General features: G+C 41.6%; 1 protein-coding gene, 1 long non-coding RNA gene and 1 pseudogene across 4 annotated transcripts; 1 reads left to right on the forward strand and 2 right to left on the reverse strand.

Moving 5' to 3' along the window:
- Positions 1 to 2,149: 2,149 nt before the first annotated feature.
- Positions 2,150 to 8,318, reverse strand: LOC103160814. Its single transcript, XR_004770306.1, has 4 exons — positions 8,189 to 8,318; positions 7,646 to 7,772; positions 5,400 to 5,494; positions 2,150 to 2,478 (listed from the first exon to the last, which is right to left on the reverse strand). It is a non-coding gene; the product is annotated as an uncharacterized LOC103160814 (long non-coding RNA).
- A 7,254-nt stretch (positions 8,319 to 15,572) lies between these two features.
- Sel1l (SEL1L adaptor subunit of ERAD E3 ubiquitin ligase) lies at positions 15,573 to 60,521 on the forward strand. 3 transcript variants are annotated; one of them, XM_027418648.2, is made up of 21 exons: positions 15,573 to 15,772; positions 21,298 to 21,335; positions 22,550 to 22,781; positions 32,186 to 32,203; positions 34,042 to 34,147; positions 34,881 to 35,043; positions 38,092 to 38,145; positions 38,233 to 38,292; positions 39,875 to 39,956; positions 40,258 to 40,412; positions 41,794 to 41,850; positions 45,522 to 45,590; positions 47,474 to 47,551; positions 48,761 to 48,823; positions 49,953 to 50,040; positions 50,382 to 50,530; positions 51,202 to 51,367; positions 51,666 to 51,740; positions 52,359 to 52,531; positions 54,331 to 54,459; positions 56,361 to 60,521. In XM_027418648.2, exons 1-21 carry the CDS (start codon positions 15,703 to 15,705, stop codon positions 56,568 to 56,570), a joined length of 2,235 nt encoding a protein of 744 aa, XP_027274449.1. In that variant the 5' UTR covers positions 15,573 to 15,702; the 3' UTR covers positions 56,571 to 60,521. The 3 variants fall into 3 exon arrangements, with proteins under 3 accessions (XP_027274449.1, XP_027274450.1, XP_027274448.1); XM_027418647.2 differs by having other exon boundaries at positions 15,574 to 15,772; positions 32,186 to 32,353; XM_027418649.2 differs by lacking the exon at positions 32,186 to 32,203.
- On the reverse strand, positions 42,991 to 43,170 carry LOC113836042 (annotated as a pseudogene).
- Positions 60,522 to 66,248: the final 5,727 nt, after the last annotated feature.

Below are 66,248 nucleotides of genomic sequence, written 5' to 3' on the forward strand. Positions count from 1 at the left end.
AGCCATCAGACACCAGAAGTGTGACTGATATTTTTATCTGATTCCTATCTCATTTCTTAGTAGATTCGGAACCCATGGGGAAAATAGAATTGATTATCTTGTCCAAGCCTCAACAAAGAAAACAAGTATTAAAAGGATAATATAATAAATTATTCAAATTAACTATAAATTGGCATTATACCAGGAAATGTAAAAGGAAAATGATTGTTCATTTGAGGGTAGATAGCTCTTAGCTACATGCAGACTTTGAGCTACAAAGAAAGTGAGTTCTCTGGCAGAAGACTATGACCATTCTTCACTTGACCAAAATTCACATACTATTTTAGGAGTCAGGGCCTTGATGCAGTTTTTGTATTTTTACTGGTGGTGGTGTTTTTACCTATGCATGTTGGCTACTGTGCTATGATTCTAAACCTATGTTTTATTTAACTAATAATTCTGCAAATGGAAGGACAAAGATGAATAAACACTCAACTCTGAGTCTATCCTTTGACCCATGTAACTCTGATTCTAAGTGAAGTGCTGTCCTGATTCAAACAAAAGAGGACTAATCCTAGACCCTACAGGTATACAGGACCCTGCAAATGTTACAAGTGGGATTTGGCCCTGTGTGACTTTCAACCTGAATACCCTCCACAGCTAACACCACCTGAGTTTGAAATGAGTCTGTCCATTTCTTTCCAAAGTCCTACTAACAGAAATCATCCATGCTCTGATGTTCTGAAAGGCTTTGGGCTTCCCTAACTTCAATATTAATAGACACAGATTCTATGACATACCATTAATTAATTTGACTTTATTAGAGAACCAAAATGTAATAGGTTCTCTCAAAATAAACTTATTTCTCAGCAGTAACAAGTTTTTTAAGTCATTTGATACCCTGAACAACTGTGAAGAGTTTTTCAACTTTCATTACATTCACAATAGCTGTGGAATGTCAAAGAGATGTTTTGCAACATTAAGCAATTCATATCACTTTGGAACTGGGGATGAGGATGCTGGGGATGAGCCAATGCCTTGTGTGAGTTGACAATAGATGTATACCACGGGACATATATTACTCTTAAAGTTGTAGAAATCAATCTGAAAAGAGCAAATATTAAGCTTAAGTTTAACTGCTTACATTGATAGCTATAAGGATAATAAACATTTACATTGAAAATTATCTTCAAAACTGAGTGTGATTCGCCTAATTTTAAAAGAAAATATTAAATGTTTTGGTTTCCCAGCGAAACTAAAAGAACACATCAAAAAATTATTCAACAAGATCCAATGAGCTTTATCCCAGAGACACCAGAATAGTTCAACATATGTAAACCAATCAACATAATCCACCACACAAACAGACTCAAGGACCAAAACCATGTATGTGATCATCTCAATAGATGCAGAAAAGGCCTTTGACAAAACCCTTACATCTCTTCATGATAAAAGTCCAAAAATCTAGGGATACAGGGGGTGTATCTGAACATGATAGAGGCAATAGACAACACACAGTTAACATCATGTTAAATAGAGAAAAACTCAAAAGTATTTCCAATAAACTAGCAAGACAAGGATGTCCACTCTTATCATTCCTGATCAATACAGTGCCTGAAGTTTTTGCTGATGCAATATGACAGTGACTAAGAAAGGGGAATACACATAGAAAAAGAAGAAGTCAAAGTATCCTTATTTGCAGATAACAAAATTCTATACATAGAGACCCTAAAGATTTCACCACAAACTCCTACAGAGGATAAATGTATTCAGTGGGAATACCAGGTTACAAAATAGCCTTTCTACATACAAATGACAAACCTAATGAGAAAGAAATCAGAGGCATAATCCCAGTCACAATATCTTCAAAAAACCTTACAGCAAATATAACTAAAGAAGTGAAGAAATATAAAAATAAAACTTGCAATAAAATTTTAAGACATCAAAGAAGATAACAAAATATGGAAAGACGTCCATACTCATGGATTGATAGAACTAATACTGTGAAAATGGCCATTCTACTAGAAGAAATTTACAGACTCAATGTAATCACCATCAAAAGCTGACTAAATTAATCTTAAATGTTATTTGAAACACACACACACACACACACACACACACCACCACCACCACCACCACCACCACCACCACCACCACCACCACCCCAAAAGAACAGAAACAATTCTGAATGATAAAACAATGGCTGAAGATAACATCACTCTGGTTTAAAGTTACACCAGGCAGCTATAGTAATTAAAACTGCACGACACTGGCATAAAAACGGACACTTTGATCCATGAAATAGAACCGAAGACCCATGTGGTGATATATTGTTCATGATCTAATAAAGCTTGCATGGAGATCAGAATGCAAAGCTTGCCACAGCCATAGAGGCCAGGCAGTAGTGGCATACAACTTTAGTCCCAGGACTCAGGATACACAGGCAGGTGGCTCTCTGTGAGTTCCAAGCTACTCAGAGCTACAGGAGAGTGAAACAATCTAAAAGAGAAACAGAGTTCATGTCTTTAATCTCAGCACTAGAGAGTTATATAAGACAGGAGTATGGTCTCAGAGCTGGCATTCAGTCTTAGGCAATTAGTCTCCAGCCACATTGAGCACAGGATCTCCCCATCCTTAGTAGAGGTAAGAGCTCTCTGGTGGCTTGACTGCTTTGCTTATTAGATATTCAGCTTGAACCCCAATATCTGTCTCTGGGTTTCTATTATTTGCTCTACATGTTCCTACAACCATCTCATTTGACTCCAAGAGACCAACAATAATACACCTGGAAAAAGGACAGCATCTTCAACAAATGGTGCTGATCAAAATGGATAGCCAAATGTAAAAGAATGAAAATAAGTCATTACCTCTCAGCTTCACAAAACTCAACTCCAAATAGATCAAAGACCTTGATATAAGACCTGATTAATGAGGAACACAAATGGAACCCGAAATAGGTTATTAACTGGTAATTTATTGGGAAATATGTACTCACAAGAGGAATCAGTAACCAGATTTGGCACTCCGAGAAGTCTGGTCTCAGATGCTTCCCAAAGCTGGCTGAACCCTGAAGGAGAGCAAGCCCAGCTCTGTCTAGCCCTTTAACCTACCCTTTATGTACCTGTGACTACACCCAGCCAGGCGTGGTCATTGGTACAGGTATGGGGTCTCTCCCTACACCTGATACCCTGAATCTGATTCAGTAGAAATATGCATGAACTCACTGGCACAGTAAAGGACTTTCTGAACAGGACCTGATAGCATGGGCTTTAATACCAACAGCTGAAAAATGGGACTACATGAAGCTACAAAGCTTTCATACAACAAAGGAAATCATCTTTCAAGTGAAAAAGAAGCCTAAATAATGGGGAAAATATTTATCAGATATATATCTGTCAGAGAGTTAGATCTAAAATATACAAAGAACTCAAAGATCTCAACACCAAGAAAATAAGCAACTCAATTTAAAAAAATGGAACTTGGAACTAAACAGAGTTCTCAAAGACAAATAAGAATGGCTGAGAAACAGTTTTTTAAATGTTCAACATCTTTAGCAATTAGGAAAATGCAAATTAAAACTTACCCCATTCTCAAGAGCTCCTGAACAAATTGAGAGCATGATGGAGAGGGGAGGGAGGGAGGAGAAAGAGGAGAGAAGAGGAGAGGTGAGGAAAACACGAGGGATCAGGAAGATTGAGTTGAGGGAAGAATAGAGGAGAGCCAGAAAAGAGATACCTTAATAGAGGGAGTCATTATAGGTTTAAAAAGAAATCATGCACTAGGGAAATGTCCAGGGATCCACAAGGATGACCCCAACTAAGAATTTAAGCAATAGTGAAGAGACTAACTTAAATGTCCTTCCCCTATAATGAGATTGATGACTACCTTAAATGTCATCCTAGAGCCTTCATCCAGTACATGATGGAAGCAGAAGCAGAGATCCACAGCTAAGCACTGAGCCAAACTCCTGGAATCCAGTTGTACAGAGGGAGGAGTGATGAACAAAGGGGTCAAGATCACGCTGGGTAAACCCACAGAAAAAGCTGACCTGAGCAAGTGGGAGCTCATGAACCCCAGCCAGACAGCTGAGGAACCAACATAGGATCAAATCAGACCCCCCTGAACGTGGGTGACAATTAGGAGGCCTGGGCAGTCTATGGGGCCTCTGATGATGGAACCAGTATTTATCCCTAGTGCGTGAATGGACTTTGAGAGCCCATTCCCCCATGGAGGGATACGCTCTCAGCCTAGATACACAGGCGAGGGCCTAGGCCCTGCCCCAAATGATGTGACAGACTTTGATGATCCCCCATCGAAGGCCTCACTCTCCCTGGGGAGTGGATGGGGGTGGGGCTGGGGTCAGTGTGGGGCATGGCAGGATAGGAGGGAGAGGGAACTGGAATTGATACATAAAAGATTGTTTCTAATTTAAATAAAAAATACAAAAAAAAACTTACCCCAATCCAAATGACCAAGAATAAAGAAATGAATGACAACAGATGCTGGTGAGGATGCAGGGGGAAAGGAAAACTTGTTTGTTGCAGGAAGGAGTACAAATTGGTACAACCACTATGGAAATACTGTAAAGACTCCTCAAAAAGCTAGAACTAGATCTACATCATGATCCAGCTACATCACCCTTGGGGCTATTACTAAAGGACTCTATACCCTACTGTAGCTGGACTGCTCATCTATGTTCATTGTTGTTCTATTCACAGCAGGCAGGAGATGGAAACAGCCTAGATATCTACCAGCTGATGAATGGATAATGAAAATGTAGTACATTTTCCCAAAAGAATATCATTCAGCTGTTAAGAAAAAAAAATGAAATGTGCTGGAAACATAAACAGACCTGAAAACAGAGATTATGAGTGGAAAGGCAAATACACATTTTCTCTCCTCTCTGGATATTGTCTGTGAACCTTTAGATAATGTATGCTCCACCTGGAGTACATACAGAGGTCAGGAAATTAAAGGAGGACAAGGGAAGACCTTTCAGGAGAGGGGAGATAATATATGGTGGTATAAGGGCTTAAAGGGGAATAACGGAACAAAAAGAGTTAAATGGGAAGAAGTGGAGAGGAGAGGGCAAAGAAGGGAATGCCAAGAGGGATAACTAACACTGAAAACATTTTGAAAGGGCATATGGAAATGTACTTCAGTAGATGCTTCCTAACATACATACATGTGAAAGATAAAAAGTTTCTATGATGTTGCCCTGTAATATGAAAACAATGTCCCTACCAGACACTGTAGACAAACAAATAAAATCCCAATGCCGGGAATTTCTTTGACTTATTGGCCAGTGAGTTACCATAGACACCCTGCCCCATCTTAATTAGTGTTTCTATTGCTGTGAAGAGACACTATGACCATGGCAAATCTTAGAGAGGAAAACATTTAATTGGGGGCTGGCTTACCATTCAGAGGTTTAGTCCATTGTCACCATGGCTGGAAGCATGACAGCATAGAGGAAGAAGACATGGTACTGGAGAAGCAGTTGAGAGTTCTATATCTGGATCCAAAGACAACAGGAAGAGAGAGTGAGCCACTAGGCCTTGCTTGAGCTTCTGAAACCTCAAAGCCCACCCTCTAGTGACACACTTCTCCAACAAGGCCACACCTACTCCAATAAGGCCCCCTCTCCAATAATGCCACTCCCTGTGAGTCTATGGGGGCCATTTTCAGGCAGACCACCACACCCTCCAAACATTACAGGCTATTGCCACTCTTGGTTACCCCACAGAACTTGGTGGTAAGCCAATATTGCTGAAGACATAACATGCTTGAATCATAGAACATAGAGAAATCAAGTTGATAGTCGTCTGGAAACTTCATTCCTACAGGCTAGTTTTCATAGTGATGGAAGGTGCTATGTATACTATCAGAGGAAAAAAAGTGTTCAATCTTAACCAATTGTGAACCCTGCGAGCTACAATAACTACTCGCCTGACAAGATATGCCCGCCGATACAATTGTGACACAAAAGTTAACTGAAGAAGCATTCTGCCTGCTCTCTTATTATTGGACTAAAATCCCTAACGTATCTATCCCCAAGTCCCTTCCTGAACATCATGCCTTGTTATTCTCCCATAACTTCTGCAACCATGGGGTGCCTTGATGATCTCAGAATGCATCTCCTTCATTTTCTACAACCATGGGATGCCTTGATAATTGAAGAATGTAGCAGACAAATTCTTGCCAATGCACGACTCACTCTCGACACGTGGGAAGCATCTCACTCTCTTATATCTTCATGCCTTATTTCTTCATCACCTCGACATCTTTCCTCAAAAAACAAAACATGACCCTCACAGGGATATTTGCCTTGACCATCTCACTGCAAAAATGCCTTCCTTCCCAGTATTCCTTTCCTTCCTGTATTGGTTTTTCCATAGTACTCACCACCTTCTAAGACGTTCTAATTTACTTATTTCCCTTATTCTTGATGTCTCCCTCATTTGCATATCAACCCCGTGGGCTTTATCTATTTGAGTCACTGCTGAATTCCCAGCATCAGGATATGGTTTTACCACAGGATAGCTGCCAAGGAAAAAGACAAAGAACCAACCCTGACATTCAGAAGCTGGCCTGGCAATCACATGGAGGCCATGTCCTCCTTGGATTAGACATAAGCCATCTGACAGGAACACCAGACTTAGACAGGTATTGTGGGGCAATTTCCTCCTAAATAAAATTTCCTTACAAAGAGGGAAGCTCCTTAATAGCCAGGATGTTCTAAAAAGGAGTGAAACATTCCATCCTGCCAGGAAGTTCCTTAAAACTCAGAAAGTAAACAATTGAGAAAATACCTGACTAGGTTCACCAGGGCCCTCAATCTTCAATTCTACATATAACAGGAAGGGTTTCTGGGAGACACTCCCAGACAAACAAAGTGGTCTAGAAGAGGCATAGACCAGTCAGTCTGCCTGGAATAAGCAAAGACCTGAGCTACCTGGAAAAGACACTCTCCAACCTGTACTGGTGATTGCAAGTTAGTCAGTGATCTATGCATTTGCAGTGTTCATGAGCTATCACCCATGCTGGGGTGACTTTGGATGACACAACCATCTTTGCCATCTCTAATTTTTTTTTTTGGTTTTTTGAGACAGGGTTTCTCTGTATTGCCTTAGAGGTTGTCCTGGAACTTGCTCTATAAACCAGGCTGGCCTCAAACTCATAGAGATCCACCTGCCTCTGCCTCCCAAGTGCTGGAATTCAAGGCATGTGCCACCAATGCCTGGCCATCTCTACTTCTTTAAGCAACCCATCAAGTTAATTAGTTCACCAAGCTGGAGGTTGGTGGTATCCTGACTTTGGTCTGTTATTGATTCTTTATCTGGAGTGAGTGGATGTTTCTTCATACTTCCCCAGGAATACTGTCAATAGGACACTGTGTCACCAGAGCATGATTACACAAAGCAAAGCTATCTCATAATTCTAAGCTCAAACAAAACAGTCCCACTGTCACCCACAATATACCAAATGCCACCTCTCATGACCCAGAATGTTGTAGTGTTACCTTTTACCAATTACAGCATTATCCTTTTACTCTCCTCCTTTAGACTTTATTGATTCATTTATACTAAATAATAGAAAGCAGAGGCACTTCTCACATTAACCAAAAACAAGTCTATCTCCCATAGGCCTTCCACAAATCACATACCAAAGCCCCAAACTCTATGGTAGGATTCTCCCAATTCCTTCTTGTTAAGATACCCTGTATGCTGGTTTGAAAGAGAATGGGCTCCACAGGCTCACATATTTAAATGACTGGTCTTCAGTTGGTGGCACTGTTTGGAAAGGATTAGGAGGTGTGTCAATGGGGGTTGGCTTCGAGATTTCAAAAGCCCATATCATTCCCAAGTAACTACCCCCACTCTATTCCCCCTCTCCCCTCCTCCTCTCCCCATCCACCCTCCTACTCCTCCCCTCTCTCCTTCTCTCTTTTGTCTCCTCTCTTTCCTCTCTCTCTCCTCTGTCTCCTCTCTTCCCTCCTCTCTCTCCTCTCTCTCTCTCTCTCTCTCTCTCTCTCTCTCTCTCTCTCTCTCTCTCTCTCTCTCTCCTCTGTCTCCTTTCTTCCCTCTCTCCTCTGTCTCCTCTCTCTCCTCTCTCTTCCTCATAGTTGGGGATCAGATGTGATCTCTCAGCTACTTCTCCAGCACCTTGCCTGCCACCATGCTCCCCACCCTGACAGTCAGGGACTCACCCTCTGAAACTGTAAGAAAGTTTCCAATTCAGCCGGGCATCAGTGGTGCATGCCTTTGATCTCAGCACTTGGGAGGCAGAGGCAGGGAGATCTCTGTGAGTTCAAGACCAGCTTGGTCTACAAGAGCCAGTTCTAGGACAGCCTCCAAAGCCACAGAGAAACCCTGTCTCGAAAAATCAGAAAGAAAGAAAGAAAGAAAGAAAGAAAGAAAGAAAGAAAGAAAGAAAGAAAGAAAGAAAGAAAGTCTCCAATTCAATGCTTTCTTCTATAAGTTGCCTTGGTCATGATGTCTCTTCACAGCAATAGGAAAGTTACATCCTAGGTTGTATGTCCTCCCACACTGCAATAAACAATAATGACAACTTGTTCAATTGCAGATATGTTCTTGGTGGTCTTTGGCTAAAGGGCATTGACAGTGACTATTGTGGAAGTAAGAGGAGAGCTTAGAAAAGGAAGATAGGGCACCTGTCTCCTAGGCACCATTAAGGACATGTAACTACTAAAATGTCTGTATTCTCTGCTACAAGTAGCATGGTTGGTAGTGAGTAGCCCCCTTTATATAGCATATGGTCAATAACACCCTTTTGATGTAATTCACACAAGATGGGGATCTCCTACATCAAGGAGAAAATCCTATTTTGCAGCCTAAAGGAAACCAGTCCAAAGCTGGAAGGTGAAATATAATATCCGTGAAGAAACAGGAGAGCTAACTGTCCCCTTAATGAGATACATATGTGCTCATATAACACAGAATAACCCACTCTGCAGTTGTGTGCAGGCTCTCGCTGCAGGGCTGGCCAACTCTGAGTTCTATCTTAGAAAGCTTCTCCCTCCTCTTTCCATCTCCCTTCTCCTGGTCCCTACTGAAAGCCTAAGTATGCTGGCCCATGAGTCCAAGGCACTCTCACTCCACTCTTTCTAAAGCATCCCAACCTATACACACACATACATACACACATATACATGCACACACACACACACACACACACACACACACACACACACACACACACACAGGACAGCTGAACACACACCTCCACTGCTAAGCCTGTCTGCTTGCCGACTTCCTACTCAGGACCCATCCCTTCCCTTCTCACTCTTCCTTCCATCTCCCTTGACCCAGCATTCCTAGCTTGGCTACCCTGTTGTTTTCTCTCCCTAACTCCAATAAGTCACCCTTGCATCACCATATGCATTTACAGGTCCTTGCCTGTACAAACCCAAGAACCTGCAAAAATGGACGATGTGTATGACAGGGATGGAATGGAAGCAGGAAGGGAAGGAGGAAGGGAAGAAGGGAGGAAGGGAGGGAGGGAGAAAGGGAGGGAGGGAGGGAGGGAGGGAGGAAGGAATTTTCATATAAATATAATATTCTAAATGCAAAATTCACTAATTAAAATATATTGCCATTTATTCCCTGGTTAATATGTTTCTGAATTTAATGGAGACGCCAGGTTTTCTGTCTCCTCATAATTTCACCAAATCCATTCTTACTTCAAGTTAGTTTTGACCAAGTCTCTCTCTCTCTCTCTCTCTCTCTCTCTCTCTCTCTCTCTCTCTCTCTCTCTCTCTCTCTCTCGGAACTAGGAATTAACAAATCTCCACAAAGATTAAACCCAGAGATGCCTATCCAGTTATTCTGGATATAAAAGCATCCTGGTTTTTTCCTTTACTGATAAGACTAATAATGCCCAGTCAGGAAACACCCCACAAAGTAAACATACTTCAGGATGGAGCTTGGTACACAGCCTGAGGGCCCACCACCCTCTCACCTTCTGTCAGCTTCAAAATTTGGAACTCATAAAACCGTAAAACCACACCTACACAATCTATGATCGACTCTTAGAACTTGATGTCCTTGAATTGTAATCACAGAATGTGACTTGAACATCTGAAGGTTATTTAATCTGTACTATTTATGACAAATCTTCCAGATGCTGTCCCAAAGTTATGAGGGATACAATGAGGTGAAAAGCCATTATTCGTTTACGTTACGAGCTTAGAATGTAAATGCAAAACCAGGGTATGTCCTTGTATCTGGCTACTAGTTGAAGGATTTACATTTTATTTATGCACAAAAAGCAAACACAAGAGAAATGACTTTAATTTGCCTCAACTACATCAAAGAAAGCACATTGTTTTCTAAGCTCTGAGAAAATATCTTGTTTCTCCCTCCCTAATCCTTCCTTGGCAGACATCGAATTGCAAATGCTAGCAACCTGTGCATATTACCAGCTCAAAGCGATCCCTTAGCGTAGGAGAGGATATAACCCCCTAAGAGTTGAGGACAGCCACTCAGCTCTCAGGATAAATCTAGGAGTTCCCCCACCATACTTAGGTGAAAAGGAAGCTGGGTTGATGTACTGAAGCCTGTTCTTTGGGGATTGGGAGGATAACCACATTTAAGCACCTCTTTCAGGCCCCATGTTGTATTGCAATAAAGAGAAAACAGGTTTTCTGCGACTTGGCAATCTACAACAGTGACTTAGAAAGGTAACAGGAGACAGACAAAATAGACACAGCTGAGCAAATACAGTGGACTCACAAATAATAGCATTAATACCATGTGCAAGCACAGTAAGTACATAATCTTAACTGGGGATGCGGGCAGGAAACCTGATGGAGCATGAGCTCAGACTGGATAGGGCCCCTGAGAATTCACAGACTTCCATCCCCCTCCCCACCCCCTACCCCCCCCCCGCAACTAAACATCATTCAAGGCAGCAGGCTGACCAAATAAATCTGATTTTCCCACAGTCCTGACCCTACTTTGAAAATGTCAAGTTTCCCCAGAAAGCCAAGGTCCTGTTGCTGGCTAGTGGTAAAAGCTCTACCAACTAGATCTTTCCAAATCAACAAACAACCTATAAGAAATAGTAACATTTGTTAAACATGCCACAATATAAAAAGTGCTTTCTTCCTGAATTTGGGAACTATACGCCAGACAAGCAAAGTACATCTATCAATAATTACCTAGTGTTAGTTAATGTTGATACCCATACAAGGAATCATACAAATGATGCCTGATCGTAGTAAGTTTAAATCCATGTAAACAGCCAGACTGAGAACATCTGAGAGATATTTAGAGAAATAAAGAGCAATGAGGACAGGGCTAGTCATCAAAGTCTCAGCCAAAAAGAAATGCAAGTCAAATAGGGAAGGATGCCAATTTAGAGACAAAGGATAAGTAAAGGTCACTGGGAAGAAGGAAAGGGGACACAGAAGAACAGAAGATTGTATTAATGTAGAAATCTGCCAGGCAGATAAAAAGTAGAACTCCATCTACGAAGCAGTGAAGCAGGGCTCTAACTTCGTGAGGTACTCAGTAAAAGCAATAAATGGGAAAAGAAAAGGTTGGACCTTCATTAAACAATGAGCCCTCCCCAGTCTTAGCCATCAGATAACCACTGTTTCCTGTGTGCAAGGTAGAAGTTTCTCCCCCAAAAGAGAACTTTGAACGCAGATTTCCATTTTATAAGTAAAGAAAATCCTAAATGTTTTTGATTCTATTAAAATAGAGGCTGATACAAATTTCGAGCCATCACTATATGTGACTTAGGTTAGGTTAGAATAAAGGGAGACCGGCACTGGTAAGGATTCAGGTTCATCTCCAGGGAAGAGAACATGAGAGCAAATAAGGGAGTTCTGACGGAGAAAAAAAAAAGAGATGAATAATGCCACTCTGTAATACGATAACATAAAGTGATGTGAAGGATTAATATAATGCAATATAAAAATAAGCAAATGACATAAGGGAACCCGCTGCTTGACAAAGTAATTAAGAATAAAAGAAAATTAAAAAAAATAATTACATGGTTCAAAAGGGTAAGACTTGATAATGGGTAAGACAAAAGGTAGAAAAATACACCATATTCTACTCTCTGATTTCAAAACAGTGGATGTCTTAGTTAGGGTTTCTACAGCTGTAATGAAACACTGTGGCCTAAAAGAAAGTTGGGGAGGAAAGGGTTTATTTATCTGGCTTATACTTCCATGTTGACATTCATCAATGAAAGAAGTTAAGACAGGAACTCAAACAGGTCAGGAACATGGAGGCAGGAGCTGTTACAGAGGGCATGGAAAGGTACAGCTTACTGGCTTGCTCAGTCTGCTTTCTTATAAAAGCCATGACCACCCATCTAGGGATAGCAACACCCACGATGGGCTGGGTCCTCCCCCACCATTCACTAATTAAGAAAATACCTTACAGACTTGCCTACAGCCCAGTCTTATGGAGGCACTTTCTTAAATGAGGTTCCCTTCTCTCAAATGACTTTAGTTTGTGTCAAGTTGACATAAAGCTATCCTGCACAGTGGAAGTCTGAGGAAATATTGTTAATGATAGAAAAGGAGGCAATAAAAATAAGAACTTGGAACTGAACATGGCAGCCAGTACCCAGCATGGCAAGAGGACTGACATAAGTTCAAGGCCAGCCTAGGCTAGAGGAGGAAGTACAAATTGGGGAGATGACTCTTAGTTTGCTTTCTATTACTGTGTTAAAAATCCATAACCAAAAGCAACGTGGGAATGATGGGAGATGTCCTTCTGTATATATGTTTCTCTTATTGGTTGATGAATAAAATACTGTTTGGCCAATAGAGGCAGGAAGATAGGCGGGACTAGCAGACAAGGAAAATTCTGGGAAAGGTAGGCAGAGAGAGAGATTTCTAAGAGATGCTACGTAGAGACGGGGAGGATAGGACACACCAGGTGTTCTCTGTTAAGATAAGGTCATGTAGAAATACATAGATTGGTAGTTATGAGTTAATAATTAAGACAGAGCTAGCCAATAAGAAGCCCTAGCCATCAGCCAACAGTTTTATAATTAATATAGTGTCTGTGTGTTCATTTGGGACTGAAGCAGCGGGACCAAGCAGGAAGAAACTCCAGCAACATGGGAACGTTTGTTTGGCTTACTAGTTAGTCTACAGGAGGGAGGCCAAGGCAGGAACCTGGAGGCAGGAACTGAAACAGAGACCATGGAGGAATGCTGCTGACTGGCTTGCTCTCCATGGCTTGCTTAGCCTGCTTTTTTATACAAATCAGGACCACCTGCCAAGGAGTAGTAGCCTGGACCCACCTGCCAAGGTCACAGTAGCCTGGACCCTCTCACATCAGTCATTAATCAAGAAAATGCCCCCACAGACTCTCCTCTGGTTCAATCTAATAGGCATTTCCTCAACTAAAGGTCTCACTTCCCACATTATCCTTGCCTGTGTTGAGTGGACAAACAAACAAAAAAATCTAACCAGAACAGTTGGTAAAGTGCTTGCTGCACAAACATGAGTGATCCTTAGTAAAGAACCGCCATCGTGACCACTCCATGATATCCTAAGGTCTTTACTGTATATAGGAGATGGAAACCAGCCAGAGACATCTGGAAGAATCCAGAGCAGACAAAAAAGGAAAACAGGCTGACTTGGCCAGAACTAGAGAAGTGAGAGAAGCAGAGAAAATAGTGGAGATAGCAAGAGATAGCACAGTGAGAGAATAGTAAAAGAAATGAGAGAGGGTAATTACAGGAATAGTAGAGTGTAGCCGGCTATAAGGAGCATGAACAGATACAGAGAGGGAAGGGCCAGGAGACTGGCACTGGGGCTATAACAAGTACTTGTGAACAGACACTGAGGGGGTCTCGGAGGCTGACATAGGCTTTGAGATGCAGCCACAGGTACATGTCAGTGGAGAGCCATATGTCCCTTCTGCCAGAGGTCAGTGGAAATGTCTCCCTTTTTTTTTGGCAGATGGAAACCATTTGCACAAATTCCTGAAGAATGCTGGCTTTTATCTGACTGCCAGAAGCCCTCTGATAGTTCAGCTTGAGCTCATTGCTGAATATATGGACACCCTGAGACCTAACACTGAGGACCTTACCTCCATCCTGCAGAATCCATGTTTTTAAAAAGCAGGCATAGCACAGCAGCATGAACCTGTAACCTCATTACTATGGTGGAGGAGCTAGAGGGTCCTTAGGACTTGTAGTCAAACCAGTCTAGCTGAATCTACAAGCTCCATATTGAGTGAGAGGCCCTGTCTCAAAAACCAAAGTGGAGATCAACCAAGAAGATACCTGACATCAACCTCTGTCCTCTACACTTTGCACACACACACATACACAAATGCAAATGTACACACACACACACACACACACACACACACACACACACACACACACACACGGAGGAGAATTTACGGGATTTCTTTTCCTCATCCCTTTGATGCAAATGAACAGCAGCTAATTTTTATCATCTTAAACTGTCAAGAAGATAGGAAAGAACTGTTCAAAGACACTGATACAGAGGACTTTCTCCAAACCCCAGATAAGTTCCTGGCCTGAGAACCAACTGTGTGCCAGTGCTGAGAAATAAATTTAGCGGAATGACACCATTTGATTAAGAAGACTGTAAGAGCACTAGGATGCTGCCCTGCTACTCAGAGGGATCGTGCACTGCATCAATACTTACTACATAACTACATAACTATCTCCATGTCTGAAGTGCCTTAGCTCTCACCTCTATCTCCGCACAATCATGTAACCCCATCCCTGGTCAAGGAAGAAGAGAACGTTGCAGTGTTTGCAAAGAGAAGAATGAAGACAAGTGTTTAAAGGGTTTTGGAAAGCTGTTGACACACTTACCGGATGGCTAGGAGATCTGGAAGCAATAATGAACACAGGAGTTGAACTAATCTTCACTGGGGGCAATTTCTTTCCTTTGTTTTATTGGAGGAAAAAAACGAGCAGCATTTTCTTGTACTACAGCCTCTGTAAACCACAGGTATTGCTTTACCCAAGCTTTTTTTTAACGTGTTTTTTAAAACTAAATTCGAAAAGTATTTAAAAATTTAATGTAGCTGTTGCATACTCTTCAGTGCTCACGTCACGTCCAATTCAAATTCTCAAAATAATTGCAAAGAAATCCTTAGCAACCTCTGCAAGTTTTAACCATGTAATATTTGTCCCTTGATATTTGCTCTGGTTCAAACGGAAAAGAGCGCTTTGAATCCACTCCTTGAGTATCTAGCACAATCCTCCTTACTTTCTCAGCCACCTGTAAGCTTGCGCTATTCTGGACTACATCTCCCAAGAGTACCGGCGGAGAGACTCTAATGAAGTGCATTATGGGACTTGTGGTCCTCGATGAGGGTATTTTTATTCGGAGCCCTTGCCTAAGGCGCTGATTCAGGCACTTACCAATTAGCTGGGGCCATGTCGGTGAGGCCGTGGCCCAACCGGGAAAGCTGGTGTGAGAATCCTGCACGATGATTGGCTGAGGGATGACATAGGGGGCGTGTCCATAAACGGGGCGGGGCGAGCACGTCCATTGGACAGGGAGGCCGGAGCGGCGGCTGAGGATTGGCTGCGCGCTGGGCCAGGGCGGCCTGGGAAGGGACGAAGAAGGAACCCGAGCAGGAAGAGCGGCTCTGAGGCAGCGGCGGCGGCGAGGCGGCGGTGAGGCGGCAGCGGCTGAGTTGCTCGCGGTAACCGCGACGGCTCTCGACCTCGGAGAACAGGATGCAGGTCCGTGTCGGGCTGACGTTGATGCTCTGCGCGGTGCTCCTAAGCTCGGCGACCGCGTCCTCCGGTCAGTATCGGGCCTCGGGCAAGCAGGCCCCGAGCCGCCGCCCCCCGACCGCGGTGGAGACAGGGCCGGGGGTCTCCGCGGTCTCTCTTCAAACCTCGCCCTGACTGTCACTCGCCCTGGCCATGGGCTTCGGTTATCCTGGGCCAGAGTGGGTGCTTAAGGAAGCTGGACGTAGGGAAGGGCTGATCACCCTGCCCACACGTCTCCCACGCAGCAAACTTTAGGTGACTTCTGACGAATGAGGAATTGACCGGTGGGGAGGGACATCTGGATTAAAAGACCCACCGGGATTCCTCACCCTTCACGTAGATGATGCGTGCACTGGCTCTGGGACACGCTGGGGTTTGCAGTTGACATACCTGGAGCTGTCACTTTGTGCAGAGCAGGGTTCATCAGGACTAGGATGTTGACAGTGGCTTGGAGGGATTGCTCAACACCTGGTCTGTTGGTCTGGTTTTTTAAAGAAAAACCTCTGATAGAATTGTAGTGACTCACGCCCCCTCCCCTACACACACACACACACACACACACACACACACACACACACACTTTAAATAAACCTTCCTGGGAAAATGTGACCCCTGCCACAGTGTTTCTGAGTTTGTAGATGGTGATTTTAGGATTTTTGAGAGAGACTTGTTTCTTTCAAAATGAATAGAAAATAGTTTTTCCTTTTTCTGTAGATACATTACTCTGTGTGATTATTAATTGATTTTTCAACTGGCTGACTTACACTAACTTTCTGCAAAGGGCTTTTTTAATGTTTCAATCTGCCTATATCAGAGAACTTACTATCAGAAATGTTTGTTTTAAACATCCTTAGACTGTTTTAAGTGTTGATAAACATTGTCTACAGAAAGACTTTGAGATTTTGGTCGGTTTCATTTAACAAGACAGCTATTGGGTGGCTTTACATTTTTTATTTTTTCTGGAACACTGAAAATATAAATGTCAACTTTATTTTTTTTTAACAACTGAAATTTTCCCAGATGGTTATTTGAATCCCCAAATTCTCTGTCCTAGTTGTAGATGAAAGCCATAATATCGCCCTGCTGCTAAAATAAGAGAGTAACAACCATCGTGTATTTTAGATACCACTTCAGAAGCTAGCATATGGTAATCACTTGACTGCCAGCATCATGCTCGAGGTTGATTCTGCCCCCTTTGAGGTGACAGTTTGTGTGGATTATCAAATCCTTAAAGACTATACAATACTTGGCTCCTGCAGAAATCTTAGCAGTTACTGTTCAAAAGATGTATGAAGTGGAGCTGATACATGTCCTGGGTAAAGTACCTGATGGACTGTGGACCTCCTGCAACTGAATTCCCCTTGGGATTTTGTTACTAATACAGTGTTAAGTCTGGAATACACCACATACCTATATATGAACCAGCTCTGTGGTTTTTCACACTGAAGTTTAAAGAGTCCAGTAACTAAACAACATAACATATATCCCCCTGAAAACTCAATTTGCACTTAATGACCCTAAGATTTAACACTTGAATGCTAAGTACTTTGGAATATCTCTTAACTGGTTAGAGTCTCCAATGCCAAGAGCTCAAAGTACACTCAACACAGTCCTCGGAAAATGTAGGAAAGTTCTCCAGGCTGTGCATTCAGTTGCTTGTTTACATGGAATTTTTTGCCTCACTTTTGAAATTGAGATTTAAAGCTTTGCTCTTAATAAAAATCAAATTTTTATGGTCATTTTATGTTTAATATTAATGTCACCCCAGGCAGGTTGAAGTTAGCAACCATACCACATAGGTGATCATCAGCCAATAAAACTGGCCCTCATTCCAGCTGTGTTAGTGAACATATCTGCTCTCTAACATGGCTTAGAGACATGTAAAAGCATGGTTCTCATATTAGAAATGCTTTCTTTTTCTTGTAAATGAATAAATTGAGAGGAGGGTTAAGAAAAAAGAAGGTATTACAAAGAAGGTATTTCTCCTTAATTTTCTAAAGATAACAGTGAAAGGGTGTTCACCTTTCTCACTTAGAAATACAGGCTTTGTTGGAGCTGGGAGTGTACCTTACTGGTAGCGTCATTGGGTGGCCTGAGTTCAGTCCAAGCCAGGGTGAAGAAAGACTGAAAGAGATTAGGAGAATGAGTGTTACACTCTTTACATTATCAACACTGCCAGGTATTTGAGGTGAGTTGTACTAATACAGAAGTCTAGAGGGCAGCTTCTAGATAGCTGAGGGTGTTTAATTTCACTGTTTTACTTGTACCTCACAATATCATTGTGAACCGACACATGGTGCTGTTCCCTTTTGACAGACTAAGAAAATAGAGGTTGAGCAAGCTTTTCATATTGAGCCATGTGTGTCCAAATAAGTATTCAGGAAGCCAGGTCTCAGCTCTCCAAACTTCAGATATGGAGTGACTTAGGATCCAGAAGCATGTCAAGCAAAGCAGAAGCAGGACAGCTGTTCCCTTTTCGCTAAACTCTTCTGCTCTTTATGTTTGGAGGTGGATTACTCTGTTTAATACGAATGACACATAACACATAATATGTGATGATAACCTTTCCTTGACAGAATATCCCTGGTCATATAAGCTGATATAACAAAAGCGAAAATTGATCTTTTTTCAAGGGAAAGTATACAGTTAGCTAAAGTAGTTTGACAGTTACATTTTAGATGTGATACTGATGAATGAGACATTTGGAACTCTTCATTGAATCCTTTTGCATTTTTTTTTCTTCTTGCTTTGTATCTGTAGCTGATAAAATGCAATGCCTGATTCAAGCATTACTGTGCCTTTCCTATTTATGCACAATGTCAGTGTCTTTGATTTTACTTGAAAATTACATTCAGAATTACTTGGAGTCACTCGCCAGCAACCATTTCTAAGGTTATGTGTAAATGTCAGCTGGTAAAAGAAAATAGCTTTAGTTTTTTTTTCTTAAAGCCACTGTTTGGAATAGGTTTTCCTGTTTAGTGACTGAGAAAAACTATTTTGTTGACCAAGTCATCTTAGTATTTGCTCCTGGTTTGTGGAAGAAAGAATGATGCAATCCATGTGAAACCACCCTGATGTCACAGATCCTTTTTCGTGGAGTTCAACAACACATCTTGCTCCTTCAATGCCTCACTATTTTCTGTGTCTCAGATGTTTATCATATATATTTACTCATAGGTATCTATATTATTTACTTACCAGCTGTCTCTGACTGACTTAGTGATTTACATTTGCAGGAAGTCCAAAGGCCCAGTGTATAGGGACATATCTTAGACAAATTTGCACAGTTGGTGCCTACTCTTCTTGTACTAAATGGTTGGTATTTGTGATTAGCAAATTACATTTATACATACAACATTGATCCATAATAGATATGGATTTCCTTCCCTTAGCAAGAGATTCACTGAGGATTATATTTGAACCATGTAGATCTTCAAAAAGCTTGGAGGGAAGATGATTGTTAACTCATGGACCACGGTAATGGGCACTGTAAGAGTAAGACATGCCATACACACCACCATTACCTCCAACATGCAAAAATAAAACATTTGGAAGGTCCTCTTAAAACAAGTGAATCTAAATAGTAGCTATACTTTACTTTTTTAAAAAAAAATTGGTAACATGTGACAAAACTTCACTGAAAGACTGTTTTTCTCAGATATGCAAAACAAATGCTACAAAATCAGCTGTATAAAGTTCAAAGCCTTATGGTACAACCATCCAAAACAAAAATAATGCCACATTTTCCAGTAATTAGTGGTTTTATAGAATTTCACTGTGAATTTCTCATATAGCAATGCCCCGCTCAGGGTAAAATCAAATCATTTTAAGAAAGAGAAGAAACAGAAGATCATATGGCTGTTTGTCTTTACATTGGCAGTGACTACGAAGGTCAAACACTAGCATTGAGTTGTTGCCTGTTTCCATAGAGAGCAGTGTAAACAGCCACCAAGACTAGTGGAAACAGCCAAAACACATGAAAAAGGATCATTTTTAAAAACCTGTTTTCTAAGAAAACTAAGCTACCTGTATGCATTCAGAACCAAGCTATAAATAATGGCTGGAATCATTGATTTTTTTTTTATCGTAAGCTATTGATTTCTTTTTACTCTAATGTTTATTTTTATTTTATGTGTATGCATGTTTTACTTACACATGTATCTGTGCAGCATGTGCATTCCTGGTGCCCATGGAGGCCAGAAAAGGATGTCATATTCACCAGGAACTGGAGTCACAGTCTGCTGAGAGCCACTGTGTGGTGTTGGAAACCAAGGCTAAGTCCTTTACAAGAGCATCCGGTGCCCTTGTACTGAGCCATCTCTACACACATGCACTCAAGCTCATACACACACACACACACACACACACACACACACACACACACACACACACCTTTTAAGAAGCTGTTGATTTTGGCCAGGCATTGCTGGCTCATGCCTTTAATCCAAGCACTCGAGAGGCAGAGGCAGGCGGATCTCTGTGAGTTCCAGGCCAGCCTAGTCTACATTGCTAGTTCCAGGACAGCTAAAGCTACACAGAGAAACCCTGTCTCAGACCCCACCCCTACCCCCCCAAACAAAAAGAAGCTGATGATTTCTTGGGCCTGAAGAGATAGCTCAGCAGTTAACCGTGTTTGCTTTCTTCCTGATGACCTGAGTTTGACACCTTTGTCACACATCCCATAGCTATCCCATCCATAAGTCCCAGCCCTCTTCTGGCCGTCATGGACACCCACATATACTTACCCGGACACATGGGCATAAAGAAACCATTGATTTAATAAATACTCTCATACAAGTAACACATGATAGTTCAGTGCTACATCTGACCTGTATCTAGTTACCTCTTAAGCAAAATAGGCCACAAATGTTAAATATATTTGTCTAATATGTTTTAACCCCGATGAATAATAATGGCAATTATCATCTGTTCCCATCCTTGGTTGTATTAGTGAAACAACAAGTTCCTACTGAGAATTAAAATAACCTATGATAACTCCATATTCTCTGCAGAGAAACAGAGTGGCTAAAAACCTGCAGTGTGGATTTTGAGCTTCATTTTTATAAATTGAGATGGAATCCGAAGAAGAGACTGGTTTGGGGAGTGAGAAGAGAGCCTTTTGGTTTCCCTGTGTGGAAAATGAAGGGGAAATTTTCCCCTTAAACTTTTGTGAAATACTTGAATACAATCAGTTTTTAAATTGGTTATCCGGGCAATAGTGGCACAGATCTTTAATCCCAGCACTTGGGAATCAGAGGCAGGTGGATCTCTGTGGGTTTGAAGCCAGCCTGCTCTTCAGAGCTAGTTCAGGACAGCCAGGGCTACACAGAGAAACCCTGTCTCAAAAAAGCCTAAATAAATGAATGAATAATCTAGGTTCATTTATCCAGTGACTGGTTATTATCTGTTGTGTATTTGTTCTTCCTCCAAGTTTTTCACATATAATTCCTGAAATCCTTGGACTCTTGTGTAGGGGAACATGGTGTCTTTTGTGTGCTTTCTAACATTTGTAGTTCCCAACAAAAAAGGATAATTTGTCTTAAAATTTCTTTGCAGATGATGAAAGTAACCAGGATGAATCCATAGATTCCAAGGTAGGTACTAAGATTTGTACTAAACAAATTAAAGGCAGGAATTACACACTGTAGAAATGTCATACTGATTCTGAGGAACAAAATTAAATTAAAGAAGATACCAGTATTAATTCTAACTCTTTTGGTTTAAAAAAAAAATCACTAACCTATGTGAGAATAATAAGAATTTCCCTAAGGACTGCTGGGTGTTAGGGTCACTTTCAACATCAGTTTGAATGTGCTATGTGGGTGGTGGACATTCACACAGAAGAGCTCAAGGCAGCATTTTTAGTGCCCAGAGAGAGATTGATTTCATTCGCTTCTCCCCTCTAAAGTCTCATGTAGCTCAGGCTGGCCTCGAACTCACTATGCAGCTGAAGGTGACCTATAATTTCTCATCCTCCTGTCTTTGCCGTCCCTAGTGCTGGCATTTCAGGTGTGTCCCACCTTGCCCACTTGTGTGTGTGAGATAAGGTCTCACTATACAGTCTCGGCTCGCCTGGAACTCACAGTGTAGACCAGATTGGCTTTGAACTTAGATCTATGCCTCTGCCTCCCAAGTGCTAGGGTTAAGAGTATGCATCACTACATTACCATGCCATTTGTTTCCACTTAATTTTAATTTTTTTTTTTTTTGGCTTTTTGAGACAGGGTTTCTCTGTGTAGCTTTGGAGCCTGTCCTGGCACTTGCTCTGGAGACCAGGCTGGCCTTGAACTCACAGAGATTCGCCTGCCTCTGCCTCCCGAGTGCTGGGATGAAAGGCGTGCACCACCAACGCCTGGCCTCCACTTAATTTTTAAAATCAAATCAGGAAAATGCACATCCTCCTGGGTTTGCATGCGTATAGCTGGTTCTCACATATCCAGGAGGTCTGCTAGTTATGAACCCTGATCTCTAGATTAGATGGACTAGAGATAAAAACAGGAAGTCATAATACAGAGTGACCAAAGGCAGGTATGAAGTAAGAGGAGTGCAGATAAAGGACATAATCCAGACTTTCAGCATTAAAGAAGGTTTATGGGAAAGTAGCGTCTGAGTTGAAATTCACAGCCAGTCAGGTGGTGTGGCCCCTACTCTGATGAGCACATCAAAGCCTATCTGTAGTCAGGTGTGAGCCTGACACATTACGGAGCTGAAGGAGACACCTGTAGACACTTATCAAAGCAGCGATCAGATTGGCTTGGAGAGAGTCTTGGTACAGATGATGACTAACAAATGCATTTTATATTCTCAGAGTTCTTTGCCAGCCGATGAATCAGTGAAGGACCACTCCACCACAGGCAGAGTGGTTGCTGGCCAGGTATTTGTTGATTCTGAGGAACCAGAGGTAGAGTCCCCTCTTCAGGACGAGGAAGAGAGCTCCAAGACTGAGGAAGAGGTCAGTGTCAGTGAAGAAATCAGCTTTGTAGAATCTCCAAGTCTAAGCAGTAAGAGCTATGAAGAAGCAAAGAGAGCCCGGAAACCAGGTAACCTTGACACTTGACTTGATTTCACATGATGTTGGAAAGAGACCATTGAAACTTTAAAACTAGAGAATCTAGACAAACACTAACGAAAACTAATCATGCTGATTATTAGCCACATAGAAAGTGAAGAATGTATTTTACAGGACTTTCAAGGTTTTAGCAAATCATATATTCACTGTGCAGGTTTGATGTTACATGACCTGAATTCATAGATAAAATCGCATGTATTTTCTACTACTATCTTGGCATTTTTGTATACTAGCATGTAAATTCCTTTGACAAAAAAACTAAAATTACCTGTTAAGGTAGGACAAAAAGAAGGAAACACAGAATTTTCAGTGCAGTTGCAGAATTGTGTTGGGATTTTTACTGCCCTTTTCATCCTGTAACTTTTCACTGATCCTAGGTGATTTGATTTAGGTCTTAACCTTCTCCCATTGAAACTGAACCCCAATCTTCTAACCTTCGCCTGCTTCACAGCTTCACATGGAAAGCTGATCTTAACACAGTGCATGTTAAAGTTTGGTCACATCGCCACTCTGCCATAGTCTACCATTCTGTCATTTACTTTATTACTTCACGGATGACCACAGCAGTGCTTACTTCATTGCCAGCCACTATCAGGAATCCATCCAATTGAAATTCTGTTATTTCCTAAAAATTAAAAGTACCTTAGTCCTTCAACTAAAAACAGTGATTGACAATATCCTAGAATAGTCTGACAAGCTCTTAACCAGATATATATAGATATAGATATATAGTTCAAAGTTCTTTGTTTTTGAGCATTGGTAAGAATACGAGAAAAGAAACAATGCAGGTCATTTTCTTATACTCCCTGGTTGGTCAGTATTTCTCCACACAGCAAGCAAGCAGTTCTGCAGTAGATGTTACATTTGATATTGCCTGGTGTCCTCTTATTTACCTCAGTTCCATCACTCTACCTGGAGATAGCATCAGATCCCCCAGGTCCAGGGCTCAGTCCCACAGGACTGCCATCTGCCCCACGCACATGCCAGTTGTCTGTGCTTCTGACAGTCTGTGTAAGCCAGAGTTCCCATGACATCATCTTTAGGTTCAGTTAATTTGCTAGAGCAGCTCACAAAACTCAGGAATAGACTTGTGTTTACCCATTTGTTATGAAGTATATTCCTAAGTATTTTAAAGACAGCAGTGAACAGCCAGACAGGAAATGTGTAGACTGAGTTGTGTAGAGGGAAAGCAGAGCTTGCACAGCCCTCTGGGTACACCACCCTCCAGGAGCCTCCATCCTCTCAGGTGTTGAGACCCTCTTGGAACTCAGTCCTCTGGGAGTTGTACAGACGCTTCATTACCTTCCGCTCTTCTGATGATGCAGTGGATGAGGCTTCAACCCTCTGATTGCGTAGTTGGTTTTCTAGTCTGGTAACTTAGGAGTCCTGGCTCCCACTCACATTGGCATATGGAAGGGAATTCTCCATCCCCTAAAGAATCTAAGATTTTAGGACCTGCATGTGCAGAAACTTGGAGGAAGAAGAAATAGGCTTTTTAAAATACTCCCACCTCATCACAAACCCCTGATCTTTAGTTATTCCCAGTTTAGTCTCTTGTTGCTCAGGGTATCTTACTCCTGTCCATTGGGAATACCTTTAGGATATGCCTTTATCCTTTTGATTGGATGCTGGGGATCTTTAATGACTTTTTCAGGCAGAATAGTATGTCTCACATTCAGTGTATTTCCTAACCAAAAGGTTAACTCAGCCATTTCTCCAGAAAACCTAGATTCATACCCTGCCTAGACACCAAGAATTCACACTGCTATTGAACCTTTTCATGGGCCTTTTCAATAGATAAATGTAGGTAATTTAGTACTTATGCTTATACTTCCAGTACAAATTAAGTACTACAAGTGAGGTATTGAAAAGAGTTTGACAGATTGAATGTCAAGGAATCAGAGCTCCTACCCATTGCCACAAGACACCGAAAAGGAAGAGAAGTCCATGACCAGAAGAGCTCCTTGCAGCTCCTTTTTTGCCTCCATCCAGAATGGACTGTAGCCAGGTCATACTGTACAAGGCCTCCACACCACTGGACACTGGAGTGTCACTTCCACAGAAGAGAGTCATGTTGATTAGATGTCTCCAGTTCATTCTCTGATGATCATAAAATCTGAGATACCCTATAGGGTAGCAGTTCTCAACCTGTGAGTCACATCCCCTTGTGGAGGGGTCAAATGACCCTTTCACAGGGGTCACATATCAGATAACCTGTATGTCAGGTATTTGAATTATGATTCATAACAGTAGCAAAATTATAGCTATGAAGTAGCAACGAAAATAATTTTTTAGTTGGGTGTCACCACAACATGAGGAACTGTACCTTAGGAAGGTTGAGAGCCACTGTTCTAAAAAGTGGTATCTACATACATATGAGGCTTGTGTAAATACACAGTTTAGACAGACCAAGTCCATCCTGGTAAAATGTTCCAGAAGTAAGTACTTTTCTATTTTCTGTACCTCTAACGTACTTGATGGCCGATCTGTCACTAGCATGTTTATAAGCAATCTGATTAAGTCTCTTTCTTAGGCCAGTGAAAAGACAACAGATAGGGGTTTCTGATTCTTTTTATCTATAGGGTATATTTACTAGGGATTTGAAATAGTGTTTTAAACTATCTCTTATGTAATTTCTATGGATGGTTATACCAACAACTTTATAAACATTACGTTCACCTATTCAACTTGTTTTAGTTTTCAGTAATGATTTGTGTCTACTGTGGACACCTGTATGTATGGTTGTATAGTTAATTTTTAATTTATTCATGACACACAAAATCTTACGCACTTAAGCATATTTAATATGTAGTGTACATTACATGACTTTGCATGGCTTTGTGTGTTCCACTCAGCTACATTAAAATTAGGTTTTCTGACAGTCCCCTTTAGATTGCTCCTTTTGGCAGCTTCTGGGTCATGTTGCTGCTGTATTAATCTTCTAAAATTCAGCTTTGACCCTGCTTCCTTTTGTACAACCCACTGCCTCCCATCCGTCTTCTGCAGTGAAGCGCACACTTCTTAGCATGATTCGAAGAATCTGAACGATGCACAGTCCAGCAGCTCTTCTGTATTCTCGCCTGACCCCACCCCACACAAAGAATATCATTTTTCAAAGTTCCCCACGCATGCATTGCAGTCCTGGGCCTTTCCACAGGTTATTCTCACAGCTTAAAATGCCCTCTCCACCCCCTTGAACAAACCCAGCTATCGAATTTCTGCTCACCTTCAGCTAGTCTTTTTGCAGCAGTTTCTGCACCACCAAAGGGTAAGAGCCTCCCTTGCTGCTCAGACTTCAGCTCTTTCCTTTAAAGTCAGTCCCTGATGGCAGGCAGGCAGGCAAAACCAACTTTCCACTCACTCTCATAGGTTCCTGTTATCTTAGAATCCAAACTTCTCACCTTCTGCCACATGACCCCAGCCACACTTGCCTTCATTCTCCTTGCATGTTTCCTACTGTGTTAGCGAGACCATAGACCCCAGGTTACTAATTCACTAGGAGGAATCTAAGGACTTAGCATGTAGTTGTTTTCATAGCTACATTCTAATAAACTAATTTTATACAACTGCACACGTGTGCACACACACGTCCAACAAGGTAGCTCAGCAGGTACAGGCACTTGCTGCCAAGCCTGACAACCTGAATTCAATTCATGTGGTGGAAAGAGAAAAATTGATTGATCTCTTAGACACACACACACACACATTTCCCCTAATTAATTTTAATTTTAAAATGCAAATCAAAATCAGCAAAGGAAGACGTGCATGAAGTCTGGGGAAGCTTCCAAGGGTCCTCTCCCAGAGATGTCACATCAGGTGCACTTAACTCTCTAGAAGTAAGTTATAGTAACACATCGCAAACATTAGAGCTCCAATACCTTAGGCTGGGGCTGACAGAGTACCTGAAGCTCTTTATTGGGAGCTGCCAAGGTGGCAACTGTGTACCTAGCACATACCAAAATTTCAGGCAGGCAGAGAGAATGCAAGTGTTCAGTATGAGTCATACTGCTTGTACAGTTTGAGTGGGCCACTCTGAAGAGGCAGGGTGGTGGGATCTCATCAGAAATCAATAATTTCACACATGCCAGCTAAGGACAATCCTTGTCAGCAGACCTTTTCAAGGATAGAATTTAGGCTGATAGGTTAATTCTTCTCAGCTCAGTTTTTACCTGTGTGGTCATTGGCCTAAGGTGTCTGTAGATGTGAGGTGTTATCAAGAAGATCCAGGAATGGTGAGGCCAGACTGCTGCTTTGCCCTCTAGGAGTCCTGTTCTAGTGAATTACAGCAAATCCTATTAGATGTAATAGACTGTTAGAAAGCCAGGTGGCTTCCTCCGTAAGTTTCTGTCTTAACATTTTTGCTTTTTAACCTGGCCCAAGCATCAGTACAGACACATTTTTACTATGTCTAGTAGATTGAAGTAGACCCAACAACCTTCCAGAGTTCAGGTAGTGTTATGAGAAGTCCCATCCCATATGGTACACATGACAGCCATGGAACCAATGAGCTGACAGTGGTCTGTTCAAGCAGGATGCACATTAAGTGGCACAATGTGACCTTCTACCATAGTGGCTTTTCATAGTCTTCCTACTCTGGTCCTTGGTTTCAGAGGACTTGCTAGGAGGTTTCACATGGCTGTGCTGTCTAGAACCCAGTCCATCTACTCATGAGTCTGAGAAGGATCTGGAGGATTTCTGTGTGTGAACTGGAAGCTTGGGTCACCCACCGCCTTCTCATAGCTTTAGTCTGTCTTTAGGATGCAGTAGCAGCTTCTAGAAACAGTTTCTAGAGATCATGAATGTCCTCTGCTCCCTTTTGCCTCCTCCACGCAGGAGTTTCAGTTTATTTTGCTCAGTTGTTAGAAAATCAGTAATTCTGCTCAGAAATCATAAGTATACTTTTTTTTTCAGCCATTCCCTAGTTTCATCTATAGAATTTGTTTAGAGGGGTTATATGGAAGAGGCACAGAACAGTACCACAGAAAAACATTTTTGTGTAACTTCACCAGGATGACATAGTTCTCAGAAACTGAACACAACAAAATTCTAAATTTTTAAACACTGAAAATAAATTCATGTATTCTCTTACTTTCATCTTGATCATGCCATTCAGAGGCGAGTTGTAATTACTCAGATTTCCCTGAGCTGTGTGGAACAGGAAGTGGTCATCAGTCCATTACTGCACACTGCAGCTGACGGGGAGAGAACAACAAGGTCAGCAGCAGTGAGACTTGCTCTGCGGGAATCTGGTCAGCCTGCCTAGAGTAAGCAGGGGATCATGGTCTATGTAGTGTACCTTCTCCAAACTTGTGGCTTTGAGCAATAGTCACAGTCACAGTGCTGTCTGTATCAGAAGTGGCCAGCTGCCAGCAGCTGGATTTCAGGGGTCCCAGCACCCACTGAGCCCTTCACTGTGAGCATGTAAATGTGGCCATTCAGGCCAGCCAGCTCCCCCCCCCCCCAAAATGAGGCTTTTTCACAGCTGTAGGGCCCCTGAGCAGTGTCCTAAATGTGCAGCTCTGCAGGAGTCTCAGTGCTCTTCATTGAGCTCATTCCTGCTGCAAATGGGCACAACTCCCACTGGGGCTGAAAGCCTGTCCTAGGCAGTATTGGCTTCTGGCTCAGAATCAAGTCCAGGCAATTAAGGACTCTAAACTCAGGGCTCAAAAGAAACCAGGTGTTAGCAGCATCAGCAGCAAGGTGCTTCAGGGCCAGGGAGTTGAATAAGCCAGGCTTTCCTGAGCCCTTTTTGTCTAGTCAATCTTTAGAATCTTAACTGACCTACTCAAGATACATGCAAGCTAGAAAATCATCCTCCCCCTAAGAAATCAGACTTTGGCCAGCCCTGATGACACAAGCCTTTAATCCCAACACTCTGGAGGCAGAGGCAGGCCTGGTCTCTTTAGTGAGCTCTAGGCCAGCCATGGCTATGCAGTGAGACCTTGTCACCAAGGAGGAAGGGATAGAGGGAGGGAGGAATCAGAATTCAGCTTTTACAAGAGTGAATTCGCAAACAAACCCTGAATTTTGAAGTCCTAAACAATATCTCCATCTGTAGACCACCTCTTTTTCTTCTTGTTTCCCCCTTAAACAGGCCAGTCCACACCTTCCATAACAAAACAACAACTACTGAGACTTGTTACCAGTCTTGGGGTTTAAAGTTCAGCCCATGCTGCTGGGAAAAACCAAGGAAGTTGTGTCTCAGTAACATATTCTTTCTTCACTTTCTCTTGACCACAGTGATACCTCTAGCATTTATAAAGTCACAAGTGAGAGGTCAAGAATGGAGGTGCCCAAGACTGTTTGGTGATGTGCTAGAAAGAATCAAAGCTTAGCCAGCGCTTACACAACAAAAGGACCCAAAGCAAAATCAGTGAAGGGAAAGGGTGCATGTGGCCAAGTAGAGGAAACTAAACACAGACGCCTGAGGTCCTCTCTCAGGCAGGTTAGAGCAGATTGTGCTCTCACAGACCTGACCAGCATCTGTCAGGCAGCTCCCAACTGCTTGTAATTCCAGCTCTCTCCTGGTCTCCTTAGGCACTGCGCTCATGTGCAACATACACACACACACACACACACACACACACACACACACACTTAGGCACTGCGCTCATGTGCAACACACACACACACACACACACACACACACCCTAAAGGACAGGCATAATGCATAAACATAAAATTTAATTTATTTACAGTTTTGTCCAAAACTGGGAAGAAAGAAATTCTCAATCTGCCAACACATAAACAATGTTGCAAGTTATAGAAAAGGCGAAGCAAAAGCCAGGCAGTGTGCATTTAGCACACATTTAGCCAGTGCTTCACAGTTATTTAAACTGGAAGCGAAGTCATTTGTCCTGGGCAGCTGGGCCAGGGTTTGGAAACCAGTCATTTATACTCTATATGGTATTTGGGGAGTTGGAGCTGAAAAATTCTTTTTGCCTAAATTCTCAGGGCTCTATTTGCATATAGGATTCACTTGATATCTCCAGCTCCCATAAACAGAGCACAGTGGCATAGCACCTGAGGCGCAGCCATCAGGGAAGCTCATGAGAGACTGGTGTTTTGACTGGGAACTAGCCATTTATTCACCTTGCCCTAGCATGTGCCAAAACTGTAGACTCCCAAGAGGAAAACAGGTGTTGAGCATAAACCACATTAATACAAACACTCCAGTCACATGAATGGGGGCGGGGCAGGGGAGCCATTGTTTTTTCAAGTTTGCAAACAAAAAGTCAGAATTTCTACAAAGCCTCATTAATTCAAGAAAAAGAATTTGAAGTGGCAGGCAAAGATGATTGGGTTTTTCTTCACATTTGGATACTGTCCAGTTGTTTTGATTATGTCATATAAAAAAACACATTTTCCTTGTGGTGAAATAAAAAATACAAAAATAATAATTCAGTAGAATAACCAGCATCTTAATCTATTCAGCAGGCACAAACAAGTTTAGAGAAAGGGAGTTGCTGAGTGTCACAAAGGTGTTTCTACTTTGTTGCTCTAGAGAAGACAGAGAAGGACCTTCCACCTGGTGGGGGGCTAAGGACTCAGGCAGTGTCTTCCAGCACACCCCAGCTTTGATGGAAAGGATTATGTTCTGTTGACCCAAAACATTATTCTCCCTCCAAAGGAAATGAGAACATTTATTCTGAGCCAGGTGTTAGTGACCACGGCCTGGAAGCATTGGTTGTTCCAGTGTAGAAGCAGCCACATAAAGTTTTATAGTCACAAAAGAAAACCACAAATCAATGCATTTTTCTTTTTAACCAAATGATGGTAAATATGGGGATGTATCTGGTTAGGAGAGTTAAAACAAAATGAAGGAAAGTGTTACAGGTTCAGATGTTATCCGGTGACATTTGTAGCTTTTGAGTTGGTGGAAGCTAATGGTCTGCTAAGTTTGTGTATGCCAAAGATGTTATCTGACAGTTGAAAGGATGTTATGTCAGGCATGAGTGAATGGTAAAGGTCTATGTAGAAGACTGAGGATAACCTTGACATTGGATCTGAAATATTCCAGCGCTCTGTGATCATAGAACTCCTTTATTTTAGAAGCAAGTTGTTGACTTTTATTATTCATGTATTTGATAGAAAAAGGAATGTGGTGAACAGGTTAGAGCAGTGGTTCTCAACCTCCCTAACACTGTGACCCTGGAGTACATTTCCTCGTGTTGTGGTGACCCCAACCATAAAGTTAGTTTTGTTGCTACTTCATAACTGTAATTTTTCTACTGTTTTGAATCATAATGTATCCTGCATATCTGATATGCATGACCTCTGATACACAACCACAATAGGTCAAATGACCCCTTCAGTGGGTTGTGACCCACAGGTTGAGAACCAGCGAGTTAAAGCCATATGAACAATCTAGGAAGGTACATGCCCCTTTACATGCAAACATGCATGGTAGCTGTACTTGTTAAACTCCCCTTTTGTCACACAGCCCAGGGCACACTTGGAGCTGCTGACTGACCAACAAGAACAGCAGCTCTTGACCAGCAAGAACTTACATCTCTTGCTGCTACAGGATGAGTGGCATCTACCTGATGAAACCATTTGAAACATTTGTTTCTCCCAGATTACTGCAAGTATTTTTAAAATTCGAATCTTAAGATGTGTCTTTTGTTTAACTAAAAACAAAGGACAACCTAGCCCTTCAGAGGAAGGGAGTCAGCAGTAAATAGGGGCTGTCCTTTCTTGAACTTATTATCTGACATGACAGGGTCTATATTAAATTGTATAGTAGGAGCTACAGTGTAGAAAAAATAATAATTAAACCCCTAGTACATATGATGAGTACTATAATAAAATTCTGTACTCTAATATTCTAGTAAAGTGCTTTACAGAGTAGTATGTGAATGATTAATTTTGTCTGGGAAATTTTCCCAGTATAACTTTAGATAGTTGAAATTGCTGTACTCCATTCAGAAAAAAAAAGGAAAATGATCCTAGCAGTAGAGATGATTCCCTCATGTCTGCCTTGGTTTTTGTTCACTCCTTAGGCAGGTGTTTGGGGAGCTCTTTGGTTGGGTTTTTTGTTTTGCTTAGCTTTGTTTTGCTTTGCTTTTTGAGGCTGTAGCCCAGGCCAGTCTCAAACTCAAGACAGCCTTTAGGCAGTTTCCTAGTAGACTTTGAACACCCTGCTGTTTTATCTTAAGAACTCAAAGTCTAAGTACATGTGAGTAGTCAGCCAGGCTCAGTAAATGGACTTGACCTCAAGTCATCTCCGATCACATTAGCTCTGTCTCCCATTGCAAATTCTGCCAAGTATCTCCTTGCATTCATATTTTGATAGCTGAAGTTTGGCATTGTTGAATCCATACATCACAAAGGGGTTCATACTTAGACTTTTGTTTTTGTGTTTTGTTTTTCCAGTTTTGACTGCCATTGAAGGTACGGCACACGGGGAGCCCTGCCACTTCCCTTTCCTTTTCCTGGATAAGGAATATGATGAGTGTACATCAGATGGGAGGCAAGATGGCAGACTGTGGTGTGCCACAACCTATGACTACAAGACAGATGAGAAGTGGGGCTTCTGTGAAAGTGCGTATTGCTCAGGTTGGGGCTCTATATCTAGGGCAGCATTCAGAAGGCACTTTTTTCCCACTTTTTTAAAATTTAAATTAGAAACAAGCTTGTTTTACATGTCAATCCCAGTTCCCTCTCCCTCCCATCCTCCCCTGCCCCCCACCAGCCCCCTATCCCATCCCCTTTCTGCTCCCCAGGGAGTTTAAGGCCTTCCATGGGGGATCTTCAAAGTCTGTCATATCATTTAGAGCAGGACCTAGGCTCTCCCCCATGTGTCTAGGCTGAGAGAGTATCCCTCTATGTGGAGATGGCTCCCAAAGTCCATTCGTGTACTAGGGATAAATACTGATCCACTACCAGACGCCCCATAGATTAACCAGACATCAGAAGGAACTTTCTAGCTGTCCTTTTCCACATGGATCAATGTTGGTGACATGGTCATAGCCTTAAAGAACAGCTTAAGCGCTGTGAGCATGTAATATACTTATTTCAAGCTATCACTAAGCCTTTCACACTTGAACCTCATTGATTCACAGGTAGTTCTATAAATCCTTGAGGCAAGCTATTGAACAATTCGTCAATAATGGAAGCTGACTGTGATGGCAAATGTTAACAGTGATTAGAAGAAAACCAAAAGTACAGTCTTTAAAGGCTTTGAGTGAAATATGCATTTGTGTGTAGTATAGTTAACCACCCTGTAAGTAAACACTGTCCTTGCTGGAAAACTGTATTTTGGAGACAGCAGTGTGATACCAGATACCATTTCTAATATCATGGCTGTAGACTCCTGAGCATCCTGAAAAGACAGCATCAGATGTGGGCCTTCTTCAGATGCAGGCAGCATGACTAGTTTAATATGTCAGGTCTTTCTTTATTACAAAAAGAACTCACTTCTTATTGTCTTAGAATGAGTTCTAATTTCTGTGCATTAAAGTAGCAAAATAGTTTTTTTTTTTAACTCACCACTATTCTATGTTTTTTTTTTTTTCTCAGTGTTATACTGAGTATGAAAAAGTAATGAGCTGGACTGGAGATATAGCTTGATTGATAGACTACTTGCTTGCCATACCGCCCTGGGATTAGTCCCCAGCACCACATACACTGGGTGTGGTGATACATGCCATAATCCTAGCACTCTGAACAGCAGGATCCAAAGTTCAAGGACATCCTTGGTGACATAGGAGATTGAAGGCAGCCTGATCTATTAAAAAAAAAAAAAAAAAATTCGGAAAAAGAAGAGAAAATAAATAAACTTGAACATTGTACACTAAATTAGACCTATGTTTAATAAAAATCAGGTTTTAAGATTTTAATTATATAATTAAATGATTTTGTAAATGTACATGTGACCTTTGAATATTATGGCAGCTTTCTGGCTATTCTCCTCTGGTAGCTTTTTGTTATTATTTTAGGTGAACTTAGCAGTTAATATAAAGTTTTAGTTTAACTGTATTTTTAAAAGTCATCATCCCTAACACAAAAATATGCTCAAAAGCAGCCTGGACTTGCTGTCTCTAAAAGAGAGTGACTTTGTGTTTTGTAAAAGTCTTTGTCAGTACAGGGCACACTTCAGCTGTTTTTAGAGTCAAGTTTGGAAATAGTAAAAGATCCTTCTTTCTGTGTGTGTTCCTACCTGAAACAATGAGTGAACTTGGTACCAGGTAAATGAAATTCATTTAATGCATGTGTCATTTTATTGTCAGCTGAAGAAGATGCTGCGAAAAGACGACAGATGCAGGAAGCAGAAATGATTTATCAGGCTGGGATGAAGATACTGAATGGAAGCAATAGGAAGAGCCAAAAGAGAGAGTAGGTGGCACTGTGCAGCCCACGCACCCCCAGCACAGCCCTTGCTGAGGCCAGTCACCGAGTGCTTTTTCTGCACATGAGTTTTCTTAAGTACTGTTGCAGGAAACCTTAATATGTTTTGGGCAGACTTTAACTTATTAGGATGAAAACATTGTACACATTGACCATAAGGCTGATCAATGAGAAGAATGGAATAGTAGATTAAAGTTGTAGTCAGTTCTAAGAACTAAGAATGAATACTCTATTCCTGATTCAAAAATGACATGAAACAAACAAAAGGAATTGTCACCAAATGTGTTGATTTTTTTTTTCATTTTGTTTTACTTTGAAAGTTTCACCCAGAATCATAACACTCCAAAAGAATTTTAACATTTTATGTGTTTGATTTCTGCTAGTTGTGTTAGTCTATGCAATTTTGAGTTCTTTGAATATTTTTCTAACATTATAATTTTCCATTGCAAGACTTGTGAGCCTGCTCATTAGATTTTTCGTCATTGTTAGTTTGATTCGGTAATTCCAAGATAGTAGACATAAGGGAAAGTGGCCCCTTAGCTGAATCAAGCTATCCAGGATGTTTTCTACATTATATAAATAGCATGATATAGTAGGAATAATGTATAGGAATTTCTTATTATAAAATAAGAAAATTGTGATACATTTTAGTAATAAAAAATCTTTTAACGACTGTTCTGCAAACACAGCTGACTTCCTGTTTGATTGCTTCTGTTTAAAGAGCATATCGGTATCTTCAAAAGGCAGCAGGCATGAATCATACCAAAGCCCTGGAGAGAGTGTCCTACGCTCTTTTGTTTGGTGATTACCTCACACAGAATATCCAGGCAGCTAAAGAGATGTTTGAGAAACTGACTGAGGAAGGTTCTCCCAAAGGACAAACTGTAAGTGCAGCTTCAATGGAGAACCTCTGCGTATATAACACTTTGTTTTTGTTGGGCGTTTGTTTGTTTGTTTGGGGGGGGGTTATTTACCTGTATGGGTGTTTTGCCTACTTGTATGTCTGTGTATCACTTGTGTGCCCGGTGCTCAAGAAGGTCAGAAGAGGATATCCAGTCCCCTGAAAATAGAGCTACAGATTGTTGTGAGCCAACATGTGCATTCAAGAACCAATCCCAGGTCTTCTGGAAGAGCAGTTAGTGCTCTTAAGCACTGAGCCATCTCTCCAGCCCCCACCTCTTTTGAATTTATTTTAACATTTAAATAAAATGTGAATGTGTGTGAACTTATATGCATGTGAATGCAGGAGCCAAGCGACATAAATGTTGAGAATTGAACTCAGGTCCTCTGAAAGAGCAACACATGCTCTTAATTGCTAAGCCATCCTTCCAGTCTCTCTCCAGTACTCAGCAGTTAATTCTGATAGCAATTTGTTCCCTATGCCCTGACTTCTGTCAACAATAGAAGACTGGGTGACAGCATATCTCTATATATTAATTTTTTGACAGACCAACATTTTACTTATTTTCTTGGATACTTTTTTCCTTCATCTGAGAACATTTATGGTCAATGAAGATAATTTTATAGCTATATCTTACCACAGTTTCTTTTGTAGTTTTGCAGTGTTAAATCTATAGAGAGTGAAACATGAAGAGCAATCTATAGAGCAGCAATTCTTATTTATCTGAAATTATTCCCCATAGTATTTTTCCCCAAGTTAACCTCAAATTTTTTTAACCTATATGGTGTCTTTTACTTTATGAGCATTGTGTGTGTGTGTGTATGTGTGTGTGTGTTATGGCTGTTCTTGAAGACCAGGAGATGGTGTTGTCAGCCACCTCACATAGATCTGAACTCTGGTCCCTGGGATAGAAGAGCAAGCACACCTAACAGCTAGGCCATCCATCTTTCCAGCCCAATTGATATCTGTTTTTAAAAGTCAAATAAAATGTTTTAGGACTGGGGATATAGCCAAGAAGAGCATTTGCCTAGCATGTACAAGGCCCTAAGTCCAATCTCCTAGTATTACACTACACACAAGCACACACTCTCTCTCTCTCTGTCTTCCAGCCATATATTTACACATAATATATTGCTACAGCAGAGCTCAAAATTTGTTTATCCTTATTTTTGTCAAAACAAATGTTCATCACAGCATTACGTTTTAGTTGTCATTTACAATGTAGCCCTTTGATTGCTTGGTTGGGTGATTGATTTGTTTCTGTATTAGAAGTAAATGCAGTTTGTCTATAGAATGTCCTGCCTGTATTTGTACTCATCACAGCATGTATTTGTTAATTTTTCTGTTATCTATATTTCCTATGAGCCAAGTACCACAGCTAAAGGCTAATCAATTTATGTGACTGCTTTTAGCTAAGCTAATTATAGGTGAATTTCAGTACCACATTACACTATGTGCATTAATAACACATCTTGGTTACATTATCAATTGATAATATAAAGAATGCAAAAATTGGTACCTCGATTTAAGAGGTGGATGTGATGGGGGATTGGAGAGATGGCTTAATTGTTAAAGCACTATCTGTTTGTCCAGAGAACCAGAATTCAATTCCAGGCACACATTAGGTGGCTCACAATGGTAACTCCTGTTCTAGAAGAGCCAACAACCTCTCTTAGCCTGTAAGAGTATTGCACTCACATGATACATAGATATACATTCAGGCAAAGCACCCATACCATACATACATACATACATACATACATACATACATACATTCATACATACATACTTACATTTTTAAGTTAACTATCCTGTTTATTTAAACTGCACTTGATAATTCAGGTTTAATCAAAATATGAGCTATGCTTTAACATACATTGTTGGAATACATGCATATTTGTGAAATTATTTTGAAAGATAGATTTTCCTCTAAATTATAATTTCTGCAACCTACAAAAATGCCTGTTTCCCTCTAACCATAGTAGAATTTAGCACGTGAGAGACAGTCCTCTTAAGGCTTCATGGTAACACAATCATACCCATTGTTTTCTGTGAATATTTAATGAATCTGCTGCTCTTTCTTCATCTCATTTTAGTTATAAACAGATGCTGTCTTAACTGTTCTCCTTATGTTTCTGAAGCTTTTTCCCCTTGTGATTAAATCAGTTTATGTTACCTGTATCTAAACATACATTGCCCTTCAGAGGCACAGATGGCACTAAGGCAGCATTTGCATAGAGCCATCCACCTCTGCATTGTCACTGCATTCATACCCCACCAAGCACTCTCTCTGTGCTAAGCAAGTTTAGGTGATACAGCAAGCAGAGCCCCCAGATGAGTACTCCTTGCCCTGCCAGATTAGATTGAGCCCTTCTGCCTGGGTTGCTTTCTTGCAAACTGACTCCTGGGCAACAGTTGACCTCCTTTGCAGCCATATCTAGGATCATTGTCTTACCTAACTGCGAGGGAGGCTGAAATGTGGACAGGCCTCCCAGACTCTGCCACTCTGCCCTTATCACTTGTATGTCATCAGGATGATGCACAGAAGAGAAGGCAGAGCCTCATCAGTACGTCATTTGATGGTGGCTTCCTTAGGAATTCATGTTTGGTGAAGTGACCATCTTCCTTGACAACTTGGTATCTCTTCATTCCTAAGATTGCTTATCTTGGGACACTTTTGACCTTTTTCATCCCTCCTACAGAGAAAGAAGTGTGTTGGTATAATGGCACAAAAGACATTTTATCTTCATTATAGCTGAAAAAGAATTAAGAACCATGTTTAAGCTTTGTTTTTCTAGTTAATACCTTCTTAACTTTCCATTAACCTTCTAACTAAACTTGATGACTTGCTTAAAGTTGTACTTAGTTATGTGGTTTGTAAAAGGCTGAATGTATTAATCTGGCTCTTTAACCGAACCACCATGCATAGCTGTACTCAAATCTTCATATTTAAAGACTCTTGACTCTTGATGTAAAACTGTATGCATCTTCACCAAAATGAAAATATTTACTTTTCTTCATTTTATCTCAGGCTCTTGGCTTTCTCTACGCCTCTGGACTTGGTGTTAATTCAAGTCAGGCAAAGGTAATGTTATTGAAGTCTTACTGTATATTAAATTTGGAATTGAATAAGCACTAGCCTGAGTTCATTTACATATCTGCTTTTTCATAGGCTCTTGTGTATTATACTTTCGGAGCCCTTGGAGGCAATCTGATAGCCCATATGGTTTTGGTAAGTATGAACTTTAACCTAAGACAACTTACATTAAAAGGTAAAACCAGTGTGTGCAGTAGCCATACATTTCCCAGTCTTTGTGACTGAGATTTGCTTCCAATCAAATCCTCAGGTGCACATCCAACAGATTCTTGCTAATGGCTATAACACATTGAATCTACATGAATAAAAGTTTATGTAAATTGGAATTGTTTATCAGAATTATTTTTTGGATTGGATTGTCAGAGATTTTGCATTTAAATTGATGAAGGATCTACTATACAAAAACTGACCTTTAAAGGACACTTCTAAGTAACTGTGTATAAGCTGATAACAATAATCCCTTACATCATTTAGTGACACAGAATCCGCCCACCAGTTTCTTTTTGGGCTAAGGGACTTGAGTTTCTTATGTGTTCAGTTTGAAATAGGTCACATGACCTGTGGTTTGTGACAGATTCTGTGCCTTAAATGAGTGTAAGTGCCTTGGTGCCAGAATGTAAAGGCTGGAATGAGTGGACATGAAACTCAAAGCAGGAAACCAGTCTAGCACTGGGAAAGGCTCTCCAGATTTGGTTACTAACAGGACAGACAAGGACAGTAGAGCTTTCCAGCCAGCTGGGTAAATCATCGATAGTTGCAAAAATAACTATTGAGCAATTGTTAAGATCAAATTAGATATGTAGGTAGACAGAGAACCTAAAGAGTTGAATGCTGGGAGTTGATAAGCAGGGCAGAAGGAATCCAGCAAAAATTAGCCCAGTCATGCCCAGGAGTTTGGACTCTGTCCTTTTCTGGCGCTCAGATGCTGAAGGAATTGAAATAAGTGGAGATATTCTTTATAGGCATCTCTCTGCTCTGATTTTAATGCTGTCTTTGTTTAATCTGTGGTAATGTATCTCACAGAGTAACTGAAAACCACCTTACATAGATGTTGTTGTAGTTTTGAGACAGGGGTCTCAGTATGTGGCCCTATGTGGCCTGGAACTCTTTATAGACCAGGCTAGTCATAAACTCACAGAGATCCACCTGCCTTTGCTACCACACCTGGCTCAGATAAATTTTTAAGAAATATGAAACAATTTTGTGTGGCAAATATATATGAAATAATTTCAATTTCCAGCTTTCTTAGACAGTGACTGTTGAATTAGACCATGTTATACTTGTGACTGTACAGTAGTACACCAAGGACTGCTGAAAGCTTAGCAAGCTTTGAGTCCATGCAGGCTGATTCCAGACAGTTCCTTCCTGCTTCGTGTTCTTCATAATCAGCGACCCCCTCTCCCAGTATTCTGTAGTCATTTGTTAGTGTGAGACCACCTCATTCTTGTTAAGATTATGTCTAAAATAAGATTGATACTGGTTCTGAGTGAAAAACCAATGAGGACTATATCCATGCTTCATTCGTAAAGTTCCTGACACTCACGTGGTTGCTGTAGGAATATTCTTGTCTCATGCTTAGCTATGAACTGCTTGTTGGAGTATGCGGATCGAAGGACCGCAGAATTATATTCTGAGTGTGGTTGGCTTTATGTGTCATAAGAAGAACACCACAGAACCCTGTGGTGCTGTTGTCTTCTCACGTGAAGGTGTCTTCCAGGGTTACCGGTACTGGGCCGGCATCGGAGTCCTCCAGAGTTGTGAGTCGGCACTGACCCATTATCGTCTTGTTGCCAATCATGGTACCTATTTTAATTTTCTCTTTCACCCTCTGGGGAAAAAAATGCAATTAATTTTAAATACATATTGGTTACAGTAGTTCAAATATTTCAAATGACTCTTTGAAGTGTGCTTATCAACAAAGCCATTCCTTTTGAATTTTGTTCTTAAACATTGTGTAGTGGGAGTCTGATTTGTTAATGGATTATTATTTGATCACCTGTAGACTACCATTAGCACCATGTCTATCAACATCTGCTTCCTACAGCTGGGGACCTGCTCCTCTGACTTTACCTCACATTGCTATTTGTCATCCTCTATCAGTTGCTAGCGATATCTCCCTGACTGGAGGCTCTGTAGTTCAGAGAATACGGCTGCCTGATGAAGTGGAAAACCCAGGGATGAACAGTGGGATGCTGGAAGAAGATTTGATTCAGTATTACCAGTTCCTAGCTGAGAAGGGTGATGTCCAAGCACAGGTGTGTATCAGCGTCAGAGAATTTCTCGCTGCATTGTTTACTTAACCCAGGAGGGAGGGGTGAGCACCCATATCTGTAAGTCACAATGTCTTTGCTCTGATAATTATTAGCTTTGTTCTAGAATCCCCAGTGGATCCTTTAGAAAAACAACATCCCACGCTCGCAACACCTTTTTTTCCTATTAAAAACCACAACGTTTTGCGATATATGCAAATAAGTAATAAGTACTAAGAGTAGTTTTAAGGCTCACAGAAGGAAATCTTAAGTTAAAACTATAGTGAATAGTAGATCTGAATGTTACCCATGGAAGTTAGAATGCAACTATCTTGTCCATTTTGAAAGTCTTTCTTTTGCATTGGGGTATATTGTTGGTTTAAATGTTCTCCTTACTTGTTTCCTTTATCTTGTTTTTCTATATTCCCTTTCCTCAGTTTTCTTGACCTTGTTTATGGCACTTGCTGCTGTTGTCTCTCCTCCTCCATGATCAGGACAGTCAGGCCTTCTTTGTGTTACCTAGACATTGCCACACAGCTCGGCCTCTGTAGCCTAGTGGATAAGCATGTTACCATTCCCAGGACAACGCTGAGATCTTAGAACAATGCTGAGCACAATTGAATTCTACATGGTTTTGTGAACCTCATGTTTTTCTGTTATACAGCAATACTAGTTTACATTTATTCACAGATTCTTTTGTTTTTATTTCTTCATGCCTAAGCTTCTTCAAAGATTCTCTTCATTGGCTTAGAGTATCCTTTAGTATTTCCTTTGGAGCTGGTTCACTGAGGTCAGCATAATTCATCTAAAAACCTTTGCAAAATCAGGGTGATGACTCGATAGATAGATTAAGTACTTGTTGTACAAGTGTGAGGACCAGAGTTCATATGCCCAGAACCCACATAACTGCCAGGTGGGTGTGGTTCCTGCCTGATGTTCTAGTACTCAGAAGGCTAGGATTCCCAGAGCAAGCTGCCTAGCTTGGGTGATCTTGTTGGTGATCTGTGGGTTCAGTTGAGAGAACCTACCTCCGTGAAGAAGATGGAGAACAGTTGAGGAAGAATCCTGACATCCACCGCAGGTCTCCACCTACATATATATGCTCACCTGTGCCCTTACATGCATGTGAACACCCATTACTCACAAACACTGCTTGTGTAGACAAAAGAATGTTGTTATTTCCGAAGAATTCTGTTGATTTTAAAGCTTGCCTTTTTAGCTCTTGGCAATTTTAGGATAATTAAAACAGAATAAATACTTAGGGTTAAAGACTAGGTTTTTCATCTTTTGACTAATGCACAGAGCTTTTTACAGCCAAATGTCGGTGTTATTTTAATGGTATGCCAGATGCTCACTTCATGTTTACAGCATCCTTGTTGCTTTTCAGGTTGGTCTGGGACAACTGCATCTGCATGGAGGGCGCGGTGTAGAACAGAATCACCAGGTAACCACCCTGTTGGGGGGCTTTGTTAACATTGTAGCAAAAATGGTGCTGTGTGGGTGATCTTTGCTAGTCAGCCTTACTTAAACTTGTGTCACAAGTGAGCTCTCAAGACCTACCTGATGGCTGATAAACACGTGGATAGACCTCAGAAGGGCCCTACTTTTATCTCGTGTGCATGTGCCTGTGTGTTTCTGTATGCCATGTGTGTGCAGGTGCCAATGCAGAGGCCTGCAAAGGATGTCATGGACCCTGGAGCTAGAGTTACAGGTGGGAGAGTGGGTGCTGGGCACTGTACTCGGGTTCTGTGGAAGAATGCAGCATGCTGTGTCTAGCCCCAGATTTTATTACTCTTAAACTCAGCTCTTATCCCAAACATGCATACACATCTTGATTTTTTTTTCTTAAGTATGTAATATAGTAAGTATTAGACACCTTTTGGATCTGGAGAGATGACTCAGCAGCTAAGAGTACCTGCTGCTCTTACAGATAACTTGAGTTCTGTTCCCAGAACCCATATTCACAGTTTAGAGCTCGCTGTAACTCCAGTTCCAGGGCCCTCAAGTTACCCATACTCAGTACACATACCACTCTCAGGCATACACACACATACTCAAAATTAAAAATTAATTTTTTTCAAAAAAAAAAAAAAAAAAGTAAGCCATGAAAAAGGATGCCTTTTAAAGAATGCGGGGCCAAGAAGATGTTATATATTAGAAATCAGAAGCATACAACTATTCCAATCTGATCTATAGCTACTCACCAAGTTTTATCTGCTTTCTGTCCTAACTTCACTCGTCTCTTCCCTCTCTCCATTATTGCACCTGTCACTCGTGTTTCTAGGTATCTGTCTGTTTCTGTAAACCCAGCACCTGATCCTATGGTTCACCTAAAACTTTTCAGTGCTCTGTGGGTTCCAGATTTGCCCTTTACCATGACCTCCAAGACCTCATTGCAGCCTCTACCTCTCCAGTCCTTGCTAAGTCATAGCACATAGAATTTTCTAAGGTCTTTGAACCTATCAAGAGCCTCTCTTTCTAATGACTCCAATAATGTCAACCTCTCTGTCTGTGGTAACTACCACCCCTGCCACTTTGCTCATATAGTAATTCCTATATATCCTCCAGAACTCAACACTAACCTATAATGTCTCCCTTAAGCCCCACTCCAGAGAAAGGTCACATATGACAAAGGATGCCTGAAAAATATGTGCTCTTTGTGATCTTTGTCCGAAGCAAATTGATTTGATAGAGGACGTATCAGATGTTAAACTGATAAGAACAGATACTACACTTGATCTTAGCCAAAAGGCTGAGAAGAGATGAAGCAAATTGATTGGTTGTATAGCTTTTTCCTCTATATTGGTTGTATAGCTTTTTCTTGACATCCTAAGGTCAAGAGAGCACAGTCATGTCTGCCTTGTCTACCACTTTATTCCAGCCCCCAGCAGAGCCTAGCATGTAGTCATACCATTTAACTATGTTAAGTAAAGTTATTTCAACTTTAAGAATTAAATTGTTGGGCTGGAGATATGACTCAGAGGTTAAGCTCCTTAGCTGCTCTTCCCAAGGTCCTGAGTTCAATTCCCAGCAACCACATGGTGACTCACAACCATCCATAATGAGATCTGGTACCCTCTTCTGGAATGCAGGCAGAACACTGTATCCATAATAAGTAAATCTTAAAAAATAAAATAATTGTCACAAAAATACATATCACTAACTATGCCAATGCCTGTGGATTTTCTTTAATCGGGCAGCTTTTGGCAGCTGTCATTGTCTCATGGTCACTAAAATGTATGCTGTACGCTGCTACTTAGCAAAAATAATGAGAGAGCAGGATTCTGAGTTTGCCCCAGGGTTCTTGCATAGCAAGAGCTAGGAATGTTCTTGTACTGTGTGCTGCTTACTTGTAAAGCAGCTACACAACAGGAGGATGTTTCACCAGCTTCACAAAAGAAAGAAAAGGATTTTCCAGCACATGTTTGCATTAATTCAGCAAACATTTCAGTTCCTACAGTACTGGACAGTAAGCTTTGGTGATTGTCCTTACTGGAGTTTCAAGTCCAGTAGAATATTGGTTTCTTTTTAAATGACTAAACCAACAAATAGCAAGCATTTAAAGGTGTAGTTGCTGTTCCAAAGCAGAATCGAGGGCTATAATAAGTAAGGGAGGGGAGCAGCCAGCTGTCAAGGAAGACTTCTTTAGGGAGAGGAAGGTGGCATGTTGACACTGGAGGAAGAGCCATTCCAGGCAAAAGGAACACTATGTGCGCAGGCCCTGGGCCAGAAGGGAATAGGGCTGTTATGCCCATGGTGCTGACATCATAGGATGTAATGTAGTTCTGAGACAGACTCGTATCAGCTTAACCTCTGCACTTCAGGGGACTCTTAGAACTAGTACATGAAGATTTGAAAATGTTAACTCTTGCTGCCATGTGGAGAATGAGTTAGTAGAATCCCAAAATACAATCAGTCAGGGAAATCAAAGAGGATAGTATTTCAGAGGTTCATATGAAAGAATGTATGATGTGGACTAGAACCATGGTACAGGCAATTAGTAGACAGATTTAGCATATGCTTTGTGAGTTCCATGATTAGATTAGCGCTCTGAAAAATGAATTTAGAAGTTGCCAGCATCTGAATGACATGTGAAGCCATGGAGCAGATAAGGCTGCTTAAAGAGCATACATGAGAATGGCGTCATCAGTTGCATCTTGAAGAACTATGAGGATAGAAGGCAGATGATAGAGTAAGAACTAGCTGTGAATAATGGGTGCAGATACAGACAGGGAGGGATACGGAAGCCAGGAAAGGGTGGCATGTGAAGCCAAGCTTCACATGATAGACTACATCATATGCCACAGAGAGGTGGAGTGAGAGACTTCTTGGCATGAGATTATTGATAGCTTAAGAGCTTCCTCTGAAGTAGTTGGTGGAAGCCACTCAAGCATGTAGAATGGAGTGAAGTCCTATTGAGGATTCACTGAGGAAGCTGTGCCATGAATGAAGTAGCTAATGGGTATCAGTCCCATTGAAGAGAAGCTGAAACTCTGAAGAAAAGATGGGTCTTGTAATTTTTTTGTATATTTCTTATAATAAATTAGGAGAATGTACTTGAATGAAAAAAGATTGGAAAGGGAAGAGATTAGTCATCAACAGGAGTGAGGAATAAAACCAGTAGTGTAAGAACCTTAACAAAAGTGGGCTGTGTTAGCATTGAGTTGAGAGGGATGTTAATGAGTATCTTCCAGCACCAGTGGGTTTAGTTATATGACTTCAGATGCAGCCAAAGCCTTTTCTCTTAGTAATACAAAAGGAAAATGTATTCCAGAGTATGCCCTATGCCTTGTGAATGTCTCTTAGTTTTTTTTCCTTTCTCCCAGATACCAACTAGTAGATAATGAAACCTAGCTGCCTAAAGCTTATTCACATTGACTGTAATAAAGATGTCCTCTTACCTGTGAGCTTTGGGGAGCACAAGACGTTTCGTTTGTGGTCATAAAACTTCTAGATATATACATTTCTGCTTGAAATCCTGATAGCTGGATATTCTTGTTTTTAAGGCACTTTAATATAACAAGATTTTTTTTTCCTGGTGTTCCTGAAGTAAGTGTTTTGGTTAAAACAGATTCTGTTAAAAACTAATTATTTTTATAAATTCTTCTCTCACAGAGAGCATTTGACTACTTCAATTTAGCAGCAAATGCTGGCAATTCACACGCAATGGCCTTCCTGGGAAAGGTAATGTATGCCCTGCAGTTATGTTATGTAACAACAAAATTAAATTTCCAGTGTAAGTGCATCATGTCCTGTCTTAAGGCAATGCCAAGTGAAGCACTTTCTCAGACAGCTTAGACATTTGCTCCCAAGTGTATTCACTGTCTGAGCTCCTAAGATTGTGTCAATTATATGCAATGATAAGGGCTGTGATTCTGTATTAGACATGGGGTTTTGCTAAAACTCAGTTGTCTGTTTCTTTTCATGCTTTAGTGGGAATTTTCTGGCATTTGCAGATCTTTTCATTGTTTTAAATATGACAGCTGTGAGAGCACCTCTCAGTATAGTTATTTTGGACCAAGGAAACATTTACATCTAAAAACTAGTGAATACATTCCGTTTCAGGGAGGAATTCTATTTTCTTTTTTTTTTTTTACATTAATACACTATAAACTGACAGTTGTTCATGTATGATCAAATCCTAAGGTAAGGAAAGTTCAGGTGGATTCTAAGGATTTTTACAGATAGGAAAAATCTCACCAAGACTTCACATGATTACCACTAGCTAACTGGGAACTGTAGCATTTCATGCAAACCTTCCAGTGTTAGATAGCGTGAACTGGTGTGTTGGTGCTAAGAATTTAAAATCATTTTATTTCCAACAGTATTACATTTTCCTTAAATTACTATTTTCGGGGGGGCTTTTTTTTTTTTTTTTTTTTGGTTCTTTGAGACAGGGTTTTTCTCTGTAGCTTTGGAGCCTATCCTGGCACTCGCTCTGTAGACCAGGCTGGCCTTCCAAGTGTGGGATTAAAGGCATGTATGCCCGACTTAAATTACTAATTAATCCTAGATTGAAAAGCAACTTTAGTGTTGTTTCCTTAGTATAGTATATGAATGAGGAGCCTTGTTGACCATTTGTTTTTCTTTCTTCAAAAGCCTTACCTGATCCTGTAGTTCATTAGTGTTTATACCTTATTTAATAACTTCTTAGTTACTTGTTGTTTTTGTGTTTGTGCACACATGAGTGTGTGTGTGTGTGTGTGTGTGTGTGTGTGTGTGTGTGTGTGTGTGTATGTAGGTATGCATGCATATGTGTGTATATAGAGACCAGAAAAATAGTCTTGGGCAATATATACCTTATTTTTGAGACAGGGTCTCTCATTGGCCTGGAACTTAACAAGGAGGCCAGATTAGCTGTCCAGCAATGCTCTGGGACCTGCCTGTCTCTGCCTCACAGGCACTGAGACTACACATGCATGACATCATGCCCAGCTTCTTTATACTTGGGCTCTGGGGTTCTAACTTAGGTATACATGCTTTTTACCAACCAGGCTACCTCCTGGCCTACCTCTTAGATCAGATGCACCATTTGCCCTGTTCTGGGGCAGCTTGGTGGTTGAAAGGGGAAAGTAGACATTGTGACTGCCAACAGCCTGCTTATACTAATGGAAGCAGTCATCTGGTCTCAACCATATTTTTAGCCACCTGACTGTCCTGGGTTAAAGATGTCTTTTCCTGGCCTGGTGAAATGGCTCAGCAAATGAAGACAATCCCCAGGACCCAGACTGTGGATGGAGAACAAGTTGTCCTCAGACCTCCATACGTGTACCACGTTACATGCATGCCCACCTGCAAGCACACATACACGAGCAAATGTAATTTTTAAAAATGTTTAAACATTTCTTGAGGCAGTCATTAACCTGTTTCATATATTCAAATCTATATCTAAACCGTATATTTAATAGAGTATCAAATACTTAAACATAAGTATTTACCAATAAATGTTTGCTTTAAATTCTACACTTTCCTATGGAGAATTCTAAACTTTGTGGGGTAATTCCATGAGAGCTAATTATCTGGAGAAAGGGTGAGAACTCCACCTGAAATTGGGGCCTGTTTTCCAGATGTATTCTGAAGGAAGTGATATCGTCCCTCAGAGTAATGAGACAGCACTTCACTACTTCAAGAAAGCCGCGGACATGGTGAGACTTCCCGACTCAGTGTATTGACCTGTGCGCTTGTGTTACTAGTGGTTAACGAGTGGACTGTGTCTCAGGATTAATCAGCATTGATGATAACCAGCCCATGCCCTAAGCTATTGGAAGTGCTTACATATACCTGATGAGTTGACCAGAAAAGCTATCCCAATAAATGCAGTTTCTGTCTTAGGAACTAGGTGGAGCAATGTTAACTCTGTTTAAAAGTCTTTAAAGTGTTTCTTCATCAGGAGACTACTGGTTTTTAGCAATGAAAATGGGAATTACATACCCTACCTCAGTTATACTGAAGTTTAAAAGGTTCCAAAATCTAGTTCTACTGATAACCAGGGTATACGATTTAGGCCTTTTTTTTCTGAGACAGGGTTTCTCTGTGCAGCTTTGGAGCCTGTTCTGGAACTAGCTTTATAAACCAGGCTGTGCCTTGAACTCAGAGATCTTCCTGTCTCTGCCTCCTGGGTGCTGGGATTAAAGGCCAATTTAGACTTCTTTGATGGAGGCGTGGGGGGACGACACGACAGGATACTTAAGACCCTGTATGCTTCCTGTGTGTTCGATGACCTCTTTCCAACTATATGTTACTGTGCTTCACAGTGTCACAGTGAGTATTTTCCTGAGGGATGCTGTGACATGGTTTTGTTCTTGTTTTTGTTTTTTTAATGTCACCCATCCCTCTGAGTTGGGTGAGTTCTAGAATTTTCTGTCTTGCATCTCAAAATAGTGCTATTTGCTCAGTGTCAGTAAACTAATCTTAAGCATCACTACCACCTGGTAGCACTGTTGCAGTTAATGCATGACTGTTGACTCTGCTCCATAGCATTGGCCTTCCTTTTTTGTTAGGACAGGAAGTGACCAGTGAACAAATACCCCAGATGTGACCTACTTTTAATTTTGGTGAAATATGTTAGTCATATTTGTGTCATAAATTCATGGCAATGATGGTCATAAGTCAGGTCACAAGACTTGATCCTAGCGTCATTTAATGTTTTAATCTTTGAAAGCAAATTACTGCTAGCCCTCTAAAAAGTCAAGCTACGTTTACTCTAAATAGAAGGGAAAAGTTTGTTTTTAATTGGCAACTAATTAAAACAGACTTCAATATGATTCAGGTTATTTCTTCTGAAATCATTTGTCCTCCCCTGGGTTGTTTGTAATGAGCTCTTATCTGTGTTGTCTGATTTCTCTGGTTTACAGGGCAACCCTGTGGGACAGAGCGGTCTTGGAATGGCCTACCTCTATGGAAGAGGAGTTCAAGTTGTAAGTGTGTGTGGCATGCTGAGTTTAGGAAGCAGTCAGCCAGTGCGGGCGTCGGGAAGTATACATCGGGTAGCTCCCCATTCAGCTGGGCAGAGCCATTTTGGCAGCAAGCCCAAGCTCTTTCCTGCTGTCTCTGAGTTGCCTTGTTCCCATGCCATGCCTCACACCTCATCTGTCTTCTTAGGTTAGGCCAGCTCCATCTCTGGGACAATCTGAGGGGCAAAGTTGTCTCTCATTCTTCGTGTCTGCTTTCTACACTCGGCATTCTTCCCATTTTCTTCCTTGCCCACTACTTTACTCAAAGCTAAGAAGGCATTCACATCTCCTCTATTTAGAAGAGAGAGGCTTTCCCTTCTGCCCTTTGCTCCTTCTAGCTTCTGCCTCTCTTCTCTCCAGTCCTTCGCTGAAAGCCAAGTGTCTCCAAAGAATGAACCTTAGTAAGCCACTTTAGTTCTTAGTTGTCAGGTTTCTGTCTCATATCCAGGTCACCACCTCCTAAATGTCAGTGTTGTGTCTACAAGCACTTGTTTGTCCTTGGCCATTGTCTCATGGTAGATGCCCATGAATCATGATGTCATTCCAACCAACATACTTTTCTGTGTCTGAAACTAAGAACTGGGTTTTAAAAACTTATCCATATTTATTCCCTAACAAAATTCAGAGTAATGTATTTTAATTTTTCCTATGGTACATATGATCTATGGGATCTAAGAACGTAGCATCTTTTAATATACACAGGAAGGGAACAAATAAGGAGAAGATAATATTCCTTATTTAATAGAAGAAAAATTAAGGTGTAACGGGAAGAGGTGGTTAGTTAAAGAGTTTTTCCTAGTTCCTACTCTAGTATTCTGTTTGTGTTTATGCGTTCTGAGAGCAAACATATAAACTAATTCACAAAACTCTCTTGCTTTTCTTTATGAGACCCTATCTCCCCTGTAACCTGGATCATTAATGGCTATGGGTTTTTTGGTTTTTTGTTGTTGTTGTTGTTTTTAATCATAAGATGGTCCTTTTAAAGTGGTCTCTTAAGAATATGTATATTTTGTTCTTACAGAGAATGACTGTCTGTACTTCTAAGTGTATCAGTCTTTTGTGCTTTCTTACCATTTGACATCTTATTCTGCAGAATTATGACCTGGCACTCAAGTATTTCCAGAAAGCTGCTGAACAAGGCTGGGTGGATGGGCAGCTGCAACTTGGCTCTATGTACTATAGTAGGTATCATCACAGAGTTCATGATGGCTCTAACAGTCTGAACTACTTTACCATTAGATGCCACTAGGATATAGAAATGGGAGACTCAATTCTGATGAATTAATTCTTCTACCAATTCAATTACTGTGCTTCTCATTTCTCATTATATTTTATATTAATCTACATTACTATATTAATTGGTGCATTAATCTGCATTGGTGAGATTGGCATGTATTGTTGGGTAAGAATTAAGACTTGCACTGGTTTTTTTCCTTTTAGAAAAAGTTTCTCTGGTGCATCACTAAATCCTGTTTAAGACTCTACTCACCCTGCATTTGCTTTTGTTTCATTTGTCTTGCAGATGGCATTGGAGTCAAGAGAGATTATAAACAGGCCTTGAAGTATTTTAATTTGGCTTCTCAAGGAGGCCATATCCTGGCTTTCTATAACCTAGCACAGATGCATGCCAGCGGCACAGGGGTGATGAGGTCCTGTCACACTGCGGTGGAGGTGAGGGCTTTTCTACAGCTCATCTAGAGGAAACCAGTTTGCCCACTGAACAGGCCTGCGTTTTCCATTTGGTCCCCTTCCATGTGTCCTACTCAGCTCACTAGCATTAGTGTTCCGAGAGAGGACACTGGACATGTGTGCATACTGTCCTCCTTACCTGTTGGTTCCTATAATAAGCAGTGTTTGTGAGGCTGAGTGTAGGCATCAACAGTATCTGTATCTCTTCCAGAGTTTATGATATATAGTGTCAAACCAAAGAGTACTTGAAGGAGGTATGCAAAGGGCAAAGCCAGCATCTGCTAATTGGAACTGCTTCTCTTTAGTTCTCACACCTGTCACTAGAGGGATATTGGTAAAAGCTTATCATGGTTTTAGAAATCTTTGCTTCATTTATTGTCCTCATGTAAAATGGGGATGCTAATAGGACTCACCTCATGAACAGCTCCTCAGGTAGAAGAATGTGCAAATATCTATACTACACAGAACTCACTAGACTAGCCCCAGCCACAGTAAATGATATGTAGGTTGCTGTTAGTTGCAGTGTGTTTGCGTCTAAGGGTAAGGAAAGGTAGCTGCCAGCAAGTCGGGGGGCAAACTTAATCACCTATAGCCACGATTCAAAGGTTTTTTTCTAGCACATACATGTCACTTTTCTTTTCCTCTTCGCACAGTTGTTTAAGAACGTGTGTGAGCGAGGCCGCTGGTCGGAGAGGCTTATGACTGCCTACAACAGCTATAAAGACGGGGACTACAATGCTGCAGTGGTCCAGTACCTCCTGCTGGCTGAACAGGGCTACGAAGTGGCACAAAGCAACTCAGCCTTCATCCTTGACCAGAGTAAGATCCACTTTGGTCCTGTTGCAGATCTAACCACCTTCAGGGATATATTTTCAAAATGAAATAAATACAAAACTGCCCTTTCCCCATCCCAAATCCATATGCTAGTCTCAGTATCAGGCTGTAGCTAAAACCTGCTCCACCAAGTCCTGAATCAGTGATTCCTTTGAACTCAGTATCTTCTTCTAATATTTATTTACTCTCTATACTAGCTTAATTTCATATTTGCTGTGCTCCATGTAGTCACCCTAGATTACAAATGAAAACACTTGACTTTTGTTTCCCATCTTTCCTGAAGAAGAAGCAACCATTGTAGGTGAGAATGAGACTTACCCCAGAGCTTTGCTGCATTGGAACAGGGCCGCCTCTCAAGGTGAGTGGCTAATTGTCAGAATGAGTCTTACCCAGGATCCCTCTCTCTGCTGATTTTCATCTCTCATGAACACTCAGAGACACTGTAGCTTATCTTGCTTGTGACCACTCTTCATTCTTAGATGAGCATTTGAATTGCCATCCTTGATTAGACATTCCCATCACCGTTTGGTTTTTAGCTTCAGGCCAGCTGTATAAATTGAGAACAGAAGAATGTACAATAGAAAACCAGCCGGAAATGGAAAAGAACTCTTACCCTTTCCCGACTTTTTCTTTAATATAGTTTCCTCACGAATCCCTCTCCACATTAGGCCTTTCCTTCTCCAGTCCCACACAGTGCTCAAGCTGAACAGTCGTTTTAAATTTAAATGACATGATAAATGGAGCATGTCATTTGAAGGGTGGCATTAGTAAGACAGAGAGTTACCACCCACCTGGCTGACTTCTCTGTGAGTGTGTCACATGCTTTCTGCAGAAGAGATAATGTCTACTCTAAATGTTTACTGACTGTAGAACTTGACTGAGGGATCCATTTAAAGTTTTTCCAGTACAAATGAAAATTCTGCTTTATATAAACCTGTTTAAAAATGTTTGTTTTAAGCATGCTTTTTTGTTTCAGGTTATACCGTGGCTAGAATTAAACTTGGAGACTACCATTTCTATGGATTTGGCACTGATGTGGATTATGAGACTGCATTTATTCATTATCGCTTGGCTTCTGAGCAACAACACAGTGCCCAAGCTATGTTTAACCTGGGCTACATGCATGAGAAGGGCCTAGGCATTAAACAGGTGAGTGTGGTGTCAAAGCTGACACTTTAGTAGCATTGCTAAGACAAGGGGAGATGCTTGCCCTGGAATTGTGTCAGACTTTGGGCCACAGGATGAGAAGCAGGTCTCTAGCATGTCCCTGCATCTTATGTCCAGCACACATGTGAGTGTGAGCACTGCTGCATTCTGGGTAGCACTGCCCTGTGGTAGCCTTTTGGTCCAGGAACTATATCCACCTTCAATCAATGCCATTGTTTCTGAATCATTCTGAAATGGATTAAAATCTTTTCAACTGATGTCTTCACCTTTCTAATGAAATCTGATTTCCTTTAGAATGGTCCTAAGTTTTTGCCTGTCTACCCCAAAAGAATTCTGAGAAAGCATTACTGCTTGTACACTTTGAAACAAGCACTACAATAAAAGTTAGAGTATTCAGGAAGGAAGCCTCGGTTCAGCTTTTGAGAACAAATAATCAGATACAAAATTCACAATAACTCCTACATGGCCTGACTTTATAAGGCATCCTTGACACCATTTCCACTTTTTTCCTGCTTTGTAAATGAAGCAAGCATTTAAACTACTAAACAGTAACCAGTGCAGCTGGCATGGTGGTACATACCAACATGTAATTCCAGCAAGGGGAGACAAGAGGACCAGGTCAGCTTCCCCAAGTACATACGAGACCCTGTCTCAAAACAACAGCAACAGCAAAAGTCAGTCTAAAGTATGAAAATTGGTGATGATTGGAAATGTAATGCAGGATGCGGTTTGATAGGGTTGAATTACCCTGTTAAATCATCCACAGCACCAAGTCTGTGGTAGCACATAAGGGTGGATCCAAAGTCTTGAAAGATTCAGTTGTCAAAAAATGTTTAAATTGTGTATTTTTTAATTGGATACTCTCCATACTCTTCCTATTAATTGAAAGTGCTTTTCTTTTTAACAAATGACAAATTTGAGGGCTGAGAATAAGGACTTGCTGAAAGTAACAGCTTCTACTGAAATCTGTGTGTGGAGGAGGTCATTTCTGGTGTTCCTTTCCCCTGTGTAATAGCATTATGTCCTGTAAGGTTGGCATTCTTCTGAAGTCCGTCATCCCTGTCCTTCCACCTAGGGTAGAATTGGTAATGACTGGGGTCACCCTCTTCAGACTCCCTGTGAGGGTGTGTATCAGTCAGCACAAGAGCCTGCTCCTAAGCAGTGTAGCAAGGTGCTGGCCTAGCCATAGTGACCTCTGAAGCTTTCCCAGCCCTGACAATAAACTGAAAAAGGAATAGGTGTCGGGCTGGAGCCTTCCTTTGCAGAGACAGGTTACGTGTGCACAGGGTTGACCCCAGGCATTTCTGTCTCAGAAAAACACATAGTAGGAGTTGAGATTCCCCCCACATAGATTCCCATACTTCTCTAGGAAAGGACCAGCTGGAGTGTCTTAACACTCCTCCCTGGTGTGAACTAAAACAGATCTGCCTACACTGTCTAAAATGTTAGTGAAAGAGTAGCTAGAAACAGAGGCTTGGAAATCTCCAGGTCAGCAATACTATGTGTTGCATGTGTGCTTGGATCCAGGGTATCGACACATAAAATCTGATGTTACGGAAGAAATGAGTTGTTTCTTTCCAATTCCTAGTTTGAAATTTTCAAAATCATTTAATTACTTAATTACAGAAATTTTACCCAGGTAAAGCTTGGGGTTTTCCTTTAGGTAGTGGACATTAATTTTAAGTAGGATCTTGAAAGGGAAGACAACTTCTCTGAAACAAAATGAATACTTTTTGTATAGTTTGACAAGAATGAGTTTTCCTTTGTTTCCTGTGCTGTAGGATATTCACCTTGCAAAACGCTTTTATGACATGGCAGCCGAGGCTAGCCCAGATGCACAAGTTCCTGTCTTCCTTGCACTCTGCAAATTGGGTGTCGTCTATTTCTTACAGTACATACGGGAAGCGAATGTAAGTGATCTGTGTCTCTTAGTTAAAAAAAAAAATACAAATTATGTCACCTTTTCAGGCCCAGAGATTAAAAGTTGGGGGAAACAGGGTCTCCCCTTCTCCCCAAGTAAAGTACAAATGAGTTCATCAGGCAGGGTGAATGCCAGAGTTTTCAAGTAACACTTCTCGGGTTCTGCGCACTAAAGCACTTGTCATTGGTGCAGGTGTTTTCTTATTCAGGGAAAGCTGAGACCTAACTCCACACTTTGAAACAGTATAAAAATCAAGTCAGGCACATGCCTGGCAGATACTCAAACCAGTACCGTGAGAAGAAAAAGGTAGAGGGGAAGTCTGAGAACTGGGTCATGAGACTTGTGAGTCTTCCAACAGTGAAGCAGACGTTAAAAATGCCATAGAGCTTGCGTCTCTGAAAGAGCCTGACTGCTTAAATGAGTAATAGAACCTAGCTAGGTGGTGAGTTAACTGTTCCCTTCAAATCTACCAACTGTAATAACAAGACAGTTTACTGTCTTGGGTCTTCCATGTAGGTTTTCTCCTACTCAGTTTTCCTTGGAAGTGCTATGATGTTGAGAGCCCTGGTAATGAACCTTTAGTTCATTCCAGACTTCGAAAGGATGATGTTTAACTCTTAAATGGCTCTGAGAACAGATGGTGCTGCTTCATTAGACCTGCCTTGGAGGTCAGCTTTTCCCTATGCATTGTAGATGCAGAAGTAAGCCATGCTACTCCCACACTAACAAAGACCTCTCTCCCACCTTAACCCACACAACCAAGGTCCTCCATACATGATTCCCAGAACCCAGGACACCTTAGATTCTGTCCATCTGGTTTCTTATATATGTATAATGTCACTCCTTGGAATACCTTGGTAGCATGAGCCAGTGTGCTATACTTTCTGCCAAATACTCTAACCAGCTGACAGTAAGGACTGGGCTTGGACTTGGGCACAGCACAGTTGCCTGGCTTATGCCCAGCCAACATGAGGCAGCTCTGACTCCCCAAGGGCTATCCCAGACCATCATCCCCTGAACTTTTCTTAAGTGATCGAAGTCCAGGATTTAATATGGTTTCATGCCATGGAGAGGATACTTTTGCTGATTTTTTTATGCAGATCTACAAAGAGGACAGTAAGATTCTCCAACTGAAAAAAGAAAAAAAAAAAAGAGCAAGGAATGCTAGCCTATAAAAAAAAAAAAAAAAAAAAAAAAAAAAGGCTAGACTGGGTTAAAAGGCTTAAAATCCCCCAGGGAACACAATAGTTTCCTATAATTTTTTTTTCTAGAAAATTTAGTGCCTATACCTACAAATATGTGTTTCAGGAATTTTTTGAACACAATTTTACAAAATTTCATAGACTAAGACTATAACTCGTAAGTTTAAATTTACATGTGAAATAGTGTACATTTCAGTTAAAACTTAGCCAAAGTGGGTGGTCGTGATGCACACCTTTAATCCCAGCACTCAGGAAGCACAGGCAATTGGATCTAAAAAAAAAAAAAAAAAGAGGCATTTGTTCAGCCAATGGATCCCTGTAGTCTTCAGTTACATGGGAGAAGTACATCTGGCTGGCCTGCTGTCACTATGGACAGATTAAAGATATGCCAGGGTGCTTGTTTTTTAGAGTTTCTTTTATTACCCCAGTGATCCTTTCAAATGTCTACTATGAGAAATAGCTGGGAATTGCCGAATTAGATCTCTGGTGGCAAGAGTTGGGTTAGACATCTGATGTTGCCAGCTGTTAGGACACGGCAGCTCAGTTCTTGAGACACAACATTGTGGGCTTCAACTGAAGAGTTTTAAACCCTTGTTAGGACCATTTCATACAGTGGCCTAGAATCCAGTCTTCAGAGTTCTGTGGCTGACATTGAAGTGATAATGCTTTCTGTGTTGTTCTCATTAAGATTCGAGACATATTCACCCAACTGGATATGGACCAGCTTTTGGGACCTGAGTGGGACCTTTACCTCATGACCATCATTGCACTGCTCTTGGGTACAGTCATAGCTTACAGGCAGAGACAGCACCAGGATATGCCAGTACCCAGGCCCCCAGGGCCACGGCCAGCTCCTCCCCAGCAGGAAGGACCACCAGAGCAGCAGCCACCACAGTAGCAGCCACACACCTGCCTGGGTCTGCGACCACTAAGGAGCTGCTTGCTGAGAACACTTGGATTTGACACAAGGCTCTGGATGGTGGCCACCACCTGGAAGAGGCTCGAGGAAGTGTGGGATCCCAGAAGCTGCTTAGAGCCTGCTGCCTTCCTTTTCAGGGACGAGTAGCTCTCGCTGGAGCTACAGTGAATGTTTGCTTCAGTGCCATATGGAATGACAGCTCTCAGTAGCTTTCCTCTTTTTCCTTCTTTTTCTCTCTTTTTCCTGGAAACATACACAACACACTCGAGTCATGTCTACTGTGCCCAACTATCTTTCCTGTGCGATCCTTTTGTCATCCTTCAGTGCGTGTAAGCTCCTGCATCAGTGTCCTTTACGGTCCTGACGACCTGGGAAAACTCAGTTAGTTGCAAGTTTAACCATAAAAACATGCTTAAGTCTGAGAATAGAACTTGCCTGAAAGTTTAAAACAGAACAAGCCAAACAGGACGTCTTCAGGGTGTGTGGGAAATGCAGTAACTGGGGAAGTTGACCAGACTACATGCAAGCACACACATTTGGCACTTTCTATATTAAAAGGGATTACTGAGCGGTTTCCTATACTGGCGACTGTGACACTTCGTAGCAGACTCTTCCTCGAAGACTGAAAGGCTTTGCTAAAGAATTCTTTGTGAACTTCACTTCTTGTAATGGAATAGAAGTAAAACTCAGTGAACTGACTCCTTGCACTCACATAGGAATTTGCCCCCAACTCCTCAGTGTGATTTGCTTGTTGGTTTGAGTGTACAGAATAGTCCAGAAGCCAGAGGATGGACTAATGGAGAAATCAGAAAACAGCCTTAACCGACTTCAGGGGGATGGATGAGACACACCCACCCACAAGGTGATGCGTTGCTTCCCAGGTTTCGTTTTACTTTTCATTTCTTACTGTACAGAGAACAGAGAACCCTCTGAGAATCTTCAAATATGAAATACTATTGTCAAGATATGGCAGGCAGTGACTTTCCTTGTAATACTAAAACTCAGATCATTAAGGACAGGTTAGAACCACTGCATGGCGAACACAGGGAGACCATTCTGGATGCTGTGGTAGCTTTTTATTTGTGACCGTTTTATGAGGCTGTAGAAAGTCAGCCACTCGCTTAGCTGTCCTATCACCACCCTCCTGTTGCAAACATTAGGAAATTAAGGCTATTGTTACACTTGAGCATTGCCCGCTTAAATAGACGCAGAAACAACGAACAATGAGAGCTTCCCATAATCACCCACGTGAAAGAATTAAAGCCTAAACTGAATGGGTGGTTTGTGTAATCCAGTGGCGGCGCCCATCAGCCAGCAACCCGTTCATAGTCACCTGTACACTTTCCCCGTCTGCCAGGAAACTTGAGTTTACCACTTGTGGTGTTTGTACCGCTTTGGGTCTGAATGTTGGGGTTATAATCAGAACTAGACTTAGTTCATCTATAATGAACATGAAGGCTGTAAATGTGAAAGTGTATACTTTGTGTGTGCTTACAGTATTATGGGATATCTGGTAAGCAAACTTTCTTCCCAGATATTTGCCTCCAAATTTGAAGAGGTGGCCACAGAGAGGCCGTGTGCATAGAAGAGGGTCTTTGAGAGGCAGTAAGTGTGTTCCTCTCAAAAATGTAATGTTGCTTTGGGCAGCACCTGTAAATAGTAAGGCTTATTCGGTGTCCTGTGCTTAAAGATTAGATTGTGAGTGGTCCGGTAAATCAGGGCCGTCACTACTGCCTCTCCTCCCTACCCCACCCCACCCTCAGCCCAGCATAACCCATGGTGGCGGCGCTCGCTCTTCATTTAGAAGGCACTATTAAAGTTATTTAGAGGAATTGGGTACAGTGGTATACCAGTAGTCCCAGCTCCTTGTGGGGCTGAGGAAGGAAAATCACTTTAGGCCAGGAGTTCAAGACCAGCCTCGGCAACAAAACAAGACCCAGTCTCTAAAAATTAACCAATAGTTGGGAACTCTCTAAGGTGTTACAACTTCTGTGGTTTTCCTGTACCACCCACCTAGTATGTCTTTGGACAGAAGCATTTGGTGTCCATCTTTCCTCCCCTCAGAGAGTATGTAGAAAAAAAATCCTTCTTAAACTAGAATGCACTACCTGAGGCTTGAAGGGACAGCATGGTCTTGTTCTTCGTGCAGCAGACTTGCCCCTTGCTGTCTGTTTATTGTTAATACTGCAGATGGCCTTCCCTTGGCTTGTTCCACCTTCTCTCCAGCCTGGGTCATTTGTACCCAGAAATCTGGGTAGTACGTTTAAAATAATTTCAGTTCTTAATGGCTTCTTTCAAAGATGGTCTCAAAATGCTTTGCTCCCGGTCTCTTCCTGCTCGTGGGACATGGTACATAAGCAAATAGGAATTGGGTTTGGTGTTTCTCTTCAAAAATAATGCACAGTACTTACTAATGGCATCCATTTGAAATAAAGTGGCAATAAAGCTAGTTAATGTCAGTGACATTACGCCAACTCCAGGCTTCAGGAGTTTTAGCATCAGGATTTAGATTTACAGATAGAGTGTGGCTTCTTTGTTCCCTCTCTCTGTAGCCCATCCCTCCTGCTGCCTATTGTGGTCTGTCTTGTCCTCTGTTCAGCCCCTGTTCACCTGTGTCCCTGCCTCATTGGGTAGCCAGCTATTTCAGAGTCTTGAGACCACGAGTTTTACTTTGGTGGTATTTTGCAAAGGTGAAGGCTTTCTTTTAGTTTGAAGTTTTTGTTTCTGGTCTCTGGGTTTTCTTGGTTACTAACCGAAAGCACAGAAAAAGGTAAATCAAAGGCTATTTTCTTCTCAAAAAAACCATTAACACCTAAACCAGATTAATGTAAAAATACAAGTCCTAAGTCTTGATATCCTTGAAGGTTTGTTATTCTTCTGAATGTAAGATTCATTTCTCACCATTTTACCACTCACCTGTCTTGTCTCTACCATGGAGAAACGCTACAGGCCTCCTTCAAGGATCTGATAACAAGCTGGTTGATGGCTGGGTATTCTACACATAGAATTTTGTTTTTGTTTGACTGGTTGGTTGGTTTTTTTTCTCTCCCTTCTTTGCTCCTTAGTGCTTGGGAGCAGGCAAGTGTGCCTCCAAATGCGGACCTCAATTCTTCATGTGTGTGGCATTTGCACCAGTGTCTGATTCTGTCTTAGAAACCTTCCTTTCCAGGGGTTTGCACTAACACTTCACATGTACATTTCAGAACAAGATGCTTCTGGCGGCCCACTCCCCGCCAAGAAGAGCAAGCTCGTATTTACTCCAGAAACCACTGGTATTTGGCAGTGACTCTAAAGTGTGTTAGACAATATTATGGTCAGAGGTATACAAGAAATAACCAGAGCAAAAGAAAACTATCTTATGCAAAAAAAAAATTTTTTTTTCTTCAGTTATTGCTCAGATATGAGGGAAGAATGTTCCTGGATGCTGTAGTGTCTGGTTTTTAGATGGGTCGTGTTCTTTGGGAAGAAGCCAAGTGTCTCTACTCACTAGGGATTTCAAGAGAATTGGAAATAACCAGGTATACCAATGATCTGTATCTTAGAGAGACTGTTTACACATTTAGAAAGCTGACTGTGTGCATAAGAAGGGACCTTTATTTCCTTGTAGGGAGCCACCCAGATGTGCAGTCTTTACTATTTATTGAGGAACAATCTGACACTATTTCTCTTTTATTTACAAAACAATGTTGACATGATCAAAGTGTGACCACTCTACTCGTCGAGGGGGAGTTCTTAAAGAACAGAAGCTGGCATTGTGAAGGAACACCATAGTAGACTTTTGTAAATTTCTTTTGTATTTAATGGAATGCAGTGTAAAGGCTGGTGAAGTGTATTATAATTGTGTAAACAAACCCTGTTAATAGAGAGATGTACAGATTCGTTTTGTACTGTATCTTGAAACTTGTGAAATAAAGATCCCTCCTCTGGTTATCTGTCTGTGGCAGTGTGTCATGCCCAAAGGCCTTCCCATCCAGACTTCTGCTTTTAGCCCGGAAGAGTCAACATTTTAGTGAACCTTCCTTGAAATTCAGAAACAGCATTCTAGAATGCATTCATCCGGGGAATTTTGAATCTGTCTTTCATTTTTAACATCTGTCCATCAGAGTCCCCTGAATTGAACATTGTGCTGGGGAGGACATGAAATTGTCAGGAAGTGATAACTTATTTGTGGAATCTCTGGGTTCTGGCCTTATTCTGCCTGAGATGTATATAGTAAGCAGGACTCACCTCTATCTAGACTGATTATAGTATAACTTGCCAACATATATATGTCTGTGCATGCTTATCCCGGGGTTTAAAGAGGGCCTGTTGTAGAGACACAAGTACAGCACAATAAAGCCCATTTAAAATAAGATCTAAATAAAGGGAAATGGGAAACAGCATTAGCTGAGAGTAAGCTTTGTACACACAGCCCTAGCAAGGGTTGAGGGTATGGCAATGAGAGGGGCTTTCTGCTAGGAATACGGCTAGAAGGTGGGGGTGGTGACACAACAAACACACCATCATGCAGAACTTATATGAGAAGGAAGTTTTATTGGGAAGGGAAGGGAGTGGGGGAGAGAGAAGAAATGGACAGACAGATCTCTCTCCACCTCAGAGAGACAGTGGGAAGAGGGGAGGTGCACGGAGTTTGCCTCTTAAAGAAATCTTTGCACCTTCGTGCAGACTACCGAGTGATGTAGCAGCCATAGGAAACTGGGCTGGCCAGGGTACTGCCTGAGTGCATTCTGCCAGGTGACAGGGCAGGCCAGCACAATGCCTGAATCCTAACACCAATAAAGTGTGAGAGGCCCTGGGTTCCATCCTCAGGGGAAAAAGCAAGCAAACTGGAAGAAAGCTATAGGTTTGTCCCTCCACACCCTGGCAGGCAACTCAAAGGTGATGAGAGCTAAATGGCCCAGCTCGGTATCAGATCCTTGGACAAGAAGTCAGGATAATACAGAGTGTCACAAGTCAGATCTCAGTTGTTACTCCAAGAAACACAGCACCTAAGATGGCCTTGGCCAAAGTGAAAGTAGAGATAGAGACATCAGAGTGACAACCTCTGCAGCTGCCAGCTCAGCCTGGAATTAGGGTGGTAGCTGCATACCACTAATACCATTTCCATCAGGGGGGTACAGCAAAGCCCTCGGTCTTTGTTGGCTATCACAGCTTCTCCCCTTTAACTCTTGGAGGGTAGGAGGGTACTAACTTACATTGGCTGTACTTCCTTGGAAATTTGCTGATGCTAAACTATGGAATTGAGAGTTTGCCCATCTGCATTTCCCAGATTCTTCTGCCATGGCCTTGCCCACTGTATCCTTTTTCTTAGCAGTGCATGAACTATGTACAATTTTAAAAAGTAGAAACTATGAAAGAATGCAAAAGGAAACAATTGCTTTCTATTTTTGAGGCATATGTGTATTAAAAAAAAAAACTGGTAGTTGAGGAGGGTGTGTTCCTCTACCACCTCTGCTACAACTTAGAAAGTAGGCAGGTTAAACATGAGTAAAAGTGGGTCTTGAAAATTCTACCAAACTAATATTTTGTTACTGTTACATTTTGGACAAAACCACACACCTTTAATCCCAGTACTTGGGAAACAGAGGCAGGCAGAGCTCTGTGAGTTCTAGGCCAGTCTGGTCTACATAGCAAGTTCCAGGACAGGCAGAGCTGTTACACAGAGAGACCCTGTCTCAAAATAAGAGAGACAAACAAAGAAAGGAAGCAAGGAAGGAAGGGAGAGAGACAGGAAAGAAAGAAAGAAAGAAAGAAAGAAAGAAAGAAAGAAAGAAAGAAAGAAAGAAAGAGAGATTTAAAATAGCCTGGTGTTGATGCTAACATATGTATTAAGTTTTATTTTAAACAAAAAGATAAAGAAAATCATGCATCACTTTCTTACGTGAATTGAGGAGCATGTAGTCAGTCAGTTACCCTCCCTTTGAACATCCACGTTGCTCATGGAAGTAGTCATCATGGCTCAACCCACGTTCCTTTTGCTTTCTCTCTGCCTCCCAACAGAACCAGCCTCTCAGCACGGAGAAGGCTTTCTTCTAAGTCTTAGAAGTACTGGGAAAGCCACGTAGCCCAAGGAAGGACTCTGAACTTAGAAAATGAAGATGTCACTGTTTTACATGATTCTCGATTTCCGTGTGCATAGAAACCATTCTTGAAAGCAGACTTATTTTTGAGCTGTGCAAATGCAGCTGTGGGTTTCAGATCTTACCCATCTGGGTTTCCCCACTCTCCTCCCGGGGCCTTACCCATTCTATGCTTTTCCTAACCAAAAAAAAAAAAAAAAAAAAAAAAAAAAAAAAAAAAAAAGGATGTGAAGAACACGTTTGCATTGGACATTTTTGTTCTAAATGAAATGTATCCAGGCTAATCCTGCTTCTTTGTATATGCCCAAGCCATTGGGGGGGGGGCGGACTCTGCTGTGCTTCATCTCTGAAAACAGTTGCTCTGGCATCCTGCATGCATGCCATTTTCTTTCGCTTACTGTTTGAACAGTGTTGTTTGGTAACAACTTACACAATACATGCAAATGTGCTTCCTACAGAGGGTTGAAAATAGCACCACTGTTTCCCTAGAACCCTTTCCTGACGTGAACTGAAATAAGTAGAACTGTCCACAGAGCAGCTGGAGACAGCTGCCTCCATTCATTCAGAGAGGCCCTCCCTTTGTTTAGTTGGTATCTATTCCATCATTGCGACCTAAAAATAATGAAACCATTATAACAAGACTGACATTCTGTATACTTGTGTCACCAGATACAACACAGTTAAGTTATGGTCAGGACATGTATGCCTTAAAATACTGAGGTAAAGTATTAGCTGCAGAAAAAAAACGATTTCCTCCCTCTAGCCTGGTAACTTTATTAAATGGTCTTTTCATTCTCCATTCTAGATCAGTGAGGCAGATGGGTAAGGGAGGGGTCAGACACAACCTTCATGGCTGCATTTGCAGCCCCATCTACTTCTTCCACAAGCCCTCTTGAAAGGGCTAATGCAAGAGGTTAGGGATCAGCCTTATTCACACCAAATGGCCCTCCAATGCAAAGACAGGGAAAGAGGCCACGGGAAGGAGGAAGAGTTTGTGGGTGAGTGACTAGAGGGTCTTGGGCTAGCCACTCCACATGGATGTCACAGACATCGTGTGACTGATTGAATTGGGGGTGATGGGAGTTGCTGTTGAGGTCCTACCCAGCTGTGAAGATCTAAAATGCCAGAGGTGACATCATGGTGGAAATGACACATCATTGTCCTAAAACGATTAACCCCAATAATACAGTTTCCTCTTACACTAAAGCAAGTCAGTCTTAAGGTTTGTAAGCTTTCATGTGTGTCCTTCATTCAACAGTCTTTATTGTGTTCAAGGCACTGAAATAGATTTGAAGTGAAGTGTGAAAGAATAAATTGAAAGCAGCCCTTGTCCTTCAAGAGACATCTTCACCATTGAGGAAACACGAAGAAGTAATGGTGCTTTGCCTGCATTAACTGAACCGAGTTGTAAAAACTCCATGATGCCAGTCCCGTCCCCAGGGTTCCCCTAACAGCTGAAGAAGCCAACGTACAAAAATCTGAGCAACTTGAGATTGCTCAGCTATTGCTATTCATAACACTCAAATGCAAATGCAAGACATTCCTGGCTCTGAAACCCACGTCTTAAACCACTGTGCTAGGCAACATGGTGAGATCTACGATGGAGATGTGGATGGTCCCGTGGGGACTAACAAAAAATGCAGCCTCTGTCCCCTTCTGTGTCAACCTGTCCCGCACTGTCATGCTCTTCTATTTTTAGCATGTGCCACTAAAGTAGTGTTTACAGGCATCTGGTGTCACACTGTGACTTTAATCAGGACAAACATCTGGAGTGTGTGAGCATTGACCATCGTTGCTCCACCAAGTCTAGGGCTAGGTGAAACAGCTTAAATGGCTGAAGGAACCTTGTGACCAGAATCTAAATCCATTCCCCTTTGACTGACATCTACCTGTGACCAGAATAACCAAGGTACCACCAACACTCATGTGCTTGGCTCCTAGGCTAGCCTGACCAAAACATATGGGGGCAGGGCAGCGTCTCTCTACATGGGGAGAAAAAATAGTTTCAAACATTCCAGCAGTGGCGGCGGCAGCCACATACTTAGACTTCATAAATTAGCATGGAAATAAGCAATGTTTGGCTTCGAGATAACTTCTCTACCAGTGACTTGTGCTCTTCAAGGTGGAACTACAAAGGTAATAAATACCATGCATCAAACAGCATCCCATCCTGAGGACCTCCTCAGTGGTGGCCTTAAGCAACTTCTCACACCCAAGCTGTTTCCCGGGTACCAGACTTCAGGCATTTCTGATATAACTGTCACCTGCCCAGTTTGTCTATAGATTTTGGATCACTCCATCAATCCTGAGCTATCTGAGCTACTGAAAAAGATTAGTGGAAGTAATGAATGTGTGTGTGTGTGTGTGTGTGTGTGTGTGTGTGTGTGTGTGTGTGTGTGTGTACACATGCGCACATGCACTCAGTGCCAGCTCTGGCTACCTTCCTTCTGCTAGCCTCTCCTTTTCTAAGGCTCCATGGTACCTCTCTGCCCTCTGGCCAGGCTCACTCTCCTCCTCCAGTCTCTGCTCAGACTCTGCTGCATCCACATGAAGCCAGGCCCATCTGTTATGCACCCCGGTGTGTTTCTTTGATAGCCCTTCTTATCATTGATTACAGCATTTGCCTGTCTTGCCTTCCCAGCTTGTAAATCCCAAGACAGGCCCCAGTCTGTCTTACTCACCATCAGGAGTCCAGAGCTTGGCACAATGCCCAACATGCAAATTGATTTGTTTCATGTTTGAATTAGCAGATGGACTTTGCAGTAGAAAGAACACCCAAAGGCTGGTCGACATCACGAGTCCACTCTCAGGAAACAGTGTGGACGTGCCAATGGACTTTTTAACACTTTGTGTGGTGCCCACCAGCTTTAGCTGATTAGACTTCCCTGAACTCTCTAGTTTCCCAAGAAAGACGGAAATAATATCCCTTCTGGGAAAGCAGCTAAGAAAAGGGGCAGGTACATGAAGGATGAATCTGTCATCTCAGGCAATAATGTGCAGGTGTCAACATGGATCTCATACAGTTCTTTTTTAGGCACGGGTGTGTATTACTAATCCATCATCTTCATCCATTCATTATTGAATGCCTCCTGGGTGTCGGGCATGTACTGGGTGCTGGGAATGCCACTGGATGATGAAATTCGCCCCTGGAGGAAACGGGATAAACAGGTTAACACATAAATAGTGTAGTTTTTGGTAGTGAGTAAGTGCTGAGAAAGAGACTAGGGTGGTGTGAGGAGGGGGTGGGGGACCAGGTAGCCAGGATCAGGAACTCTGGCGCTGACGGTGCTGGGACCAGGTGAAGGGAGCAATGACAGTGCACAGCACAGGCACTGCTGGCTCTGGGGACGAGATGCAGGTGCTGGAGGTAGTTTCGGGGAGGGGAGGCGCCAAGCTATGCCTTAGCAGCTAGCATTTGTGGGCCTGTTGTGTTTGTTTTGTTTCTACCTACTGATGCTAAAACTCTCGAGGGACTCAAGGGATGCTGAGAAGACCAAAAGTCCCCAGTGACACCAACACAAAGCTCCCACTTCCTTTTCCTTCTTGTTCCCGTTCTCAGTTTCCCACATGCAACCAT

This window comes from Cricetulus griseus, chromosome 5 (genome assembly GCF_003668045.3).
Source record: "Cricetulus griseus strain 17A/GY chromosome 5, alternate assembly CriGri-PICRH-1.0, whole genome shotgun sequence".
Lineage (NCBI taxonomy): Eukaryota > Metazoa > Chordata > Mammalia > Rodentia > Cricetidae > Cricetulus > Cricetulus griseus.

Bases quoted from the DNA above. Each gene is read 5' to 3' on its own strand.
- Sel1l (XM_027418647.2), top strand. From the start codon at position 15,703: ATGCAGGTCCGTGTCGGGCTGACGTTGATGCTCTGCGCGGTGCTCCTA. The intron at 35,044-38,091 runs GTAAGTGCAGCT...ATTTTATCTCAG, and splicing joins GTTCTCCCAAAGGACAAACT to GCTCTTGGCTTTCTCTACGC. The intron at 38,146-38,232 runs GTAATGTTATTG...GCTTTTTCATAG, and splicing joins TTAATTCAAGTCAGGCAAAG to GCTCTTGTGTATTATACTTT.